Source organism: Schistocerca americana, chromosome 8 (genome assembly GCF_021461395.2).
Source record: "Schistocerca americana isolate TAMUIC-IGC-003095 chromosome 8, iqSchAmer2.1, whole genome shotgun sequence".
NCBI lineage: Eukaryota > Metazoa > Arthropoda > Insecta > Orthoptera > Acrididae > Schistocerca > Schistocerca americana.
Genome location: NC_060126.1, coordinates 227,099,729 through 227,171,817, shown reverse-complemented (window position 1 = coordinate 227,171,817; position 72,089 = coordinate 227,099,729). Strand labels below are relative to the sequence as shown.

At 42.8% G+C, this 72,089-nt stretch overlaps 1 protein-coding gene across 1 annotated transcript; it reads left to right on the top strand.

Annotated features, from left to right (window-relative positions):
* The first annotated feature begins 15,359 nt into the window (after positions 1 to 15,359).
* LOC124545702 (piggyBac transposable element-derived protein 2-like) lies at positions 15,360 to 30,950 on the top strand. Its single transcript, XM_047124648.1, has 2 exons — positions 15,360 to 16,451; positions 30,774 to 30,950. The coding sequence occupies exons 1-2, from the start codon at positions 15,360 to 15,362 to the stop codon at positions 30,948 to 30,950; spliced, it is 1,269 nt and encodes a 422-aa protein (XP_046980604.1).
* Positions 30,951 to 72,089: the final 41,139 nt, after the last annotated feature.

The window sequence follows — 72,089 nt, the reverse complement described above, 5'->3', positions numbered from 1 at the left end:
TCGACGTGTGACTCGTCAGTCGGCAAGACTCAGCACAACCAGGAGCACCTCAGAAGATGTCTAACGTAGCTTTGGACGAAACGTCAGGGATAGGAGAGTTCCATGGACCACGGCAATACAATCCGGAAGAATTCTCAGCAATCACAATCGTACCTCTGCTTGCACCGATTCATCAAAGTTAAGTCCTCGAAAGTGTCCTTTAAGTTCTTTAATAAGACGAAAATCGTGTGGGGCCAAGTCGGGAGTATGCGGAGGATGATCGAGGGCAGTGAACCGAACGGATCGCTTTGTTGCTGATGTCGCAGCGCTCGTGTGTGTTCCGGCATTGTCATGCTTAAGGAGAGGGTACTCCATATATGGTCCAACTCGAATTTGAAACTCGGTTACAGTACGCTGCTTCTCACACACTGTCATAGTTACGAGGGTCACTCCAAAAGAAATGCACACTATTTTTTTAATCCATCTTTTATTCTAGATGTTTGAAAGTTTTACAGTGTGTAGATACATCCTTTAGGAACAATATTTTCATTCCTCCACACAATTTCCATTCCTCTCAACTGCCTTACGCCATCTTGGAACCAGCGTCTGCATACCCGCACGGTAAAATTCTGGAACAACCTGTTGGAGTCACTGTGTGGCAGCGTGCACTAGAGAGTCATCATCTTCAAACCTTGTTCCACGAAGAGAGTCTTTCAGTTTCCCGAAGGGATGATAGTCACATGGAGCCAGGTTAGGACTGTAAGGCGGGTGTTTCAGCGTTGTCCATACGAGATTTGTGATCGCTTCCATGGTTTGTTGACTGATATGTGGCCTTGCATTGTTATGCAACAGCAAAACATCCTGCTTTTGTCGATGTGGTCGAACACGACTCAGTCGAGCCTGAAGTTTCTTCAGTGTCGTCACATATGCATCAGAATTAATGGTGGTTTCACTTGGCATGATATCCACATGCAAGAGTCCTTCGGAATCGAAAAACACCGTAGCCATAACTTTTCCAGCAGAAGCTGTGGCTCTGATTTTTTTTTCTTGGGTGAATTTGCATGATGCCACTCCATTGACTGCCTCTTCGTCTCTGGCGAAATGATGGAACCATGTTTCATCACCTGTCACAATTCTTCCAAGAAATTCATCTCCACCATTCTCGTACTCTTCCAAAAGATCGCTGCGTACCGTTTTTCTTGTTTCTTTGTGAGCCACTTCCTTCCCCTATCCCAACGTAGCGCGACAATTCGTTCACTGTGATGCGTGTGCAAGCAGTCACCAATTCGTTAACTCTCTGCACATTGTCTGGAGTGTGTGCAGTACGAGGCCTGCCGCTGCGAGGAGAATCCTCAATATTGCCGTGTCCACTTTCATCACGTAACCTGCTTGCCCGCCGACTAACTGTACAGCGATCGACAGCAGCATCTCCATACACTTTTTTTAACCTCTTGTTGATGTTTCCCACTGTCTCGTTTTCACAGCACAGGAATTCTATGACAGCACATTGCTTCTGACGAACGTCAAGTGTGGCAGCCATCTTGAAGACATGATGTGATGGCGCCACTCACGGGAACAGGTTGAATTAAGTTTCAAAGCAAGCGGGAAGGATGTATCTATACACTGTAAAACTTTCACACATGCAGAATGAAAACTGTATTTTTACAAAAATAGTGTGCATTTCTTTTGGAGTGACCCTCGTACATTACACACCGTTGTGCTACGCGCTAAAACTGGGATCCCTCTACCAGCGGCGGAGGGCTGCAAATATGTAGATATGAAGAATAAAGATGTTAATAACGTTTGTATCATTTAAAAAACGTTAAAATGTTTTCACGAAAAAATTCGGTGGCATTAACAATTCAACACGCCCTCTTACGAGCTTTGGTTGCAATCTAGTAAGTGTCGATATTTATTTTGTAAGCTTTTTCAGTTTCTGACGCGAGGATAGTGGCGGTATCAGTACGGAACAGCGTCTCACTTCGCGTAGTCTCTTGCACAATGGTAGTTGTTCTTTCATTGTACCACTCACATGAAAACAATAGTTGATCTAAACGAACTGCTGATACTAAGCCGCACTAACAAGCTGCGAGGACACTAACGCCTATACCGTAGGAGAGACTGGGGTTGGTTAGAATAAGGGTATACTTACACAAAGCTTCTGTTTCCTGACACGGTGGAGCAAGGGCGCCGTCGTAGTGCTAGTGGACAGTGCATCTAATGAAACACCCTCCACTGTAACTTGTCTGCACGGAAGCGTCATGAGGGAAGGACTCGTGTCTCATCGTTTTACCGACAGGTGAATAGAATTTTTCATCGTTAATTTTTTTTATTCTGATAAACCTGCAGATTGGCTTTACGCCCTGCTGATGGCCGTTTTAGAAAGAGCGGCTAACTGTGATTGCATACTTGTATGACAACCTTATTGTTTCTGTTGTTGTTGTGGTCTTCAGTCCAGAGACTGGTTTGATGCAACTCTCCATGCTACCCTATCATGTGCAAGCTGCTTCATCTCCCAGTACCTACTGCAACCTACTTCCTTCTGAATCTGCTTAGTGTATTCATCTGTTGGTCTCCCTCTACGATTTTTACCCTACACGCTGCTCTCCAATACTAAATTGGTGATCCCTATATGCCTCAGAACATGTCCTACCAACCGATCCCTTCTTCTAGTCAAGTAGTGCCACAAACTCCTCTTCTCCCCAATTCTATTCAATACCTCCTAATTAGTTATGTGATCTATCTATGTAACCTTCATGTCCAAAATATGTATCGTCCATGTTTCACTTCCATACAAATACTTTTAGAAACGACTTCCTGACACTTAAATCTATGCGCGATGTTAACGAATTTCTCATCTTCAGAAACGCTTTCATCAGTTATTTTGATCCCCAAATAGCGAAACTCCTTTACTACTTTAAGTGTCTCATTTCCTAATCTAATTCCCTCAGCATCACCTGACTTAAGTCGAATCCATTCCATTATCCTCTTTTGGCTTTTGTTGATGTTCATCTTATACCCCCCTTTCAAGACACTGTCCATTCCGTTCAACTGCTCTTCCAAGTCCTTTGCTGTCTCTGACAGAATTACAATGTCGTCGGCGAACCACAGAGTTTTAATTTCTTCTCCAAGAATTTTAATACCTACTCCGAACTTTCTTTTGTTTCCTTTACTGCTTGCTAAATATACAGATTGAATAACATCGGGGAGAGGCTACAAGCCTGTCTCACTCCCTTCCCAACCACTACTTCCCTTTAATGTCCCTCGATTCTTATAACTGCCATCTGGTTTTTTTCTAACGTTTGGGATTTGCGGTGTCCATTTAATTTGTGATATCGCCGGGCGGCTACCTGGCCTCCATACCCACGACAACTCGCTTCCACACCTATCGCAACAAACCCTACATTATTTTCATTAAAAAAACAACACTTTCTGTAAAAAAAAAGGAATACATACATATCATCCTAGAAGAAATTCGCTCTTTCCCATAGTCGTTCCGTGCTAGCAGTCGAACCGCAGCCAAAAATGACGGTTTACAATTATTCTAACAGACACTTCCATCAAAGAGAGAGTCGTGGTGAAAGGCCAATAAGAAGAAAAAGACCATTAATGTCAAGAAGTGTGACAGGGCTATGGTTGACAAGTCTAAGAAGAAAAAGCTTCCCAGAAAACGTCGATTTGGATTTGTTTCTAAAATACGGATCACTGCATGTGAGACATTAGCTATGCCAAAAGTGACCACAGCTTGGACTGCCTTGATGATACTTCAGAGGCAAAAATACTTCTCATTGGCGAAGAGCTCTCACACTCAGCCTCGTAACAAGACGAGACGATGGTGAGAGTTTTCATTCGACTGTTCCCACGTACTCTGGGGACTGTAAAATTACACCAACATGTCACATCGAGCAAGTGCGGCAGCTAATCCCTCGCAATCTCGAGCGTCTCCTGATCGCCCTGGTCTCTATGTACGAGAATGACTTTCTCTTTGTGAAGTACTATCCCCGCCTGTAAGTCTGAAGATTGGCAAAACCGATGGCAATGAGATTCACGTGTCCAGTTTGGCCAAAAGGGGAAAAAACTATAGATGGCCTGTCGATGATGATCCAGATGAATACAACAGAAGTAAAATTGTGTGAAAATTGAAGCCACTTGTTTAAATAAACGAACTCTCAACCCCTACACTTATGTTTGATTTAAAACATTAAGCTAATTCTATTTGAATAACTGTAGACAGCTACAATAATAATCACCATTTTTTTATTTTTGAAGAATTCATTGTTTGTTCAACGTTTAAGTTCATACTGCTGTTTATACATTTGAGCTGATTTTTTTTTTTCAAGCGTTGTTTTTTCACACAAAGAACGAATTTATGAACCAATTTATTCTTCGAAAATAAAGTTACCTCACGTTCGATAAAATGAAATGTTTTTCTCAAAAACTGCTGTGTTCTGCCTACGTAACACTATGCATATCAGATTATGCCTGGTCGCCTCTTTGGGAATGCCAGCTAACGCCGCATCCGGGGTTAGTTGGCGTATTAGCAAGCTTTTGGGAAAAGCGTTTTTGGTATCAAATGGTTCTAAGCACTATGGGACTTAACATCTGAGGTCATCAGTCCCCTAGACTTAGAACTACGTAAACCTAACTAACCTAAGGACATCGCACACATCCATGCCCGGAGCAGGATTCGAATCTGCGACCGTAGTAGCTGCGTGGTTCCGGACTGAAGCGCCTAGAACCGCCCGGCCACAGCGGCCGGCTTTTGGGATCATCTAAAGATGTATTTAAATTATGGGGAATACATGAATTTGTAGTCAAAACTCACCAGAATCTTCCCAAGTATAACACAAAACAATAGAAAAACCAGAAACCGAAATCTATACCAATTAGCTGCGGTCTCCCTTAGACAACAGCGCAGAAACTCCCACGATGAAAGTACAGCAGTGCATCGTTTGCATTGCCGTTAGATATCGTCCAGTCAATGCCAATAAATATGGGGGACTATGATAGCACATTAAAGTATTCAAAGGTCGTACCTAGTTAACAATGAGTCTAGTGGTATAACATCCAAATGTGGTTTCCTCAAGCTCTTAAACAACTTTTATGCAACGTTTTCTACGTAGATTTACCAAATTTTCTAATTCTGTAAGTTGGTTTAGTAAAAATAAAGCATTATTGAAAAATATTTCTTAAACGAATATAATGATGAAAGATTGTGCATACAACAAATTAAATATATCATTTTAATAAACGCATTTCAAACTGTATAAACTTTTAAAACAACATTTAAATGTACACAAAATCTTTATCTTGTTATTTATAGCAATTATTGTACACTGCTTCCAGTATGATGTGTAATAGAGAACCGTTTTTATTTGCTCCTCATAAACTATCAACAGTGCATAAATTATTACATGGAAATAAAAGAAAGCGGTATATGGTTACCTGATCAGAAAATAAGTATTTCCAGGAATGGTGTTATTATTATAATTTCTCTTTGCATTTCCCCGCTTTAATCAAAACAAACTCTATGAATATGTCGTGGACGTAAAGTTCAGCAGCTGTCCTGTGGTCTGTCGATAAGACAGCTACATTTGACAGTCTGCTGTCACCCATATTCGATCATAAGTAGTTATTGTTCAAATGTGTGTGAAATCTTATGGGATTTAATTGCTTAGGTCATCAGTCTCTAAGCTTACACACTACTTAACCTAAATTATCCTAAGGGCAAAAACACACACCCATGCCCGAGGGAGGCCTCGAACCTCCGCCGGGACCAGCCGCACTATCCATGACTGCAGCGCCTAGACCGCTCGGCTAATCCCGCGCGGCATAAGTAGTTATTGTATGATCTTCAATTTATTGAAACTGCGTTCACAAAACGCTGCCATCACTTTCGTTGTTGTAAGCGTCCTCAGAGCTGTTTAGATGTTTTGCTATGTACTTCTTAACCCATACTTCGAAAAAAAAAAATTAATTTGTCCAAATGCTCTTTACCAGCTCTTTTAACTGGAATCACAAGTTAGCTATGTTGTTAACTAGATCCGATGTATCAATATTCATACTCACTTGACACCAAAATCAGGTGCACAGAGCTTTCATTTAAGCCGGCCATAATGGCCGAGCGGTTCTAGGCGCTACAGTCTGGAACCGCGCGACCGCTACGGTCGGAGGTTCGAAATCTGACTCGGGCATGGATGTATGTGATGTCCTTAGGTTAGTTAGGTTTAAGTAGTTCTAAGTTCTAGGGGACTGATGACCTCAGCCGTTAAGTCCCATAGTGCTTAGAGCCATTTAAACCATTTTATGAGCTTTCATTAAAGTCGTTTCCTGATGGGAAATTAAGGTCAAATGAATTGTTACGATATGCGTGGGATCAGTTTCCCGTTTCGCTTTTTCTATTGGCCGTGCGGTTTTAGGCGCTGCAGTCTGGAGCCGAGCGCCCGCTGCGGTCGCAGGTTCGAATCCTGCCTCGGGCATGGATGTGTGTGATGTCCTTGGGTTGGTTGGGTTTGATTAGTTCTAAGTTCTAGGCGACTGATGACCTCAGAAGTAAAGTCGCATAGTGCTCAGAGCCATTTGAACTATTTTGAACTTGTCCTATTTAAATACTCTGAATCACTGTAGCTCAAAAAGTCTTCGTGCAGCCTTCAGTCGACAGACGCGCGAAAAATTTGGAAACTTTCGATCAAATAGCATATATAGAGTGATAAGAAAGAGACTGAAAAGTTTAGAAGGATGTTGTAGAGTAAGATGTACTGAGAAATGACTGTTGAGGAAAAATTCGCCAACTTGTGCCGTTTCCGAGTCAATTTTCATTGAAGTTAGCCTGTCAGAATGTCGCGTGCGCAAACTCAAGCGGCTCGCCAGACATGGCGTCGCCAAACCTATTCTTCGTTTGGTTTCCTAAATCCAAACAAGACAGCGATACAAAAATTGAACATTGGACGGTAGGAAGTCTCCTGCGCCATGACCTACACTGTGAGATCACCTGACACTAATTGTATCAGCTGGTGACTACCGTGTATATCTCGGCATCCGGTAGCCGATCTTTGAGATCATACGATGGCGTAGGGAAACAGCAGCAAGAGCTCCACTGAGCTGCGTCAACGGCAACTGGGTGAATCAAGCGCACTGTTTCCACGTAAGCCACGTTGGTAGTAAACTTATGTTCGTTAGTAGCTGTCCCTTTAACACACTAGTTGGATGAAATGCCAATCACGACGGGCATTTGCACTCGTGGGCCAAGGGAAAGAATTCTCCTTGTAGGCAGGTTGGAACACGAGGGGTAGGAAAACAAATCTACCTCTCCCGGTTAGTTCTTAAACCGGCATTCTTTGCATTTCTTTTTTTGCCCCTTTTTGCGCCCCCTTTGCGTTTGTGCTCTTGACGGGGGCCTATCTCGCCATCCTCTCGTTGCAGCCCTGATACTACTGATGGCTCTTTGCTAGCGTGCTTCTCTCCTCCTTTTTCCGTGGGCTATATGCCTTCAACTTAAGATCACAGATGTTGTCGGGTGTACTACAGTTGGGGGTAAGTGCCTCTTGAATGTTGCATTATTGCGAAGTGGTCGACATTTGTTGAAAAACATTGGTGCGACTGAATCCTGAGAATGTTCATCTTCATTATTGTAAGACGAACGTTGTTGTCCCTTCAGTTTCCTGGAATGTAGGCAGCTGATAGTATATTCTGTGAGTCAAGTACGACAAAATTCTTGTTCAGTCCGTGATGACAGACGCTTGTGTGCTTGTATGATAGGCACAGCCTCTGCTGCAAACAAAGTCGTTTTCTGTTTCTGTGCGAACATAAAACTTTGAACCTTCCTCCGGCGCAATTAGTTTCTATCTTTCATAGTTTGTCTGTAATAAAGAACTGAAATATGTTCTTTCTTTTTGAATCACCCTGTAGAATGTTATATGTGGGATGATGAATAGATTACTGGAAAAGCTGATGAAACATCAGCGACAGACGTCTTCCTGTTCATCAGTCATTACAATGATAAAATTGTCAAATATGCAATCAACGGCTGTGACAAAACCTTAAGTCTATTATGGGAGGATTAAGGTATAAGCTCGACACTATAATATTAGATAGAGTTGGCGATAGATATATCTTAGGAACAGACTGCGGACTTTTCGATTAAAACCTATACTTCCCCGAGTTCCTAGTTGTAAATAAACTCGCACTAATGCGTTTCATGACTGATTACACTCTTTTTTTTTAAAGGAGGTGGGGGAGGGCGGGGAAGGCAGAGCGATCAAGGGTCGTAACCCGAGGCCAGGCCACAGTGTCCCCCTCGTCCGTCAAGGAATCAAGGAATCAGGGATGGGAAGGAGAAATCTTTTGTGGGAATTATTATTTATGTATTTACTTTTATTTACTGTTTTTAATACATTCTTAATGTGGTTTTACTTTATACCACAACAAAAATAATGTATCTAGCACCGCATCGTGCTCTGAGAAAAAGAAAACAATATCTCGGCACGTTCCTACACCGAGGTAATGTATATGGGGAAAACGAAAAAAAAGTGCTTCATACAGGATGCAGAAGGGTGTGTCGCTACTCTCCTTACACTTCATCATCCAGGTACGTCTTCACGTATATCATGTTATTCCACCAAAGCACTCCGTGTACAGGCCTCAAGTGGCCCATCGGGACCATCCGACCGCCGTGTCATCCTCAGATGAGGATGCGGATAGGAGGGGCATGTGGTCAGCACACCGCTCTCCCGGTCGGTATGATGGTTTTCTTTGACCGGAGCAGCTACTATTCGGTCGAGTAGCTCCTCAATTGGCATCACGAGGCTGAGTGCACCCCGAAAAATGGCAACAGCGCATGGCGGCTGGATGGTCACCCATCCAAGTGCCGTCCACGCCCGACAGCACTTAACTTCGGTGATCTCACGGGAACCGGTGTATCCACGGCGGCAAGGCCGTTGCCCCCTTATTCCACCAAGAATCGAACTTAGTCTTGTCAGCTCACTCAATGGGTATCTTCTCCTCCCTGTTGATGATCCAGCTGCGTAGAGGGTCGCGTAGGGCACTCCCTAAGTAATTAGAAAAATACTGTCTGTATTTTGGGTTCCGTACGATCTTGCAATGACGTTCTTGTAGGTAGTTCCAAAAGTCGAATACATCTTTAGGTCCATCGTGAAATAAGTAGTGTACCGCATGCGCACGGATCGACGTGACAGCGTTGCTCTTGGCGCGCGGGAAATACTGTTGATCCGGAAATAGTAGAAACCGAGGTGTAATGTGTTCCGGAGTCACTCGTAGGAAATACGACAAGATTTGTCGCACCAAGCGCCATACGTCTTCTGCCGCGCCACATGTGAGACGGTGTTCGTCCGTGTCTGGTATCCCGCAGTCTACGCAGAGAGGGGATTCCGCCATGTTTATCTTGTGGAGGCGTGATCGGGTGATCTGTTTACCACTGACTGTGATGTACCATGTGGATCGGACGGTTGTGTCCAGTGGAACCGCGTGAATCGTCTTCCACACCACCTTCCAATTAACCTGAGGGCTTTTGGTCTCCACGATGTTTGGTGTGCGCCTCTGCTGTAGGACATGATATATATCCCGCGCCGACGCCTGTTTCGTCGGTGGTACTGCGATACGGACATAGCTGTGTTCAATGCAAAAGTTCCCGAAGTAGTAGAAGGTTGGAGGTATGTCTTGCGTCGTCAGTGGGGGCATAAGGGAGGGCGGAGCTAAGGACTCCAACAGCAAACCTGTCAAACTTTCCGGGTGGTGGCGCCACAGCTTGATGTGTGAGCTGACACCAGCTCTGTCGTGGACATGGACTAGACCAAGACCTCCCCTTTCTGGGGGAAGGGTCAGTGACTCATAACTGACTTTGAAGAGCATGCCTGTACTGACGTAGGCTCCGAATGCCGCTAATAGACGTCGAGCCATCAGTAACGGTATTGGAAGAACACGCGCTGTGTGTGGAAGGCGCGATGCGAGGTAAACATTGACGAAGTGTGTCCTTTGGAGAATGTCGAGGGTCCGCAGACGAAGGTTGAAGATCTGGACCCGAATTTGTTGTAATAAGCGGCGGTAGTTAAGAGCCGCAGTGCGCCGTATGACGTCGTGAAACTCTATTCCGAGACATTTGATAGTGCCACGAAGCTGTAGGGGTTCGACACACGCTGGGGTCAACCCGTCTCCAATGGCCACGGCGACCGATTTGGCGACGTTGAGACAGCTGCCGGAAGCCACACCGTACATGGTAATCCATTCTAGTGCTCTGTTGACATCGTCGCGATTGCGGTACACGAGAATCAGGTCGTCTGTATATGCCGTACAGCGAAATGTGACGTCACGTAGGGTAAGACCGGTGAGGCGTTGACGGAGGCCACAGAGGAGCGGTTACAGTGCCAGAGCATATAGTAACGTCGACAAGGGGCAGCCTTGACGCACGGAGAGGAAAATCAGGTGGGACTGCGAGAGACGCCCGTTAACGAGCACTTTGGAGGCTGCCCCTCGGGGGAGGCGCATCACGACGTCTGTGAATTGCTGTGGGTACTGCATGTGCTGGAGAACGGACGTTAGGTACGCGTGATCCACTCGATCAAAAGCTTGGCTAAAATCTAGTGATGCCAGCGCTCCCGGGATGCGGCGTGCCCTGGCTAGGGCTTTTAAGTCACGGTATCGACACAGTGCTGTGTGGATGTTGTTGATACCCCCTAGGCAAGTCTGATCTGGCGAGAAGACGTAAGGTAGGGTCGGTCGTAGACGGTTTGCTACTAGTCTGGTGAATATCTTCATGTCGCAGTTGACGAGTGTTAGCGGGCGGTAATCTTGTATTCGAGCCCCATCTTTAGGTTTGTGAACCGTTATAATTATTCCTTCTACGAAGGTCGCAGGGAGCGGCACCGCGGGGGACATAAGCTCCCGACAGATGTCTGTTAACTTGGGAACCAGTAAATACTGGAAAGTTCTATAAAACTCTACAGGGAGCCCGTCGGGGCCAGGAGACTTATTCGCCGCTCCTTTACCGATAGCGTCGATAACTTCGTCTTCCGTAATGTCGTTCAATAATTCAGTTTGTAAATCCTGTGGGACAATGCCGTAAACCAGTTGTGAGACTGCTATCACCGTCGTCGGGTCGGAACATTGAGCAGAATAAAGTCGTGCGTAATGGTCGAAGAAGGCTGCAACATTATCGCGTTGTGTGGTGTGATGAAGGCCGTCCTCAGTGGTGATGGCATGTATCAGCGCCCGTCTTCACAGTGTACGTTCTCGGATGACGTGGTACATGGTGGGTCGTCCCGTTGCGAGTCTGTCTTGTGTTCGCGCTCGGACGATCGTCCCTTCGGGGTGTCGGCGCATATGGGCTACGATCTGTGCTTTCGCACGCTGAACTGTCAACTGTCGTTCCGGTGTGGGTGGCAAGGAGACGCATTCGCGAAGGGCGGTGAAATAAAAATCAAGGGTCTGCCGCCTCCAAGCAGCAGTCTCACGACCATACGTAATAAAGGTTCGCCGTAGGGCCGGCTTGGCGCAGGTTAACCACAGACTAATCGACGTAGGATACGTTGGGAGGCGGCGGACGCACAAACTCCACGTGTCTTCGATGGCGCGTCGACAATCCGGAGAAGCGAGATGAGCAAGGTTAAATTTCCAGGGATGTCGGCTGCACCACACCCATTGGCGACGAAGGGTGACGGCACATATATAGGCCTCGTGATCAGAAAGGGCTACTGGCCACACCTCCGCGTCACTCACCGTTGCCGCGAGAGAACGGAAGACTGAAATCCTATCGATGCGACTAGACGAGTGAATCGTGAAATGGGTGTATCCCGGTCTGTTTCCTCGGACATGTTCCCATGTATCTACCAGCTGGAGATCGCCGATGAGTGTCCCAAGTTCGGGGCACGGTGAATGGCGTGGCAGCTGATCTTTAGGTGCTTGGGTGCAATTGAAATGGCCCCCAGAAAAAGCGGTGCTATTCCTTCTGCGAAGAAGAGCGATCGGTCACGACGGTGATTCGTTCTGGAAGGGGCGTACACATTGATAAACCGGACGCCTTGCACCGTTACGGCCATTCCTCTAGCGTCGGGGAGATATCGGACTTCGTCCGCCTCGAGGCCCTCTCTGAGGAGAATTGCGACTCCACTGTGAGTTGGCGAGGCATGGGACACATGAGCCGTATAACCATACATATCCGGGAAATCGGCGACGAAGACTCCTTGGAGAAAGACAATGTCAACGTCTACTGCATTGAGCATGTCTTGGAGCAGCGACAACTTCGTACGTGTCCGAATGGTGTTAATGTTGATGGTCGTCAAGCGATAGGTCTTTAGATCGTCTCTTGCGGTGGGGGCCGCCGTCAGTGTCGCCGTAAAAGGTGGGGCCTGTGATCTGCTGGCCGCGTCCGCGCCGTCATCTGTTGCTACTCGGGAGGGGCCGAGGTGTGGGAGGAGAGACCCCTCTCCTCATCCACCACAGCGGCCATAGAATCGTCTTCAATGTCATCTGCCCAAGGTCCGTAAGTTGACGGTGGCTGCGGTAGAACACTTGCGGGCTGAGTGACTAAGGGTGAATCCGCAGTTGTTTCCGGTTGTGTACCAACGGCGGGCGCTGTGCTGGCCATCCGTTTGTCCGAGAGAGCGGAATCGGGTATGTCAAAATCAGACAAAGTGACAGGTGAGGGCGATCTCGTGTCATCCATTTTCCTCGTCGTTTCATCGGCCGTCAAGTGGAGAAGACGTCCGCTGGAGGCAATCGTCTGAGGGTGTGCGACGTCGCTTTTTATGTTTTATCGGTGACCTTTGTTTGCGGACGTGGGTTTCTGTGTCCGAAAGAGTTTGTGGTTCCCGTGTAGCATCCCCCTCAGGTAGAAAGGCAGAAGTCGGTACAACCCTAGCGTCGAGTTCCATTCTCTCGTCCGAATCTTCATGTGGAGTCGATGAGCGGCGTTCTTCAACCTCTGCAGACACCGTAATGGTGTTGGTCAATCCAGGACCGGTGACAGGTGCGCATTCTAACGCTTCCTGTCTTCCGGGGGGGTTGTCGTCTGTCATGACGGTCGACCGTGTCACCTCTGCGTAATTGCGGGGGAGGGCCGTGAGCGTAGGAGGTGGTGTCGTGTCATGCAATGGAAGTTGTGTAACCCGACGTTGAATACACGCCGAGCGCACATGACCCTCCTGGCCGTAACCAGAACAAGTACGAGGTTGTCCGTCGTACATTACTATTGCTCGACAGCCACCTATGACTAAGTAGGACGGCACATGTTTCTTTAATTCAATTTTCACTTGTCGGACGCCGTTGAGGACCTGGTACGTCTCGAAGGTGTTCCATTTTTCGGCCACGTGGCTAATTACCGTCCCATAAGGGCGGAAAGCTGAGGTAACGACGTCCGGTGGTACTTCGAAAGGGAGTTCGAAGACTCCTAGTGTGCGTAATCCTAGTCCAGCGTGGTCAACAGTAACCTCTCCGATGTAAGCATCGGAGTGTTTGAACTTGAGAGTGTTCGCGCATCTGTTCACAACTGCGTGACATAACTCGTTATCGACCATCTTGACGTAAACGACGCTACTTGTGATGGATAGGTGAATACCGATGATGTGCTGTGTTGGTATTTGAACTTCGTCACGGATGAATCGTTCGACTTCAAAGGCTCGTGGTCGTGCGTAGTCGGGCTGGAAGCTGATCTTGATGGTAGCTTTTCTGTACGAATGAGCCATGGCCGCTCAATGTTCACGGACGCGAGTATTAGTGCGGCGAGGAAGTAAACAAACTACGCGCGCTCGTGACTCTGCGGGCGGGACGTAAACAAGACGTCCTCGCCGCTCACCGGCCGAAAGCAGACTGAACTCTAAACGGTCAATTCAATGGCACCTGTGTTACGCCTATATTAGTTTTAAATTCTTAAAAGGTACATGTTTGTTTAATGCAGGGGCGTCACAAGACGAGGGGGGGGGGGACGACGACTCAACAGATAGAGTATACATATCACGGGAATGTAAAAGGGAGAAGTTGACAAATTTGGGACTTAAACTACTTTTAGGAGCATTCTCGGTGCCTCAGACCATATATTTCAATGGCACTTAAAGCTTCAAAGCTTCTAAGGCGTTCCAATTTGTGCCTGGATTAAAACGTTTATTATTATTACTAAGTGTAAAGAAGTTATACAATATTAACATTTAAATTCCTTGACAGTGTGTGTATGACTATTATGCGTTATGTCTTAAGCGACTGTGGAAACTATTTCAAACTGAATAATTTTTCAAACTAAATTCTGCTTGATTTTTATTGAAAATGTAAACGGACAGCTTATTACATACGTGATTTTACTCAGTTTATTGTTCTAGCCTTCAAAATATATTTAACCCTTTAATGCATACTGTAGCTGATAAGCTACAGACCTCATTTCTTCGATTTATTCCATATAGAGAAACATTTTCGATCAAATTCGTTATGTAGCTAAGTGTATACACTCCGCTGCAGTTTCTAGTAGTTCTTCATAGCGATCATAGATGGCAGGACGAGCTGAAGCAGTTCGACAGTGAGCTGTGTGGACATACTGCCAAGTGTGTGTTTTGGCGGAAAGTTGAGGTGTGTTTTTGGTGTTTGTGCACTGATTTCTGGGTTTGAAAATTACTTTTTCATTTTGAAAACGTAAGTAGATATGGTGTAAACAGTTAATTCGAGTGTCTTTGCAATAGATTTGAAATGAGGCCTGTTTTTGTGTATGTAGCTTATCAGCTACATTTTTCATTTACTGCATTTCAGGCGCTGACGTAAAAATGTCTCGAAAGAGTCAAGAAGAAATGCTTATGGAATGGTTAGAGATTCCACTAAGCAGTGATGACGATCTTGAGTGTTTCTCTGACGATTCCATTCAAGATGAGACATATGTTGCTCCAGAATCTGTTGATTGTGATAGTGACAGTAGTGACGAAGAAAGTCAAGTACCAGTAATTAGGACTGAAGATGTTTCTGGAACAAGACAATCTGATGTTATAATGAAGGAATCGACGTCACAGTTGTCTGATAATGCTCTGAAACTGCCATACAGCAGCAAAAATGTTACCAAAAACAGCAGGAGTGTGGTTTGGAAAGATAAACAGTTGATTATTCCCGAACTGCAGTCAAAATTTCATGGCAATACTTCGTTACCAGAAGAAGTAATAAACTTAAATACTCCATACCAATTCTTCAAACATATATTTCCATCTAAATAGTTTGATCTAATTGTCGAAGAGTCTCATAGATACAGTGTGCAGTGTAATCCTGATAGACCAATAGATTCATCCTGTGATGACATAAAAAAATTTATAGGCATCTGTCTCGTAATGTAAATAGTTCATGTACCTAATACGAGGGATTACTGGGGAGAAGTTACTGGTACTCATCTGATCAAGACAACAATGACAGTGAATCAGTATGAGCAAATACGTAAGTTTCTTCACTTCAATGACAACAGTGCAATGATACCCAGGGGTGAAAAAGGTCATGATAGACTCTTCAAGATAAGACCCATAATAGAATTAATGAGATCTCGGTTTCAAACAATACCTGTTGAGGAGTGTGTTTCTGTTGATGAACAGATATGTTCAACAAAGGCTAGAAGATATTTGAAACAATACATGCCAAACAAGCCTCATAAATATGGATACAAATTATTTGTTATTAGTGGCATATCTGGTTATGCCTACGATTTTGAGATTTTCACTGGAGATGAAAATGAACCAGAAAAAAGAGTGACTGGGGAGGAAGACTTGGGAGCAAGTGCAAATGTTGTAGTTCGACTCAGTAGGATACTACCAAGAAATATGAACCACAAACTGTACTGTGACAATTATTACACAAGTCTGCCACTGCTTGTATGGTTACATAAACAAGGAATTTACTCACTTGGGACAGTCAGAAGAAACAGAGTGCCAGACTGCAAGCTCCCTTCAGAAGCTGAGCTGAAGAAAATGGCACGAGGTGCATCAGTAGAGCACGTCGCAACAGTGGATGGTGTCGACATATCAAATGTAGTGTGGAAAGATAACAAGAGTGTGATGTTGCTTTCTACACTTTCTGGACAGCAGCCTATTCATGAAGCAGGGAGGTATGACAAAAAAACAAAGTCAAGAATAACAATACCTTGTCCACAAATAATTAAGCTCTACAATAAACATATGGGAGGTGTTGACCTTCTTGACAGCATAATGGGTCGACATAAAATTCTTGTGAAAAGTCGAAAATGGTATATAAGATTGTTTTACCATCTCCTGGACATGGGAGTAGTCAATTCCTGGCTGTTGTATAGGAGAGTAGCAGAAACCAAAGGGATTAGGAGAACTGTGAAACTCTCCGAATTTCGAATGGAAATTGCTCACTGTTTGTGTCGCTCAGGTCAAACTTCAGCAAAACGTGGAAGGCCAAGTAATGAACTCGAAAACCAAATACAAGCGAAGAAGACAAAGGGGCCCACAGCACATGTACCTCCACAAGATGTAAGGCTGGATCAAGTAGGTCACCTGCCTTCGTACTTGCAAGTGAGACAGAGGTGCAAAATGCCAGGATGCAAGGGATTTTCCTGGGTTCAGTGTAATAAATGTGCAGTTGCATTGTGTTTGCACAAACAAAAGAACTGTTTTCAAACTTTTCATGTAAAGTGATTATCACATGCTTGGGTACAAACCTGTTGGAACTAGATACCTTATTGTTCATATATAAAAGTGTATAAAATATACAATAAATGCTCAATATTTACAACATTAATGTCCTATATATTATTTTAGGATTTTTCCTTTTCCCTTCCTATGCAAAGTATTTAATCATAATCAACAATTAAATTGCGAGAGATTTGGTCAAAATTGAGGGAGCAAAATAAGCACATTTATTGTGGCTCGTAAGGTGTTAACTCAAAATGTAGCTGATCAGCTACAAAGCGATTTTCAACAATAGTGCTTTGTTAATTTAATTTAAAAAATTTTTCAATATTTTTTTCGAAATGTAGGCACTATAAACTAAACATGGTAATTTTTACAGCTTGAAATAAAAAATCATGCATTTAAGGGTTAAAACACAATCTTGAAATAAAAATGTAAGTACACTACTGGCAATTAAAATTGCTACACCAAGAAGAAATCCAGATGATAAACGGGTATCCATTGGACAAATATATTGTACTAGAACTGACATGTGATTTCATTTTACGTCATTTGATTGCATAGATCCTAAGAAATCAGTATCCAGAACAACCACCTCTGGCCGTAACAACGGCCTTGATACGCCTGGGTATTGAGTCAAACAGAGCTTGGATGGCGTGTACAGGTACAGCTGCCCATGCAGCTTCAACACGATACCACAGTTCATCAAGAGTAGTGACTGGCGTATTGTGACAAGCCAGTTGCTCGGCCACCATTGACCAGACCTTTTCATTTGGTGAGAGATCTGGAGAATGTGATGGCCAGGGCAGCAGTCGAACATTTTCTGTATCTAGAAAGGCTCGTACAGGATCTGCAACATGCGGTCGTTCATTATTGTGCTGAAATGTAGGGTTTCGCAGTGATCGAATGAAGGGTAGAGCCACGGGTCGTCACACATCTGAAATGTAACGTCCACTGTTCAAAGTGCCGTCAATGCGAACAAGAGGTGACCGAGACGTGTAACCAATGGCACCCCATACCATCACGCCGGGTGATACGCCAGTACGGCGATGACGAATACAAGCTTCCAATGTGCGTTCACCGCAATGTCGCCAAACGCGGATGCGATCATCATGATGCTGTTAACAGAACCTGGATTCATCCGAAAAAATGACGTTTTGCCATTCGTGCACCCAGGTCCGTCGTTGAGTACACCATCGCAGGCGCTCCTGTCTGTGACGCAGCGTCAAGGGTAATCGCAGCCATGGTCTCCGAGCTGATAGTCCAGGCTGCTGCAAACGTCGTCGAACTGTTCGTGCAGATAGTTGTTGTCTTGCAAACGTCCCCATATGTTGACTCAGGGATTGGGACGTGACTGCACGATCCGTTACAGCCAAGCGGATAAGATGCCTGTCATCTCGACTGCTAGTGATGCGAGGCCGTTGGGATCCAGCACGGCGTTCCGTATTACCCTCCTGAACCCACCGATTCCATATTCTGCTAACAGTCATTGGATCGCGACCAACGCGAGCAGCAATGTCGCGATACGATAAACCGCAATCGTGATAGGCTACAATTCGACATTTATCAAAGTCGGAAACGTGATGGTACGCATTTCTCCTCCTTACACGAGGCATCACAACGACGCTTCACCAGGCAACGCCGGTCAACTGCTGTTTGTGTATGAGAAATCGGTTGGAAACTTTCCTGATGTCAGCACGTTGTAGGTATCGCCACCGGCGCCAACCTTGTGTGAATGCTCTGAAAAGCTAATCATTTGCATATCACAGCATCTTCTTCCTGTCGGTTAAATTTCGCGTCTGTAACACGTCATCTTCGAGGTGTAGCAATTTTAATGGCCAGTAGTGTAGTTAAAAAGTCAGAAACAATCATTTAATACGATTTCAAGTGCAGAAGATAAAATAATCTTACCAATTTCACGTTATAGTTATCCAAAAAGATTTTCGCTGTTGTCAAAATTAGGTATAATTTTTCTGTGCAACATTTCATAAGTCTAGTTGATCCAACAGTAACGTTTGCACACCGCAAACATTTTGTAATATATATTTACATAGCATCATTCCTTTGCCGTAAAAAAAGAAAAATATTGATGAACTGCCTTTAACTCTCTTCACAGCAATTCCTCTTGACACATGAACTGAGTATAACTTTATTATTATACCCACAACGAACTATAACTGATTATCCTGTTGTGTTCGATTGTTAGCCGTCTGCCTGAGGCCACCCTCCTACAAAACTTGATCGCGCTTATCTAACCGCTCTTTCATCGCTTGAGGACGTGTCGACACAATAAATTAAAACATGGGATAGTGTCTTGTTAGTCTATAATATAAGTGGATATGATTTATTGGCGCGTAAGGTAAACATGCAAACCATTAATTCTTACTGCATAAGACCTTTTATTATGTGTAATTAAACTTGATTATATTCGTTCAATAGTATCATTTTTTGCCTAAGATTCAAATATTGAAACTGCTTTACAAAACTTACTGAAGCGGGAGAATCATGTGCCCACTGTCACCCCGCCTCCAACCCTCCCCCAGTCGGTAGCGCCCAGGCTTTAATGAAATACAAAATTCGTGTATTTTAAAAAAAATTACAGTTGCTCCAAGAAGTGAAGGTAGAAAGTCTGAAAGCGGCATTTGGCACAAAAAGAGAGTGTGAGGGAAAGAAGCAGTAGGGGAGAGCAAGATATGAGAGAGAAGGGGGGGGGGGGGGGAGGGAGAGAGATTTGTAAGATCATCGTAGGCCTTAAACTGACCTGAGATTGAAAAACATACAGACAAAGCCGCCTAGCCACTGTAGTAAATAAAAAAAAAGCCTCACCTCTCTTCTCGTCTACAGATGGACTCTTATTGTAGGAAAGCGAGACCGCTGTGAATTTTTGTTGTCCTACCACCAAACTAAACTAGTACTTAGTATGCCGATGGACGTATAAAGTGTAAATGTTCATTGTTCACAGTCTATTCTAGTTTCAGTGCACGAGTGGCTCAATGGAAGAAAATTGCGAAATAGCTAGTTCAAAGTCTAGTCGTGTAAGACTGTGACTGCCAAAGTTTCTGTACTGTGCGGCAGATGCAAAAATTATATTCCGCCAAGCATTAACATTAATTGTTACCCGGCCGGTGTGGCCGAGCGGTTCTAGGCGCTTCAGTCTGGAACCACACGACCGCTACGGTCGAAGGTTCGAGTCCTGCCGCGGCCATGGATGTGTGTGATGTCGTTAAGTTACTTAGGTTTAAGTAGTTCTAAGTTCTAGAGGACTGATGACCTCAGATGTTAAGTCCCATAGTGATCACAGCCATTAGTTGTTAAGTGTTTATGCTTTTCAAGTTTTCCTACCATTTCGCAACTGCGAATTTCTTTTCATCTTTCGACAGACCATTCGTGACCCAGATTTTCTTGTAAATATTGTTTAAATTTATACTAAGAGACACCGATACTCAGTTCTTCACTTTTATTATAATTTTTAAGCTACTGAAATCAATTTTGAACAATGAGAAAGTGTCGTACCTATAGGAGAAAGCATAAATGTTTCTAAAATGATCTACCAAGTTATAATTATGTAGGTGTTTGGAGTTGTAGCAAAAATCTATTCAGTGAGGTGATAATTTGAAAACTAAAATTACTAAACTGCATTGTATGTCTTATTTTATTTTACTAAAATTACGTAGTGGTGTCCCAACACCAAACACTTTTTATTGGCGCTTCTACATAGCATATTGTTTCTTTCTTATAATAGGTTTCGAATGATAAAAAGTCCCATTTAACCCAGCATGCAGATGGAGCGTTACATAAGGCAAATGATGAGCGAAAATCAAAATCGAAGTAAACGCTTTTAACAAAGACATCTGACGAACCCACAAAAAGGGCCAATTCTGCAGTGACTTGTGTCGCGCTATTGTGTCAGCAAACAAACCTGTTCTAAAACTAAAAATATCCTACTTTCAAAGATTTTCTTGAGAAGTGCTGCCATCATTCTATTGCTGTAGAGTCAATGTTGCGTAAAAATTGTGTGTATTCAACTTACATTGACGCATTGTGCAGAATCCGATAAGATATTGGAGAGCCTTGGATATGGATTTCTGTTGATGAAATTAATGTCAGTCTTGGCAAGTGCACTGCAAACCTGATTGTTGGCAAACTGGATCCAGATGCGCAATATGGAGCTGATTTGATTGGTTCAAAATAACTCCCAAATACTAACCAGTAAACAATTGCTCACTTTGTAAATAAGGGGTTAAAAGTGCTCTATTCAAATGGCGTGGATGAAAACAAGGTGCCGGTCTGAGTGGCCGTGCGGTTCTAGGCGCTACAGTCTGGAGCCGAGCGACCGCTACGGTCGCAGGTTCGAATCCTGCCTCTGGCATGGATGTGTGTGATGTCCATAGGTTGGTTAGGTTTAAGTAGTTCTAAGTTCTAGGAGACTGATGACCTCAAAAGTTAAGTCGCATAGTGCTCAGAGCCATTTGAACCATTTTTGAAAACAAGGTACTTCTGGCCTTCACAGATGCCGCTGCATACGAGTATACGGTTGCAGCGTTCCAGTTGCTTGAAGCATTCTACCCTTTGATGTTGCATGTAGCACATGATATCAACCGTAAGGAAGAGCAAGTAAGGCTAAAATTCGCTCAAGTAAATAAATTAATATCCGCCATACAGAAAATTTTTGTTATGGCACCGTCAAGGATGCAGGCATTCAAAGAAAAACTTCTACATGTCCCTTGCTGCCGGAACCTGTTGTTACCCGCTGGGGAAAGCGGTTAGCAGGAGCAGTATACAACGGTAAGTAACTACCAGCAAAGAAAAAGACTCTGAGCACTATGGGACTTAACATCTGTGGTCATCAGTCCCCTAGAACTTAAAACTACGTAAACCTAACTAACCTAAGGACATCACACACATCCATGCCCGAGGCAGGATTCGAACCCGCGACCGTAGCAGTCGCGCGGTTCCGGACTGAGCGCCTAGAACCGCTAGACCACCGCGGCCGGCAACTACCAGCAGTCCAGAAGGATGCCCCTCTGTAACGTCAGCAAAACATTTAGCCATAGATCCCTCACTACAACGAGACTTGACTTGTATTACAGGCAACGAAATATTTATGGCAAGAATTATTATCGAATTAGAAAGCTCGGGGAGGCCTGTATACGAGAATATTTCCTTAGTGGAGGAGGATTAAAAGAAAATTTATGAAGCCCGCGGTGAAGGTTAGAGAAAGGTGTGGGCGACAATCCGAAAGGTTCTGCAGAGGAATACCGGCCTGAAGGACTTGAGCTCAGCAGCAAACATACTTGGCGGAAAATTCAACTCCCCTGATTGTAACAATCCTGTTAAACATGCCCCTTAAGTGAATACGCCCCGGTCACATTCGTTGATTTAGACGTTCATTTTCGGCATATAAATTAATACTGGCCGACAAGTGCTATAATCGATGGTGAATCTAGAAGATGTTTTAGTTATTTACTGTTAAGCCAGTTATTATCGGAATGTTTGCAACCATTGGTTTATCAGACATTTATTAAATTACATTTTATCCGTAGTTCAACATGTGACAATATGTGTTTTACATTATATTCTTGTCTTGGAATAATTAAAAATGTCTCCTATCGGTTTGAACATTAAGGTTGTAGTACAATGTGTGCTGTATTGTGCAGCAGTGTATACTTCCATTTTCCTTGTATTTAATGAACAATAATGTGCTCATATATCAACAAGTATCTACTTTAGGTTTTATATAGCCTGAATGAGGTACTGATGGACCCTATTTTAATACCTAACACGCACTTTTTACGACCTAAAAGTCAGCGTTCTGCTTATGACATTTCATTGACGTCGTAGTTATTCGGACCAGATAATGTGTCGCTGCGCTCTTTTTCTTTTCTTTTTTTTTTTTCTTTGAGAAAACGCTCCAGAATCCCTTATAGCACCTCACTTGTAAGAGGACGTAGTACGGAAGTTCCGCTGCGGTATACTCCGGACGTTATAGGTACGCCACTGTCCATTATTACTTGAGAGCACATACCGGCACGATTCTTCCACAATATTCGACTATCCGTCGCCTTCCGTTACGTTTTTCGTCTTCACTAGAAAAACATTTCCTCACTGGCAGTGCAAATCATCTAAGTAAATGCTGTGGAAATAAAGACAGCTAGTGAAGTTAGTAAAATGCTCTCACTACTGCACCAACGGCCGGAGTGGCCGTGCGGTTATAGGCGCTACAGTCTGGAACCGCGTGACCGCTACGGTCGAAGGTTCGAATCCTGCCTCGGGCATGGTTGTGTGTGATGTCCTTAGGTTAGTTAGGTTTAAGTAGTTCTGAGTTCTAGGGGGCTGATGACCACAGTAGTTAAGTCCCATAGTGCTCAGAGCCATTTGAACCATTTTACTGCACCAAGGCATCATATTTTTCCAGTTTTCTCCTTGACGCTGACATTTGCTCGGTAGTCTGCCTGACGCCAACTTCGATGAATTGGTGCCAGTGTAAGATATTGAAAATGGCCTAGTTACGAACACCAGTACCTGAAGTTTTTTTTCTTTTTTTTTACGTCATTCATCAAGTAACAGGTTGTGGAGGCTGGCAGATGAGAGGATGAGAGGGAACACGTAGCTTGTGTACTTAACATCCGTATTTGAGACAGGATGCACATTTTATTTAATTTGTATCTAGCGCTGTATAAAGTGGCGATAAAAGAGAAGGTGAACATTCTGGTTGGGGAAGCTGGAGCATAATCGGGTAGCTACCAAGAGAAGTAGATAACGAGAGTTTTCATTGTTGGGATTGCTAATTTATTTCAGTGAAAGATAAACAAGGCATGAACAACGGCCGAGCGGAGTGGCCGAGCAGGCAAATGATGAGCGAAAATCAAAATCGAAGTAAACGCTTTTAACAAAGACATCTGACGAACCCACAAAAAGGACCAATTCTGCAGTGACTTGTGTCGCGCTATTGTGCCAGCAAACAAACCTGTTCTAAAACTAAAAATATCCTACTTTCAAAGATTTTCTTGAGAAGTGCTGCCATCATTCTATTGCTGTAGAGTCAATGTTGCGTAAAAATTGTGTGTATTCAACTTACATTGACGCATTGTGCAGAATCCGATAAGATATTGGAGAGCCTTGGATATGGATTTCTGTCGATGAAATTAATGTCAGTCTTGGCAAGTGCACTGCAAACCTGATTGTTGGCAAACTGGATCCAGATGCGCAATATGGAGCTGATTTGATTGGTTCAAAATAACTCCCAAATACTAACCAGTAAACAATTGCACACTTTGTAAATAAGGGGTTAAAAGTGCTCTATTCAAATGGCGTGGATGAAAACAAGGTGCTGGTCTGAGTGGCCGTGCGGTTCTAGGCGCTTCAGTCTGGAACCGAGCGACCTCTACGGTCGCAGGATCGAATCCTGCCTCGGGCATGGACGTGTGTGACATCCTTAGGTTAGTTAGGTTTAAGTAGGTCTAAGTTCTAGGGGACTGATGACCTCAGAATTTGAGTCCCATAGTGCTCAGAGCTATTTGAACCATGAACAACGTACGTAAACTATGGGGTATTATTTTGATGACTTAAATTATACAGTATTTAAAATGATTGAACAGGAAGTGGAGAAGAACAGGAACTGACTCTTTTGTGCTCCGGGAATTTCTGTTGTAGCTGATGGTGCAAATTCCTCTTCGCCAAATGCATTTGCATTAAGCGGGAAAAATATCTGTCTTTTTAAAGGCAGATAGGTCATTTTGCATTGTTGTTGTTCTTGTGGTATACGCAAGTCGGAAGAACTGAGCTATTTGGTACTGGGTTGCCGGTGTTGCCGTAATGCTGTTAAACCATGTGACAGTATAAAGCGCTTAATGGTGCCGTCTGAAGTGAAAGAAATGGTTCAAATGGCTCTGAGCACTATGGGACTTAACATCTGTGGTCATCAGTCCCCTAGAACTTAGAACTACTTAAACCTAACTAACCTAAGGACATCACACACATCCATGCCCGAGGCAGGATTCGAACCTGCGACCGTAGCGGTCACGCGGTTCCAGACTGAAGCGCCTAGAGCCGCACGGCCACAATGGCCGGCCTGAAGTGAAAATATACCTCTTCAATAAGAGGAATAACTCACCTTATCAGTGACAAAAATAGTGTGGTAGTTGGTGCAAAATAATTGTAAATCCTATATGTAAAAATTAAATTGCAGTTATCAAAACGTGTACACACAAGTAACGTAAACCTGAAAGCATATACTTCTTACGTCACACTTACAAGTTATATGTAAAGAAGTCCTAGGATAATATCAGGTAGTTCCCGTTTAACCCCACTACTTCTACCTTTTTTATTCTTTTTTTTTTCTTTTTACGAGAATTGCACCTTATCTGTAAAATTCCTTCTGCGTAAGAAAGAAGACGAAGAATCGTTTAAAATGGCATGGGTTTATAAAGCCTGTTACAGGTGTTACAACTTGTAATACGACGTTATAAGTTGCGTCTTGAACATACAGTATCACAAAAAAAAGATACGCAACCACAAAAATCTAACAAATTATTTTGCTCAACAAAAACGCGTCTTGACTACCGAACCTCATGGCGGTCCTGAAGTTGCCGGCTGTGTTTATAGTCTAACGGGCAAAAAAATGTTACCAATTCGTAAAGAGATATACGAGAGTTCCCGGATTCACTCCAGACCCAACTTCCCCTGCAGTACTGGAATGCGAAGGATTAGTAGGGACCGTAAGTTGGCGTTGAGTTCCACGGTATTTGACGCCTGGGGAAGCCCGCAGGGAAACAACGCAGACATTCTATAAGCGTGGGAGCGGTTCTGCCAAACGCCAAAGAGCCACACACGATATGCGAGTACTGGAAAAGCACAAAAGAGTACGGAGGCAGAGAGTGTGGGTGTTGGAGACTTCCTAAAACCCTGAACAATAGCGTTCGCCAGTACGAGGAAGGCCGCCTCCTCCCACGCAGCAACCCTCGAGGCAAGGGAAAGCGTGCAACTCTTTGAGGGCTATTACGACATATTTAGTGCCCGAAAGTTTTGCGCGCCAACGAACCGCGATGCTCCATTCAAAAAAATCAAACAATGCCACGAAGCTCGGTTCGTCATTGGCCAGAATCTCCCACTGTGCACCGCACCTACACGAGAGCAGGGACAAGGTATAAATCGATCAACTGCTGGAAAGGCGACCTAGAGCACACGTGGTGAAAATCGAGCCAGGAAGCACATGTGCTTGTCTGGAACACTTGGTACACCAGTAGTGTGGTATGTGTGTGGATCAGGCAGAAATACAATACTTACGCGTTTATAGTTCTATTAGTTTATAGCTCTAGCTTAATTCCTAGGGAGTAAGTGATAATACTTCGTGTACTGTGCAAATAATGGAGAACATGGTCGATGAAACAAACCATACTGCTGTAAACATTGAATGTTCCGATCTTGTCTTTTCTTCAACAGCCTACGTTCCTATTTAATGTAGCAATTTTTCCAGACAAAATCCAGTGGCAACCTTATACCGATAACATGTCTTCATGCTGTTGATTTTTCAGCGTATCTTGGTGAGATCCGTTGCACACTACAGAGGGAACATGCGGAGGTATGCAAACTACGCGCGTTACGGGGAGTGAAGTGACTGAACACGGAGTCACGAGAGAAGGCATCCCGCTGCTTCTTCTCATTCCCTCGACCAACTACGTACGATGCACAGCCGAAATGTTCAGTTACAAACTTTTCTAAATATTAGCAATAGTTTTAATATCTTCCTAGACTTTCAGGTACAATGAAAACGTTTCATGCGCTGAAAACGCACAGTTTCATAGTTATCAGGAAATTACAAGTTCATGCGAGCGGCATAAGGAAAGCTCTACAATTATCAGTAGACTATGGTAAATATTCACTTCTAGCTAGCCATTATAGACTGCAAGCTGACGATTTTCTATTGACGTTTTAACAATTTACAGATATTTTTTAAACTGAATTTTTGTGATAATGGTAACATAATTTTTACTGTCAAAATCCAAAACCAACTATGTTAGTCTTTAAAGTATACCGTTCGCATTTTCATTTTGTCTTTCTAATCTTTGCGTCCTGTATCTTACTTTAATACGGTTATATTTCCATTCTTTCACAAACATTAACGTGTATTTTCTTTCAAGTGGTGCTATATGGCAGTTATGTAGGTCTGAGAGGTCCAGGTACATCAAAGTCATAACTGTTTTCGATTACTTAAAGTGACAGGCAACGGGCCCTAGAAGTCATTATCTCGACTTAATACCCCCAACTTAATGGTTCGCGGCATGCGATGATTAGCCTTTGAGCTGCAAAATGAAATTTTCAGAGGGATAAAAGCAAAAGGGTTCAACTATTTTTCGATCACGAAACTGTTTCTTAGAGATCAATACTGATATTACTGTTTCATCAGACTGTAATACTGATTCCACTTTTTATATTTCAAATACTAGCACTAATGCGTGACACAATGTGGTGGAAGTTACAGCTTGTGAGACGAATGTGCGAGTATGAACATCTTCCTCACATAGTCAACGCACTACACACATTCATTATGCTTTCTGCCATGCATCTGTAACAGTGAAATTGAGACATATTTATCATACACGCTTAAATATCTCATGCCTTGTCCGAACTGTAGGTAATTCCCGCAACAGACCAGAAATTGTAAAGATTGCACATGTACACAGGGAGCAATTTGTAGTTCGTGGCTTTACTTATAGTACAGTTTAGATATGATCATGACACCGAGATTCTGACGAAACCAGCCATATTGATATAAAAGGAAAATACCTATTAGTTTTAGATGCATAAGATTTTGATATAGACCGGAAATTGCTTCACTATTCACTTCACAACAATAAACAAACTGGAAGCACAACACAACAGTTGCTATGCAATGGCTATTCCAGTACTGTAGGCCTACACCGTATTATAATTACACTATTGGACAATAAAATTGCTACACCAAGAAGAAGTGTAGATGATAAACGGGTATTCATTGGACAAATATATTATACTAGAACTGACATGTGATTACATTTTCACGCAATTTGGGTGCATACGTCCTGAGAAATGAGTACCCAGAGCAACCACCTCTGGCCGTAATAACGGCTTTGATACGTCTGGGCATTGAGTCAAACAGAGCTTGGATGGCGTGTACAGGTACAGCTGCCTATGCAGCTTCAACTCGATACCACAGTTCATCAAGAGTAGTGACTGGCGCATTGTGACGAGCCCGTCTCTCGGCCACCATTGACCAGACGTTTTCAATTGGTGAGAGATCTGGAGAATGTGCTGGCCAGGGCAGCAGTCGAACATTTTCACTATCCAGAAAGGCCCGTACAGAACCTATAACATGCGGTCGTGCATTATCCTGCTGAAATGTAGGGTTTCGCAGGGATCGAATGAGGGTTAGAGCCACGGGTCGTAACACATCTAAAATGTAACGTCCACTGTTCAAAGCGCCGTCAACAAGAGGTGACCGAGACGTGTAACCAATGGCACCCCATTCCATCACGCCGCGTGATACGTCACTATAGCGATGACGAATACAGGCTTTCAATGTGCGTTCACCGCGATGACGCCAAACACGGATGCGACCATCATGATGCTGTAAACAGAACCTGGATTCATCCGGAAAAATTACGTTTTGCCACTCGCGCACCCAGGTTCGTCGTTGAGTACACCATCGCAGGCGCTCCTGTCTGTGATGCAGCGTCAAGGGTAACCGCAGCCATGGTCTCCTAGCTGATAGTACATGCTGCTGGTTGTTGTCTTGCAAACGTCCCCATGTGTTGACTCAGGGATCGAGACGTGGCTGCACGATCCGTTACAGCCATGCGGATAAGATGCCTCTCATCTAGACTGCTAGTGATACGACGCCGTTGGGATCCTGCACGGCGTTCCGTATTACCCTCCTGAACCCACCGATTCCATATTCTGCTAACAGTTATTGGATCTCGACCAACACGAGCAGCAATGTCGCGATACGATAAACCGCAATCGCGATAGGCTACAATCCGACCTTTATCAAAGTCGGAAACGTGACGGCACTATTTCTCCTCTTTAAACGAGGCATCACGACAACGTTTCACCAGGCAACGCCCGTCAACTACTGTTTGTGTATGAGAATCGGTTGGAAACTTTTCTCATGTCAGCACGTTGTAGGTGTCGGCACCGGCGCCAACCTTGTGTGAATGCTGTGAAAAGCTAATCATTTGCATGTCACAGCATCTTCTTCCTGTCGGTTAAATTTCGCGTCTGTAGCACGTGACCTTCGTGGTGTAGCAATTTTAATGGCCAGTAGTGTATTATAGATATTACTAGAAGTGGTCAGGCGAAAACTATTAGCAGCCTGAATTCTTCTAGTTTTAGCCATTTTAGAAATAAGGAGTCTAGCAATCAAGTGATTTACGAATGATATGTAATAATGCACACATTTTAACTAGTTTAATCTTAACTGGGGGTGCAGTGTGTGAATGAAGTGCCGCTAGGGAGGGGAGTCGTACAGAGGAAGCACGTTTTGCAACAAGTGTCTACCCCCAATGTGGACAGTTTGCTTCCTTTTCTGAGAAGCAGTTGTGGGTAGCACTCGTCATGTACTACAGAGAATTATTCATCATTCCGTAAAAAAAAAAAAAAAAGGACAAAGAGCAAATGTCTAATTGATTCATTAGTTCGTGGTTTAATAAAACACCTACAAAAACTAAACTAAATATCATTTATGTCTCATCTTTTGAAAAATAACGCTATTCACAAATAATTCTTTTTAATTTTTAATTTTAGTTATATGCTGATGTTGATAATAATGTGATGATGGGCGGAAGGGTGGAGGGGTGCTACTAGCTAGTATCTGATTGTATCTCAGGGGTAATAGACTGGGGACCACTGCCTTAACTGAATATTCCTTTTTCCTCACAGATTCAACATCCGTCGAAATTAATCTGTGATGCCTCATAAATTCACTAGGCGCTGTTATTTCCGTCTTCACATTAGCATATAAATATTAACAAAGTAAATGCCGTGGATTTGTGAACACGTTTGCCAGAGAATAACGCAGTTGCAGGCAGTTTCTTAGTGTAACTACCAGGAATATACCGGTGTCTTTTAATACTGAGATATAACACACAAACTCGTCCGAAGAACCAAGTTCTGTACGATCGGGTACTCCACAGAAAGCAGGGGTGGGCAACTGTTTTGGCTCGGGGGCCACTTTGCGGAAGCGGAGATTAGCGGAAGGCCGCACCTTTTAAAATGATTACATTCACTATTTAACTTTGAATTTCAGAAAAGGTATAAATTGTACCATAAAAATCAATAAATATGAATAAAATAGTCGCAGTATTGTTCAGTTTATTTATTTTGTTGACTTTGTTTTATTTACGTCTGCAAGCACATTTAATTTCAGAGCACGTTTAATGACTCAAATGTATCTTTATCACACTCTTTTACAGGGTTTTTGATATTAGGAGTGAAAGTGCTTCTTGAGATTCTCATCATAGTCTGCGAGGTAATGTCTGTCAAAGAGCATCGATATTTACTCATGTCGATCTTCAAATAAGAAAAACTTCGCTTACAGATATATCTAAGCCCAAATATGGAAAACATTTCCGCAGCAAATTGTTTCACACAAGAAAGTTTTGCAGGTGATTATGATCTGTAAAACTCAACTAATGTTACAGCAGTAAACATTTCTTTCACAGTGTGAACTGAATGTATGTCCATAAGTTTAAGCTTCATCTCCTCAAATGCTGCGTCAGTATCAACAGTGATGGGATAAGATAGCAAGTTGAATTGAGGCTCAGTTTTCTTAAAAGTCCTGAAATACTCTGTGAACTCGGTTTTCAAACTCTGCTGATGATCCCTGATCTGAGCAGAAACACTTTCAGAAGCTTTCTCTTTTCCTAATAAAGGGAAACGACAAAAATTGCCTTCACCTGCTTGCCTAGCAGGCAGACCTAGTTTCGTCCTGAATGATTTTACATGCGTCCAGATTACATGTACAAACAACCCCTTTCTCTGCAGTGTCATATTCACTTCATTCAATTTCTCGAATATCAGATGAAACATCGTCTCGTATTATCACTCCTCATGTCCTATTTTTGCAAAAAAAAAAAAAAAAAAAAAGGAAAGAAATCATGAGGTATCTCCTTCGTGTCCAGAAACAAGGCTTTCGTTCTGCAGTGCCCAGATGCTTTCTATTACGTTGCCAAGGCTCAACCACCTCACAATGTTTTGGTAAATTACGTCTTCATACTCTGCCCCCACATCGTGAAGAACGGATCTGAACTGTCGGTGGTGGAGTACCCTTGCTCTTATCGTGTTCACAACACCAACAATAGGATTGACCACATGCTTTAAGTCCAGTAAAACTTCACAAAGGCTCTTCTGATGCAAACTGCAACGAAAAGACAGCATATAACTGTATGTGTCTTGTGCATGTAACTTGTTTTTTAAACGCTTCACCATACCCACACTTTTTTCCACTGAAAGCTCTGGCCCCATCTGTTGTAATGATTACCATTTTCTTTCATAAGCCACTTTTCTCCACACAGTTCAGAGCACACTCAAGAAAGTTCTGACCAGTGGTTCTGTCTTTATCTGATTTTACGTCAAGTAATTCCTTTGTGATGACGAAAATTTCATTAATTCCACAAATAAGGATTAGTAGTTGTGCAGTGCCTTTATTATCTGTTCTCTCGCTTCCACTCGCAGTCTTCAGCTGCTCCCGGAGTTCCCCATTAGTTAAGTCAATGCGGCGCACTGTAGTCCTTGGCAATGAAACGCTTTCAAATTTGCTCCTAGCAGCAGGACACTATTCCTGTACTCTCTACCACACACTGCATCCAAAAACGGCTTGCTGCGTTAGGAAGGTCATAGGCTACCCTGAAACTTGCTTCTGTAGAGCTATTTTGTAAATAATGTTTGTTGCTTCTTCAGGCACTTCACATACTCCACAGCTTTTATTTTACATGCTTGCTCGGAAACTTTGCCGCTAAATTCGCTATGTTTTGTTTCCTAAGGCCGTCCAAGGTTGTACTCAAACACGGCAATCGTTTCGTGACACAATAAACACAATGCTTTATTCCCTCTATCAACAAGAAATATGTGTTTGTCCATTCTTTATTAAGCACATAATATGAAGCCCTGATCTTACGCTTTTTCGTATGATTCATGTCTCCACTAAAGTTAAAAATTTATGTATTTACTGTTGCGCAGACGAAGTCGAAATAAACGAGATACATCGGAAAACTACTGCGCATGCGTATTGACGAGGACATCCGGCCACACGTGGCCTGGGGCTAATATTTGCCCACCCTTGATATAAAGCAACTATATAACGCGGAGTGATTTGCCGACTTTGGTTCCACGTTGAATACAGTTATCAGTGTTGCTAATTCCTGCGTGTCGCTCGCAATTTACTTTTTACAACACTGCTTTTCACACAAATTATATAAATGTATTTATAAAACAGCGCACTCTGTTGACAGCATAACAGATTTTGACTCAATTGGACAGGTGACACAAAAAAAGCAAATAAATATAGCACTGGCGCTGTCTGCTTTACCACTGTGGATGACATAGACGAACGAAAATTGCTTCATTAAGTTCAGCGGCCTTCAGCTCCCGATATCTGTACTACTGCAGACTCGAGACTGTACCGATAACCGAAAAAACAGATAATTCAAACTACACTTTTTTTTACCTGAATCGACTTTTTACAAAATATAACATTTAGAGGCCCAGTGCATTAGTTGCGCTTTCCTCGCCAAAACAGACAGATTATTTACAAAATTATTCTTAAACCGTCCTGGATTTCTTTCATTCACTTACTTTACTTTAAAGAAATAATTGTCCAATATTTTCTGTTGATGTTTTTCAATTTTTTATGACGATGGTTCTCATTTTACGAAGACTCAAAATATCGTATACTCAAACGAATTTTGTCCTGCATATCCTAGTAACTAGTCACCGCATTTCGATGCGTCGATGTGTCTGATAAAATACACCTCATGCAGAGTACTGTATTTTAAACGAAAACACTCGTTCTGGTTGTAACAGAAGACCAGTAAGTTCTTTTTTTTTTTTAATTTTTCAAGACTCGCCGAACTGTGCCGGGATAAACGGCAAACCACTCAATCTGCATCTGAATAATCGGGGTGCTTAGGCCTACGTGTGCAACGGAATCGTGAACACCACTGAGTTTCTGAAACGGGTGGTACTAGCGCCATCTGCTAGGAGCAGGGCGAACGCAGACGATTTATTCTTCCACCGCTAGAGTACAGCACATGCTTGCACCAGAACATCGGCATCTTGATTCAATACTGAATATAAGAACGACTAAATCGCATCAATGTATAAAGATTCTAATATTAAAATGGCATCTGCCATAGAAGTAAAATACCTAAAAAATAGTGAGAAAAACTTTTCCAGCATGCAGTAAGGAGTTAAACACGTTATGCGATGCTCCGATTTGCGGAAAAAATGTGAGATGTTCTGCGGATTTTTTACTTCCTTGTTTTTACGTCTTACAGGCAAGATTACAAAGATCTGGATGATTTAGATTCTGTAATATTATTCTAATCATAAACCGATAAGCCAAGAATGAAACTTTCCTGTTTTCTGTAAAGGCTGACAGCGAGGAAACCAAAAAATAAAATAGCACTTTGCTGTATACAGAATTTTTGTTAAATTTATATACGGATTGTTTCGTAATTCATGTTACACACTTCTAGAGGTTGAAGATGGGACTTAGTAGATCAAGTTATACATAGGAACTCAAGTCCGGAAACGTCATCCAATGAGAGCATCAAAGTTACAGGCGGCGGTGCCTATGTATATATGTAGATTACGTGATGATGTTAAAAACTTCCTAGGACAATCGAGAAGGATAAATGTATCAAATGTCTGGTTAATATGGGCTCTAAACTACATACTTTACGAGCTATGAGCACTTGTCCAATAGAGAAGATGTGTTTCACAGCAACGAAGATGAACAGGTACTCATAGCTCCTCTAGTATACATTTCAGGGCCCATGTTTACTGGTCATTGTTTCCTTGTTGTGGCCCATACCACCTCTCAACGTTACCTACCTACTATCTTCAGCAACAACAGTACGAATACACGTATTCCACTGTCAGAAGTCTCAAAACAGTTTTCGCTTATGACTTCCGAATCGTTCGTTTCGGTAGATGGACCCCTACCTCAAACTGATATATTTGCCCCTCTCCATCATCCTAGAAAGATGTAATACCATCACGGAATCACCCTGTATATAAACATAAACACTTTTACAGGCGCCAGCACCTACAACATTGACGCTGTAGACCTTGATCTACTCCGTCCCCTTTGCAACCTCTAGAAGTATGTATCATGAATTGTGGAATACCCTGTAAAAGGAGAAAGAATATATATGGGAGAAACAACTCGTGTAATGGTTTAAATACCCTGCTGCGATAGTTCAAACTGACTGTGGAAAACAAAACAAATCCGCAAGTTTTCATATCACAGCACAGCATTCTCTTTCCCGCAGTCGGTTAGATCATGAAATCTGCATGTTGTTATTTAAAAAAACATGCTGCGAATGTCCGACTGAAAGGTTATTGGAGTAGATCGGTCAATAACTTACCCATTTATGTGTTACAGATGTAGGGTAAATAAAATGGAACTTGCACCGCGAATACTGCGAAAATACAAAGTGCTACTGACGTGCGGTTTTCACAGAATGGATTGGTAGTCTAGAGCTTGTGTTGTTAGCCAATAAACGGATCGTAATAATACATAGAAAGTGTATTTGTTGTGCAAATATACACTATTTTAAATGGAACAATGCCTATTAACGTTAACAGACTAACAGAGGAGTAAATTAGAGGAATGTTAGTGGTGTTCGTTGCAGCATTCCAGTGCGAAATTCGAGATCTTGAAAAGTTTGCACCCCGACAATTGTTTGTGCCATTTCCCTGCGTAGTTGCCTGGTCGGAGCCAACGAGATATAAGGACCCTACGACGAACTTGTGACGTCACACTAGTGAGCTTGTCCACCATACTTTGTGAACGCTCGGCACTGTGCAGGGTAACTGAAAAGACAACCACTAAAGGTCTTAACTTTGTCGTGTGCTATCAAGATCTTGCATGCATTTAAACACACAGTCATGAATTCTTAGACTCGTCTGAAATAGTTGTACTGTATTGTACTGTATTGAACTGGGGACCTAGAAACGACGGAGAGGCTTCGTCCCAGCCGTAGCCCTCAATGGTACACAGCCTACAGCAGTCCACTCATCCCACCGCCACCCCACACCGAACTCAGTGTTATTGTGCGGTTCGGCCTCCAGTGGACCCCCCTGGGAACGTCTCATTCCAGGCCAGTGTAACCTCAATGTTTGCGTGGTAATTATGGTGTACGCGTACGTGGAGACAGTGCTTGCGCAGCAGTCGCTGACATAGTGTTACTGAGGTGGAATAAGGGGAACCAGCCCGCATTCTCCGACGCAGCTGGAAAACCGCCTAAAAACCATCCACAGACTGGCCGGCACACAGGCACTAATCCGCCGGCCGGATTCGTGACGGGGACTGGCACGCCTTCCCGCTCGAGAAGCAGTGCGTTAGACCACTCGGCTAGCTGCGCGCGTCTGAAATACACTACTGGCCATTAAAATTGCTACACCACGAAGATGACGTGCTACAGACGCGAAATTTAACCGACAGGAAGAAGATGCTGTGATATTCAAATGATTAGCTTTTCAGAGCATTCACACATGGCTGGCGCCGGTGGCGACACCTACAACGTGCTGACATGAGGAAAGTTTCCAACCGATTTATCATACACAAGCAGCAGTTGACCGTTGCCTGGTGAAACGTTGTTGTGATGCCTCGTGTAAGGAGGAGAAATGCGTACCATTTCGTTTCCGACTTTGATAAAGGTCGGATTGTAGCCTATCGCGGTTGCGGTTTATCGTATCGCGACATCGCTGCTCGCGTTGGTCGCGATCCAATGACTGTTAGCAGAATATGGAATCGGTGGGTTCAGGAGGGTAATACGGAATGCTGTGCTCGATCCCAACGGCCTCGTATCACTAGCAGTCGAGATGACAGGCATCTTATCCGCATGGCTGTAACGGATCGTGCAGCCACGTCTCGATCCCTGAGTCAACCGATGGGGATGTTTGCCAGACAACAACCATCTGCACCAACAGTTCGACGACGTTTGCTGCAGCTTGGACTATCAGCTCGGAGACCATGGCTGCGGTTACCCTTGACGCTGCATCACAGACAGGAACGCCCGCGATGGTGTACTCAACGACGAACCTGGGTGCACGAATGGCAAAACGTCATTTTTTCGGATGGATCTAGGTTCTGTTTACAGCATCATGATGGTCGCATCCGCGTTTGGCGATTTCGCGGTGAACGCACATTGGAAGCGTTTATTCTTCATCGCCATACTGGCGTATCACGCGGCGTGATGGTATGGGGTGCCATTGGTTACACGTCTCGGTCACCTCTTGTTCGTATTGACGGCACTTTGAACAGTGGACGCTACATTTCTGATGTGTTACGACCCGTGGCTCTACCCGTCATTCGATCCGTGCGAGACCCTACATTTCAGCAGGATAATGCATAACCGCATGTTGCAGGTCCTGTAGGGGCCTTTCTGGATACAGAAAACGTTCAATTGCTGCCCTGGACAGCACATTCTCCGGATCTCTCACCAACTGAAAACGTCTCGTCAATGGTGGCTGAGCAACTGGCTCGTCACAATACGCCAGTTACTACACTTGATGAACTGTGGTATCGTGTTGAAGCTGCATGGGCAGCTGTACCTGTACATGCCATCCAAGCTCTGTTTGACTCAATGCCCAGACGTATGAAGGCCGTTATTACGGCCAGAGGTGGTTGTTCTGGGTACTGATTTCTCAGGATCTATGCACCCAAATTGCGTGAAAATGTAATCACATGTCAGATCTAGTATAATATATTTGTTCAGTGAATACCCGTTTATCATCTGCATTTCTCGTTCTATACCAGACTAGAAGCGTGTACTGCCGCTGCTGGGCGTCACTTTGAACACAACTTGTGATGGCCAATTGTCTCGTTACTGGTCAGTTTACACATAACTAGTGTATGGACTTGTGATGTTCTTTAGTGTGAGCTGCCATAGGTATTGTACAAGTGTCAGTGTGGAAACTTCTAAAAATATGGTATCTCGTAAACGACTCGCACTAGAATCCTGCAACAAACACCTCTGACATTCTAATGTACCCTACTTTTAGTCTCTTAATGTCAACAGCATTGTTCCGTTTGAAAAGCCTATGTTTCACAAAAAATACACTTTCTAAGTATTATTACAATTTGATTGGCTAGCGGTACGAGAGCTTGACTACTAATCCATTCTGTAGAAACCGCACGTCAATGGCACTTTCGATTTCAGCAATATTTGCGGTGCAAATTTTAGGTAAAGAAGAGAAAAATGTTAAATAAAGTTTGTCTGAGACTGCTTTATTTCCGAGTTATGATGCAAAATGTCTTTTGTGGTAGGCATTACATCATGGGCCAGTACAAGTTTTCGGCGTGTCGTGTTCGCCTTCATTTCGATCGATGTGTCTTTGTCGACGGTGCCCCTGCACATTTCAGTCAGGGGGCAAGACAGTATTTCAAAGTTGGTCACACTGATAAGTGAACAGCTCGTGCACGACCAGTAGCTTGGCCCGTCGGATCTGCGGATCTTAACCCCTGGACATCTCTCAAGGACCCGTGTATGGTGTTGCAATTTAGGATGTAGCACAAATACAGCAGCGAACAGAAATAGCCATGCTACTCTGCAGGCTGGGATGAAGAGAGCCTCCAACTTTCCAAGACTGGTAAGAAGTCGAGCACATCACGTTCTTGGTCTGCATGGACATCATTCTGAACATGTCCTAGAGTAAAGTACAGTAGGTAGTAGTGTTGAATTTCTGGTCCCTTTATGATTTTTCTTTCTGAGGAGAAGTAATTAGAAGAAGTAATTTACTGTTTTTTATGTTGCATATGTGATCCATACTCTACTGCACAACTCAGAAATAAAGCAAATTCAGACAAAACTTTATTTAACGTTTTCTCTTATTTTGAAGCATACATGGCACCCGCAAAGTGTACACAGTTACATTCTAATCACCCTATATACACTAAAAATATGTGGCTTATGTCCATCCGAACGTTTATTACAATATCGCATAAAAATTTGATGTAAATCAGTCAAACACTTTTCGAGACTTTTGCCAACAATTTTTCTCCTTTACATGTTACATATATCTATCTATATGTTATATACATCAGAAATATGGAGCTTGTGTCCATTCAGTCGATTGTTAACAACTTTTCTTTTATTATGTGTTATATGTTTTTATATAAAATGTATATGTGCACTTGTACATGTTTGTTAAACATGTAAAAATTTGAAGTAAATCGATCAAGTACATTTAGAGACTTTTGCTAACGACATTTCCACTTTGTATATACATCTATATGCATAGCATGTGTACATCTAAATGCTTATTAGCGCATCGCGTACGAATCCGATGTAAATTGGTCAAGAACTTCTGGACAGTTTTGCAAACAGCTTTTCCCTTTATAGTATCCGAACGTTTATTAGAGTGTCGTGCAAAATTTTTGAGTAGATCGGTCAAGAAGTTTTCGAGAATTTTGCCAATAAGATATAAGCTTTTCCATTTATGTATATACACAGTGAAGAACCAAAGCAACTGATACACCTGTCTAATATCGTGTAGGGACCCCGCGAGCACGCACAAGTGCCACAACACGATTTGGCATGGACGTGACTAATATCTGATGTGAAGATGGCATCTGTTCTTTCTGACATGTCCGAAAGAACAGATGCCATCTTTATATCGTTAAGGCTAACCGGCTGATGACCTTCTTCAGTGCGGATGCACACGAATTGCCTGCACCATTTTGACTCGGTAAGATTGACTGCCGCGAGTAGTGGGTATAATGGCAGGGGAACTTCGAATGTAGTGAGTGGACTATAAGTTGAGAATGTGGGTCTCACGGGGAGCTACCAGCGATAAGTCCCTGCAGTCGCACTATCCTCTGTGCCCTCGGTGGCTCAGATGGATAGAGCGTCTGCCATGGCCATGTAAACAGGAGATCCCGAGTTGGGGTCCCGGTCGGGGCACAAATTTTCAACTGTCCCCGTTGATGTATATCAACGCCCATCAGCAGCTAATGGTATTGATTTAATTGTAATTTCAATGTCTGATGTAGTTAGTGTTGGAATGAACTGCAATATGAATCCTCCAGGACTGTCCCTAAATCTGTAAGAGTACAAGAGGGTGGAAATCTCTTCGTAACAGCAAGTTGCAAGGCATCCCAGATATGCTCAATAATGTTCATGTGTGGGGAGTTTGGTGGCCAGCGGAGGTGTTTAAACTCAGAAGAGTGTTCCTGGAGCCACTCTGTAGCAATTCTGGACGTGTGGGGAGTCGCATTGATCTGGTGGAATTGCCCGAGTCCGTCGGAATGCACAATGGACATGAATGGATGTAAGTGATCAGACAGGATGCTTACGTACGTTTCTCCTGTTACAGTCGTATCTAGAGGATCAGGGGTCCGATGTCACTCCAACTGCACACGCCCCACACCACTGCAGAGCCTCCACCGGGTTGAACGGTCCCCTGATGACTTGTAGGGTCCATGGATTCACAAGGTTGTCTCCATAACCGTACACGTCCATCCGCTCGATACAATTTGAAACGAGACTTGTCCAACCAGGCGACATGTTTTCGCCGGCCGGAGTGGCCGAGCGGTTCTAGGCACTTCAGTCTGAAACCGCGCGATCGCTACAGTCGCAGGTTCGAATCCTGCCTCGGGCATGGATGTGTGTGATGTCCTTAGGTTAGTTAGGTTTAAGTAGTTCTAAGTTCTAGGGGACTGATGACCTCAGAAGTTAAGTCCCATAGTGCTCAGAGCCATTTGAACCATTTTTGAACATGTTTCCAGTCAACAACAGTCTAATGTCGGTGTTGACAGGACCCAGATAAGGCGTAAAGTTTTCTGTCGTGCGGTCATCAAGGGTACACGAGCGGGCCTTCGTCTCCTAAAACCAATATCGATGAATGCTTCGTACGCTGACACTAGTTGCTGCTCCAGCATTGAAATTTGCAGGAGGATTGCTCTTTTGTCACGTTGAACAATTCTCTTCAGCTGTCGTTGGTTCCGTTCTTGCAGGATCTTTTTCCGCCAGCAGTGATGTTGGAGATTTGATGTTTTACCGGATTCCTGATATTCACGGAACATCCGCGAAATGGTCGTACGGGAAAATCCCCACTCCATCGCTACCTCGGAGGTGCTTGGTCCCACAGCTCGTACGCCGACTGTAACACCACGTTCAAACTCAGTTAAATCTTGATAACCTGTCACTATAGCAGTGGTAACAGATCTAACAATTGCGCCAGAGCCTTGTTGTCTTATATAGGTGTTGCCGACCGCAGCGCTGTATTCAGCCTGTTTACATATCTATGTATTTGAGTACGACGGTTGGAACTTAGTGGCAACTATTTATTCACAACCGATGCAAAAGAGTTACATGTTTGCACCTGTTACTGTCCTTCAAAGTAGTCACCAGCGCTGTGTAGAATCCGATGCCAGTGATGTGGAAGGCGTAGTATACCGTCAGCAGAGCCTGTTCTGTTGATGGTGCGAACAGATTGAGCCTGTTGTCCGAAGTGTCTGCTCAGACTGAGTGTATTGCCTGAAGTGTCTGCTCAGATCACACTTCGCCACATTTTGTGTAAGTGCATGTGAGGTGAAGTAGTGAGCGGAAATTTGTAAAAACTGAGTGAAAGCAGTGCACTAAATAGCAACTGGTTGAGACACCAACCAGGGACAGGAAACAGGGCGGATAATTTTGCAAATAACATGCTGTCAAAAAACGACGAAAACGAGTACTAAAATAGATGTATAACAATACACTTCAGTTAACTACGTAATTTTAAGAATAAAAAAAAATGTGACCCACAGAAGATGATACATTCGTGTCGAAACGTATCTGGCTAAATATAAAATTGTGTTTGCATAAGGCTGATTTCCAAAACAACCCAGTTTTTAAGTCGCAAACACGGGAGAATGAAAAGAGGAGCTTCAAACCTTAGCTCCTAAAATGGTTCAAATGGCTCTGAGCACTATGGGACTTAACTTCTGAGGTCATCAGTCCCATAGAACTTAGAACGACTTAAACCTAACTAACCTAAGGACAGCACACACATCCATGCCCGAGGCAGGATTCGAACCTGCAACCGTAGCGGTTGCGCGGTTCCAGACTGTAGCGCCTAGAACCGCTCGGCCACCCCGGCCGGCCTTAGCTCCTACTTAGCTCCTCTCTTGTTCTATCCATTTCATTTTTTGATATACGTTGATCCACGGTTGGGAATATATGGGGTATTTAGCCCCGAACCATGTATAAACTTTCTCGTATTCGTATGCGCATGGTATTGCGCATGTGCATAGATAGCAGGTCAGGTTTGTAAGTGAGCGACCGTTTGTAGCTGCAGTTTATGGCGGGTCATGGCCCATCGAACATAGGCCGGTGTGAGGTGGAGCGTACACCATTAAGTTCAGTAGTGGTTTGACTGTGTACATATGTACTGTTTGTGTTTTCCTTTTCTTTTTCGTTTATAAATGTATAGCTATGGTGTTCTTTTAAAGGTTTTCTTAGGCACTTGTGGGTTTTATTGTTGTTCTGAAGAAGGTGTAGTTATCTACGCCGAAACCTGGGTTAACACCTAACACTAGGTGCTTTTTTCGCAATCGAGGCGGGTTTTTTGTGTTTTAATATATTAACCAACGATTGCTGACGCGCTGTGATGTTGAAGGTTCTTAGTAAAATGAGTATCTCGTATACAAGAATCAAATTTCAGTAGGCACTTCACACTTGGTGGAAGCATTGATTTTGAAAACAATTCCTATTTGCCAGCCCCGGCAATGAAACGTCTACTGACTCGAAACAGTGAGTTCTATGGTTTGGTACGCAATAAACTGACGGCACATCACCCGCGAGACATTCATCTGAGCTAACTCGTATTAATGAGCCGGTACTGCCTCAGGCAGGCCTGCCAGTTAGGCCTGAACACTGAACCGGATTACTGGTGGCAGCAAAGCTTGAGAGGTCCAGCTGATCTGCACAGTCCGACTGATCAGAACGAAAACTCGTTCGTGCATACGATCGAAATGAAGAGCGTGCTGGCGCGCCGGAGTATGTGTGGGGGCTAATTTTAGTGTAGTTGTATGAGTAGGACTGAAAAAACTTCATCTACAGCTACAATTGGCAGGCAACCTTGCGGTGTGTGGCGGAGGATACTTTGTGGACCACTGTCACTCCCCACCCCCCTCCCACTCCCCATATTTCCTATTCCAGTTAAGACTAGTTAGTGGGAAGAACGATTGCTGGTAGCCTCCGTATGGCTCATGTCTCACTAATTTCATCTTCATGGTTTTTCGCGACATATACGTAAGTGGAAGCAAAATGAAACATGCAGAGATGCAGAACACCTCTCTTGCACCGTCTGCCACTGGAGGTCGTTGATCATCACTGTGATGCTTTCGTACATGCTAAATGAATCTGTAACACAGCTCGCTGCTCTTCTCTGGATTTTCTCTATTTCTATAACAGTATCTTCTGCTATGGATCCCATACTGACGAGCAATATTCAGTTCTTGGTCGAAGGACTATTTTGTAAGCTACTTCTCTTCTTAATGGACTACAATTCCAGATGAATCTTGCAGTGATTCTCAGGCTGCCATTTAATTTTATATGGTCGTTCCACTTCAAGGTGCTCCATACACAGAGTCCTAGACATTTTACGGATGTGTCTGCTTCCAGAAACCGATGTGCAATCGTATAATCATACAATAATTGGTTTTTCAGTCTACGTATTCGCAGTAAGTTATATTTGTTTTAGTTGAGGGTCAGTTTCCACTTCCTGCATCAAGGATCAATCTTCTACAGGTCTTCCTGCATTTCACCATAATTTTCTAGCTTCGCGACTTCTCTTTATACACTACTGGCCATTAAAAATGCTACACCACGAAGATGACGTGCTACAGACGCGAAATTTAACCGACAGGAAGAAGATGCTGTGATATGCAAATGATTAGCTTTTCAGAGCATTCACACAAGGTTGGCGCCGGTGGCGACACCTACAATGTGCTGACATGAGGAAAGTTTCCAACCGATTTCTCATACACAAACAGCAGTTGACCGGCGTTGCCTGGTGAAACGTTGTTGTGATGCTTCGTGTAAGGAGGAGAAATGCGTACCATCACGTTTCCGACTTTGATAAAGGTCGGATTGTAGCCTATCGCGATTGCGGTTTATCGTATCGCGACATTGCTGCTCGCGTTGGTCGCGATGCAATGACTGTTAGCAGAATATGGAATCGGTGGGTTCAGGAGGGTAATACAGAACGCCGTGCTCGATCCCAACGGCCTCGTATCACTAGCAGTCGAGATGACAGACATCTTATCCGCATGGCTGTAACGGATCCTGCAGCCACGTCTCGATCCGTGAGTCAACAGATGGGGACGTTTGCCAGACAACAACCTTCTGCACGAAAGGTTCGACGTCGTTTGAGGCAGCATGGACTATCAGCTCGGAGACCATGGCTGCGGTTACCTTTGACGCTGCATCATGGACAGGAGCGCCTGCGATGGTGTACTCAACGACGAACCTGGGTGCACGAATGGCAAAACGTCATTTTTTCGGATGAATCCAGGTTCTGTTTACAGCTTCATGATGGTCGCATCCATGTTTGGCGACATCGCGGTGAACGCACATTGGAAGCGTACGGGCCTTTCTGGATACAGAAAATGTTCAACTGCAGCCCTGGCCAGCATATTCTCCAGATCTCTTACCAATTGAAAACGTCTGGTCAAAGGTGGCCGAGCAACTGGCTCGTCACAATACGCCAGTCACTTGTCTTGATGAGCTGTGGTATCGTGTTGAAGCTGCATGGGCAGCTGTACCTGTACACGCCATCCAAGCTCTGTTTGGCTCAATGCCCAGGCGTATAGCAAGCCGGTGTGGCCGAGCGGTTCTAGGCGCTTCAGTCTGGAACCGTGCCACCGCTACGGTCGCAGGTTCGAATCCTGTCTCGGGCATGGATGGGTGTGATGTCCTTAGGTTAGTTAGGTTTAAGTAGTTCTAAGTTCTAGTGGACAGATGACCTCAGATTTCAAGTCCCATAGTGCTCAGAGCCATTTGAACCATTTTTTGAACCAGGCGTATCGAGGCCGTTATTACGGCCAGAGGAGATTGTTCTGGGTACTGATTTCTCAGGATCTATGCACCCAAACTGTGTGAAAATATAATCACATTTCAGTTCTAGTATAATATATTTTTCTAATGAATACCCGTTTATTATCTGCATTTCTTCTTGGTATAGCAATTTTAATGGCCAGTAGTGTACAGTGTACAACAGTATCATCTGCGAAAAGCCTCACGTAATTTCCATGCTATCTATGTGGTCATTTAAACATACTGCGAAAACTAATGGTTCTAAAACACTCCCCTGGGCACGCTCGAAATCTCTTTCATGTCAGAAAAGTTGTCTCCGTTCAGAATGACTCACTGTGTTCTGTTCGCTAGAATGTCTTCAATCCATTCACACAGTAGGTCCGATATTGCGAACACTCGAATTTTTTTCTTTAGGCGATTTCCTGCATATAGTATTCGTCTGATCTACGATGGGGAATCCTATAGTTTTCCACCCGATAGCGGAGGTCTAGAAATTTGCACCCTACCCCGTCGCTGAATCGTCTTGGCCTCTTGTTTACACCTTCCACTCTGCTCCAAACCGTAGGGCCACGATCAATTCTGGGAACGGTGCTGCAAAACGACAGCTGTGCTTGCACACCGCAGGCAAGGGTTGGTGTCTTCACTAAATCAGCCAACCTTCTACAGGAACCGAGAATGGACTCTAAGCCCAGGCGGCAGGCGTCATTCGTCCTGAAATGCGCCACGATTTGCAGCTGGGTGCACCCAGAGCGCTGAATCGATGCCGGTAAAAGCTCCTCCACATTTCGGTCGAGGCTCTCTGGCTGGCAAACAGGGTGTAGACTGGCCTTCTTTCCCGACCTCCTAGTGTTTTCCTGAGGGGTCCCGTCACCCACCTAACATTCGAGGTCCCAATGACGAGCAATCCCACACTCTGCACGTGTCCGGATCTGTTAGGAAGATCGGCCACACAGCCAACAGTCGTGGTGTCCTGTGTTGGCTCAGACGTACTTTCTGCAACAAGCAATACTTGAAACCCTACTTTAAGATATAAGGGGACAGCCGTGTGGCTAGTATTTCAGCTCCCTTCCAGAGATTCGCGACTCCGCCACTGTTCGCCAATCACAGTCAGGTAAGTGCTGACCGGCGGAGACGTCCAAAATGGAAGACGCAGCGACATCAGGGATCCCAGGCGACGCTACAGGCTCCAGAAGTGCCGAAGCGCTCGTCTCAGATTCCCCAATGCCACAACCGCCGAGAACAGTAGCATGAAGCCTGTCGACCGTGTCCAACACAGCTTCCGGCTGTTTATGGTCAGTTGCCAATACCGTCTGCATCCATACCCAACATGCGCAGTCCCTACTCACCTTTAATCAGTTATTATCACCAGAGGTAATGAAACCCTAACCAAGAAAATTGAAGTCATTCAAACACAACCGATCGAAAAATTTCCTACAGTTACAGTAAAATAAACAACATTACTAAAACATTTAAATAAACAGCCTCTCTTCACTTCTACTCAGAAGCAAGTAAGAATACCATTAAACTAAACTACGTAAACCACCTGTGTACAAACGAGAAATTGCCGATGCTCCTGACTTCGCTCTGCTAGTAGGCTAGGACTCTATTGCATATTTACTATTTTCAAAGATCGCGGAATAAAGGGAATAAAGCGACAGTATCAAGTTCTGCGGTGGGAAATTACATTAATTGACATTAATTTTAGGCCAGTGTCCTATGTAAGAACTCGTAAATTGTCATCATGTAACCATCGACTGAAACTATTCATGCATACGTCCGTAAGTGGGGGGGGGGGGGGGATGGGGAGAGGAGGGGGAGGGGCGAGCAAGAGGGAGGACCTGTCGCGTCCTGGAATCAGCATAAGCAGTTTCTCTTGATTACGGAATTTATAGCAATATGATTATCCGCGATTCAACAAAACTACAGATTTAACATTCCCACCCGCGACGGTAAGAACTGTGACTTACACAGTTGTTTATTTTTCTGGTTATTGCTCTATTCACGGGAAATTACGCCTATTCCTTTATGCCGTGGAGATTTCGACGACATTTTACACCGAAATGGATGTGAGCCTTTACAAAATACAGTAGCCCCGACATAAAGCCCTCAACCCTTTCTCTGTCACTTCCTGGTACAGCTCTCATCGAGCTGCAGAAAGGAAGCGATGCAGCAACCTCCCGTGCTGATTCCCAGCACAACATAAACATGACTACATTATATTAGTCGATCACAATATTATTACACATGGGTTCAGGACATTCCGGTCGCCATATCGTGAATTTTTACCGTGATATTTCACGAGGACGCGCTGAATCACCTGTTGGTATACGTACAACTGTTCTGAAAGCATTCACAGTGCGATGCGTTTTTCCTTAGTCACCACAGCACTTGTTTTCTGTAACGTCACCGTATGTTTCCAATAAAGGCCACAGGAGGCCAAGTGCAATAATATCGTGGTCGGGTTGTACGAAATACTCGTACATCAGCCAATTCTCACAAGGGTGCTCCCTCTGTTCGCTGCACCAATAGTAATCTACTATGTCTCTAAGGACAAGGGTTATGTTTTCATTCGGTTCTACGCATAAGAGTTGTTGCAGTTGACTCTGTAGAATATGGTCATGTAGCTGTACTTTAATTTTTACACGCAAATCCATCAGTCAGTAAAAGAAAGCATGCCTTTCTGCTTGGGAAGAAGGGAAAAGGAAAGAATTTTCAAGGTCGGAAAGATGTTCTCTCCACGTTGGGACCTTCTCAACTCTATGAGGGTGTAACGCAGCGCAACTTTCCGCGCCTTATGCAAACCAGTTGCCGTGACTGCAAAATAATGTAGAAATCTGGAGAGTCGAGGACTGCCTTAGTTCAATGCTAAGCTGTTAAAAGTCGTTTCCGCCGACCAATAAGAAGTTGGTTTTGGGAGATTTCCCACGTTCACCTGACCAACCATACAAAGTAGCTTTCAAAACACATTGAACAACTTCAGTTGTCCCAGCGGATTAAAAATCTGCAGGCAATGGACGCGAGTATGTATACAGTAAACAGAAAATATTTATTTATTTATGCATTTATTTTACCTGGCAAGATTAGGGCCTTCAGGCCCTCTCTTACACCTAACCAGGCATACTCAGATTGAACGAATTTCAGTTTCTACACAACATTAAGGACATATAACGTGTTACACAGTATTAATGTTAAAGAAAAAAAATAGAGATTATAACAGTAGTACAATGATAATTATAACAATCAAAAAATAATTATAACAATCAAGAATAGTAATAATAAAAACAATAATAGTAATGACTACGTATATGAAAGTAAATATATTTTTCTTTTATGAATGTCAGTCCTATTGCTAGTTGGGAATTTTCTCGTTATGTTCTTGCAGCTTGTGAGTTATTCTCATCGAGCAGAGACATAAGACGATAGAATGGGGTGAAAGAGATATAGAAGAGGTAGAAAGGTTAGAGGAAGAGAAATAGAATGGTAAAATTCGAAGCTATGATGGAGAGGAGAAAGAAAGAGATGAGAGGGGCACAACAATGGTGGCTATACCGTCCCTAATATGTAAGTCTTGAGTTCCCTCTTGAATGTTGAGTGGTTCTGGATAAGACGCAGATCACAGGGGAGCGCGTTCCTTGGGTCGTATGGCTGAGATGGAGAATGACACGGAGAAAGATTTTGTGTTATGTAAAGGTACAGCCAAGATGCTAGACGTATCCGATCTGGTATTGCGGTTGTGGAATGATGATAGGTGTTTAATGTGAGAAGAAAAATGTTGGGGGCACCAGTGGCTAAGAAATCGATGAAGTAAGCACATCGTGTGGAGATCGCGTGCCTTATGTGGGCGTGTCCAACCTAGCTGGGAGTATGAAGGACTGATATGATCATACAACCGTATATTGCACACGTATCTAACGCAAGCATTCATCACTAGCTCGAGGCATCTCGAATTTTCACTATTTGTGCCGTGTTGCACTACATCACAGTAGTAAAGATTAGGCAAGACTAGTGTTTGGACTAATTTTTGTTTAACATGGGTTGGAAATATTTTTCTAAATTTTTGAATTGCATGTAGGGAGGAGAGCGATTTCCGGCAAGCTGTGACTGTTTGTTCTTCCCAGTTTAGGTGTTCATCCAAGATTATTCTAAGATCTTTTACTGTTTTTTGGTATGGTAGTTGGGTACCATTGAGGAGTATTTGAGGGACTGTTTCGCGAAAGTACCGGCTGATTAACTTTGGATGAGATATAAGTATGACCTGGGATTTCTTAGGGTTTAGTTTCAGACCTAGGTTCTGTGCCCATCGAGAAACAGAGCAATGATCTGCGTTCGTACTCGCTACTGCGTCAGCAATGTTCTTGGGACTTGCACTTACGTACAGTTGGATGTCGTCGGCATATAGATGGTTGTTGCAGGAGTGAAACACTGAAGAAATATCATTAATGTACAGTGAGAAGAGCAATGGACCAAGGACGAAGCCTTGGGGAACTCCAGAGCGCACGTTTTTCCATGATGACTTTTCCGACCCGCAAATGACTTGTTGACTTCTGTTTTTGAGGTAGCTGTCGAACCAGTGTATTGCGCTGTTTGAGAAATTCAGCTGTTTCATTTTAATTAGTAATGTACCAAAGTCAACTGTATCAAAAGCCTTGCTAAAGTCAAGCAGTGTTAGACGCCATAAAAGTAATTCAGAACTTATTAACGTGATCAGATGTGAAGTTCTGTTAACACATATGCTGTACATGACATTAAGTTGAAAAAGAATTTTTTAATATGTATTCCGTATTTCTTCCCTTCAAGATATCCAACAATTCTCAATCTCTCTTTTTTTTCTTTTAGTTCAGTTTCTAATTTTCACTTTAGACCTAACAGGGAGTATGAATAAATGTTTGATGTGAACATTTTTTAGCTTTTCTTATAACTCGATGGATACTCTTTAAATCCAGCGTATCCATCAGGTTATGAATAAAACATGAAAATGTTCACAATTAACATATATTCATGATCCCATAACGTTAGGTTGAAACTGACCTGAACTAGAAAAGGATATTTCGAAGTGGAGAAACAAGGAACAAACATTTAACAAAAGTGTTAGTCTACTTAATGCCATCACCGACACTTGGTGTGTAAACGTAACTACACATCGCGTCACGTTGATCGGTATTGTTACTTTCAACCTTTCCCTGATTTTGCTTTCTGTTTATTGAATGCAATGTGATGTTGTAATTTCGGATAATTGAATCAAAAAGGGGCCATCCACATTCTTATTAATAACACAAAAGAAGGTACTTTGTACGTACTATGGAAGAATGTTCAGGTGTCAATGTAACCTACCTTAAAAAGACACTGACGGAAAAAAATGCAACACCTAGAAGGAGCTGTACGACATAAACGCAAGTTAGTAGGTGTGTTTCTACATCTGACAGATGATGTTTATTCAAATTTCGAATCAGTCGCATTTAGAGCGGTGCTAGTAGCCCCACTATGACGATGCAAATCGGGTTTGCGTTAGATACACGCTGTAACGGTCGTGAGCGTTACTTACCTATGAAGCTGGACGTCGTGAGTTGATGTTAGTCAAGAATGCCTTTAAGGCCACAAAGGCGCCATTATCAGCACCTAACTGAGCTTGAACGAGGTCGGGTAATAGGGCTACGAGAAGCTGGATGTTCCTTCTGCGATATTGCAGAAAGATTTGGAAGGAATGTATCCAGTGTACATGACTGCTGGCAGCAGTATTCACGAGAATGTACGGTCGCTAGAAGTCCCGGCTCCAGACGGTCACGTGGTACTGTAGAGAGGAAAGACCATCGTGTTCGGCAGATGGCTCTGGTGCACCGTACTGCATCTCTAGTAGCAATCTGAGATGCAGTTGGCACCACAGTGACACAACGAACTGTTACAAATCGGTTACGTCAAGGGGAGCTCCGAGCCAGACGCCCTGTAGCGGACATTGCACTGACCCCAAACCACCGTATTTGCGACTCGAGTGGTGTCAAGAGAGGGCTCCCTGGTTGGCAGGGTAGAGGTTTATTGAGTTTTCTGGCTCGTTGCCACTGATGGCCATGTGTTGGTTGTAAGGAGGCCAGGTGATGAACACAACCAACCTGTCTGCGCGCTAGACACACTGGACTTACACCTGGAGTTATGGTCTAGGGAGCGATTCCGTATAACAACAGGAGCACTCTCGTGGTTATCCCACGCACTGTGACTGCAAAATTGTACATCAATATAGTTGTTCTACAATGTTAATCATTTGAATATATTACCCAGGCAAATGTGTTCCCGAAATTTCATTACTCTACAATAATTGTTTTTTGATGTTGTGACTTTTTTTCTTCACTGTAATAAGTGGAAAATAATAAATCACTTGAGATACAACAGATTTTGTGTACTTCTTCGCTTGTTTGGTTTTGGAGCCACGGCTCGTTTTCAACATCGCCGATTCAGTTACAAAAAAACTGACGATTTTTGAATCTTGCCCCATCTTGGAAAAATTTCTGCGGATGCTCATGTGTTTATATATATCATGTAAACTGAATAGTTCGACACCACTTCAATGAAAATATCGCTGAAATGATTTATCGAACATTTAACTAACTAACGAATTAATTTATCGAGGATTGTGGGAACAATGTTAATTGTTTCAAAGTCGTGTTTTGCAAAGGGTAGCGGACGTGAAATATAGTGCAACATGTTAAGAAACTACTCTTTTGGATTACTATTACAGTAGTATCCGTTTGACACAAGTTGTTGAGGCTACAAAATAGCATAGAAAAGAAATATTCATGAAAGCAGCTAACTGAAGCCTAATGCAGAATATTTTGAGGAAACAAAATGTTTGTCGTATACTTCATTTAGATTTCTGTATCTGACTCTACTAACGTTTTCATTTGATGGCACTCGAGTGGAATTACGTTACAGTTATTTAAAACTTTTACTTTTACTTTAATTAACATCCAACGTAGAGCTATCTATCTACATGGGCAATTACCAACACCATTAACAGCTTCGACACATGGGTCTCATGTAAAATTTCGGCAATACAACTCTGTTCTTCCGCTGAAATCTAACATAGTCTTTATTTATTTGAAGGTGATAATGAGAAGATAGTCCTACACAGAAGCCACAAATGAAAACGTTGAGATGGTACACAATATGGCATTGATGAGAGATGTGAAGATATACAAGCATGACGACTATTTTTTAATTTTTAGTAACATTTTGTCATCACCAAACAGCCACCCGTCAGGCTTATATAACTCTTAATTTGTATCGTTCTGTGTATTTTATTGCTTCAAATTTACAGAGATATAGGTAGGAATAAATGATTTATATATGACCAGTGGGAAAATACTCTTGATGGAACACAAAAAGGCAAATATGTTATTGTTTAAAACACTTTGAATATGGGGAACCAGCTGGCTCAATGCTCATTCGATGTTCCTCAGCAAAATCTATGGCATGCGAACATATTCGTGCTCTTTTAATACAGGACATTCCAAATTTTACGCTGTCTCTCTCTTTCTAGTTAAGCCTTCATAATCAGCATCTCCTTATCATTGCTACTCTCTTGATATGTCTTTCTCCCACTACCTCCTTTTTCTCCCTTTCATTTTCAGTACATCGCATTGCCACTGCCTCCTCTTTCACTTACATTGTCTTCTTTTGTGTTTCGTTCCGAATGCCACTGTCTGCAACACACCTCGGCAGCTCAAAGATACTATGAGCGCCAACTTGTTCTTTTCCCCAATAGCCATGTGTTTAAAATTTCCATCCCACATGCGCTCTCCCCTATACCTAAGTGTTGAAGTTCGCTGGTCTGGAGGAATCCAGTCCCCCCCTCCCCCATATCCTCCCCCCCTACCCATGAGTATGTATGCTCTCTACTCATCTATATTTTCCATTTTCATTGTCTCCTCTCTCTTTGGTTCCCATTGCTATTGTCTTCATCCATCTCTCTTCTCTTTCACTGTCACTTTCCTTCTCCCACCATCAATGTCTCCTCTCTGTTACTTCCCCACTGGCACTATCTCCTCTCTTTTCCACCGCGACTGCTTCTCTGCTGTTCTTTTTCAGCCCAAAAAAGTGCGAATATCTTCGCATGCCAAATTTTTAGGTCAGGTAGGTGGATTGATGATTGAGACAGTAGATTCCTCACTTTTAAAGACGAACTCTGCTCCGACAGATGCATTTTTCCGCTGGTTTCCTTCTTTTTCCTTCTAGAGCAGGGTGTGCTGCTTCAATAAAACTAATTCTATAAAGTTTTGACAGTTTATTTATGTACTTCGTCGCGTACTTTGACACGTGTGTACAATAAATAAGTACACCTGATATAATTTTAACATATAATCGTCTCCCAGTCAACGAAACTTGACTTTACACTGCTTCACATAACAATACACAACGTTTTTAGGCTACATCTACAGTATAACAAAAATGTGGTGTTTGACTTGCAACTACAAAGAGTCTGGTTTAGCAAAATAATTTATTAAGGTGCTGACATAACAATACACAACATTTTTAGGTTACATCAACAGTACCGGTACTACAAAAATAATTTTTTGTAAGGTGCTTACGCCACCACGTGGCACCATTCAGTAATTTCAAAGCAGCCCGTATAGCCCTGAAGCGCCCATTATACGGATGTAGCACGTCACCAAGTTTCATTCGTGAAAAAATGGCGACTAAAAAGATAGTTTGGTGACCTTTGAATCCTTGCGATGACCCTAGCACCCTGTTCATTGTTTCAGTCAAAACTGCATTTACGTCTCAGACGGGATATTACATGCATCTTTTACATTCACAAGTGTGGTAACTTTCAACCTCTGGGTCTCGGTAGCGGATAGCAGTATCGAAAAAAAAAAGCTTAAGGCTCCAGAGAACATCATCTTAAGAACCTATGGTAAAAATATCGACGATTTGCATGGATAGAAATTGTAGATGCTACCCTCCCCACATATGATACTTTTCGTATCCAAGAATCCTGGTTTTTTCGGGATTACTCAGAACCGCTCATAAACAAATGACACTTCTATAGGCGTCCTAAGGCATATCCCAGATTACAACTAATTCAAACTAACTAACCGATTTGCTCAGTTTGCCTGGGCTGGAGAAAGTGTGTAATGTTTAACTATTATCCCGGTATCGCAGGGTAGCTACAGTATGCTAGCTCTTCCGATACGAATACAAACGTCCGTTAGGCCAACGCTGACCGCGAAAGGCAAAGGTCTCGAGCTCGAGGCTCGGCCCGGCAAACTGTTTTAATCCGCGAGGACGTTTCGGCCAAGGATCTGCTTGTAGCGGGTTTATGTTATTATCTGAAACGTTAAACTGACAGAATTTGAGGTTTGTCCGTTGTTCCAAATGCGAGAAACTCGAACTCAGGCGCGTATAGTCAGATCACAGTCACAACAACAACGTTAGTTCTGCTCACAGTGCATGGACTCAACTGTTTCTTGGTAGAATGAAAGACTGACTGGCAGGGTGCCACACCAAGGCGCCACATATGCGGTTCATGCAGCTCAGGCCTGTCTGAAGGCAACTAGGTCCAAAAACTGCCATGTTCCGCCTATCATAACGTCACAATACAACTAAACATTTACTATGCGTTAATCCTTTTTACATCTTGGTCAAGTGTTTCTGAAGAAGAGAAATTTGTTAACATCCAGTATAGATTTAAGTGTGAGGAAGTCGTTTCTGAAAGTATTTGTATGTAGTGTAGCCATGTATGGAAGTGAAACATGGACGATAAATAGTTTGGACAAGAAGAGAATAGAAGCTTTTGAAATGTGGTGCTACAGAAGAATGCTGAAGATTAGATGGGTAGATCACATAACTAATGGGGAAGTACTGAATAGAATTGGGGAGAAGAGAAGTTTGTGGGACAACTTAACTAGAAGAATGGGATCGGTTGGTAGGACATGTTCTGAGGCATCAAGGGGTCACCAATTTTGTATTGGAGGGCAGCGTGGAGGGGGAAAAACCGTAGAGGGAGACCAAGAGATGAATCCACTAAACAGATACAGAAGGATGTAGGTTGCAGTAGGTACTGGGAGATGAAGAAGCTTGCACAGGATAGAGTAGCATGGAGAGCTGCATCAAACCAGTCTCTGGACTGAAGACCACAACAACAACAACAACAATCCAAACATGACTGCGAGGCGAATATTATTCGTTTCCATTGACAATTGTAGCAAATTTTGGTACGTCTTTTCAAGCCACACATAGAGACAACTCTATCTGCCTTTAAAATTTCGAAATTAGTGATACTTGTATATTACTAATCAATTCTCTTTCTATAAAAAGGGTAGAAGTTCATGCGTTTTATCAACTTCATTACCAGTTCAGTTAAGTCTATACCTAAATCACACCAAAAATTAGCAGAACGTCATCACAGATTTGTCAGATCTTCTAAGGTTGTTGCTTAGTAGACGATTTTGGTGCAAATGAGCGTGCCAACCGTCCCACATAGTAGGGTCTCTCTTGTATTTGAGGGTTACAAAACTTATCTCGTATGGAGCTTGTACGGACGCTAACATTTTTTTTCCGTTAATATGTGTTATTCGTGTAACTCATTTGTCGAAATTACATCATTGTTAGGTCTATATGAAGTTGATCAATAAACTGAAGTACGAATGTATCTCATAACATGTTTAGTGGAATAATGGTATGGTATATCTTGTTACTTATTAGATAATAGAATTAAGTTTGTATTTTCCTTATTTAAACTACAGTCTAAGTGAATGGATCTGCTTCAATAGTTCATTGCTTAGGGTAGGTCATTGCCATGCGGAGGACACAGGTTCGATACTAGATATTGTCAGGCATATTTCCTTGCTACGAGGACTGGAACGGGGTGCACTAAGCTGTGGCTAACTGAAAAAGAAGTAGCGGCACTCGGTGTGCTGGCCCGTCACCGGCGGGGAGAACGATGTGCTTGCCCCACTCCTCTCCATACTGCATCAACATGACGTCACTGGCGGCCGCATCCGATTGGCCCCTCTGTTCCCAGAACGGTGGTCCTTTTCTCCGTAAGTCAGTGTAAAGATAACTTAACAATGTCGTCTATATGTCACTAAATAATACTTTGGTGTTCGTGAAGTTGCGTCAGTTAAATGATGTTTCATTTTAACGACCCAATGCAAACTGCTGCTCCGAAATAACGGCAATTACGCGGACAATAGACGCCAGTCGTTGATAGTGGACATCGAGCATCAGTTGATTGTTGCACGAATACGATCAACATCGAAGTAAAACTAAACTCTGCCCGAACAGGCCATGAAGGCCTAACGGACCGACAGGCCGCCGTGTCATCCTCAGCCCATAGGCGTCACTGGATGCAGAAACGGAGGGGCATGTGGTCAGCACACCGCTCTCCCGGCCGTATGTCAGTTTACGAGACCGGAGCCGCTGCTTCTGAAAAGTAGCTCCTTAGTTTGTCTCACAAGGGCTGAGTGCACCCCACTTGCCACCAGCGCTCAGGAGACCGGATAGTCACCCATCCAAGTGCTAACCCAGCCCGACAGCACTTAGCTTCGGTGATGTTGTGGTAAGTTCCTATCGGAGCAAACTGCTCAAGTCATCGGTCCCTAACTTCGGTGATCTGACAGGAATCGATGTTACCACTGCGGCAAGGCCGTTGGTTAACATTGAAGTAATAATGTCTAGTTCGCCTTTTAAACGGGTTAAACGGTTAAATGTTCATGTAGAACAGTGATCGTCAAACAACGGCCCGTGTGCCGCAAGTGGCCCGAAACAAATATTTTTGAGGCTTCTTATCCCTATTTTACAATAATATCTATCCACCAACTGACAGCCGAGTCCAGTAACGTCAACTAACTTTAAGAAATTCTGAAGAGTGTAGGTTTCCTGCTCAGTAACAAGCAGAAATCCTTACAGAGACCGTAATATTTTAAGACATGCTTAGTTTTAACTGACATTACGGAATTCTGTCTCGTATTTCATAATGCAGTTAAATATAAGTTCAATTACTTTTACAAATAAATGAATCACTCGCTCACACAGAAAACACAACAACTCTTACTCAGGTTGTGTCACAACTTTGGGATCGCTGAGGGTGGGCGGTTGGGTGAACTGGGGGAGGGGACCAAACAGCGAGGTCATGCGTCCCAGCGGTTTAGGGAAGCGTGGAGAAAGAAATCGGCAATGACGTTTCAAAGGAACCATCCCGGCATTTGCCTGAAGCGATTTAGGGAAATCACGGAAAATCTAAAGCAGGATAGTCAGACGCTGGTTTGAACCATAGCCCTCCCTAATGCGAGTCCAGGCTGAACAGTCGATGTGCCGACTTCTAACGATCAGCACTAGGGGAGCAGCGGCCAAGCCCATACCATAGTTAAACATTCTATTGAGGACTCATAATATATTTATGTAGGTTATCACACTATAATGAGGGCTGTACATATGTGGCCCTAAGTGCCACCTCACAATTTCAGTATTGGCCCTTCAGGGAAAAAGTTTGACGACCACTGATCTAGAAGGATGATAACAGAAATATCCGTGGCTAGCATGTGTCAGTAACAATTCTTTCAAGCTGAAGCAAGTAAGTTATAGTTACAGTTATCAGAATCTTTGTTTTAAATTGTTAAGAATGATTAGAAATTCCTGGCTACAGCAAATAGACAAATAAGATTTTGTCAGAGATTAGACTCGTGATTCATGCTCAATGTGTAACATTTAAAGTGTTTTGTTAGTGTTTAAACAAATTCTGTAGTATTTATATTCAATGTTATTAAAACAGTTGTTTAGTGTAAACCAACTGTCATGCGTTTCCTCTTTACTTCATTGTGCATGATCCTCCCTTAAGAACAACTTACCGGTGTAAAAAGATTGGCGTTATCGTTGGTGTTCTGTGTTGGGTAGTATGTTGCAGAAGTTGACAATCCTACGTGAAATACTATAAATAAATCTCAGGAAACGTTACTGTAATGAAATTTCTCTAGGTTTTTCCGTCGTAAGTGAGGGACAGGTGTTTTACATCTTGAGGTTGGTATTAGAGAAGCGGAACGTTTTACAGTGCTTGCTAAGAAATTGCCGCTCATTTCTCTCTGTCATTCTTAATGGCTCCCTCACGGCGCTTTAGGCTACGCCATATCTCTTCCCAGATAAGGCTCCACAAGAGGAGCGGAAGGGTCCCGCACACAAAAGCCAGACCGTCACTTCTGGAAAAAGGTGGAATTTTGGAGCATTACAGCGATTTCATTCCTTTAGGGCGGGTCTTAAATATCCTGTCAGCATTTTAAATTTATCTCCTAGCATTGGGTTTTAGGTGATAACTCACTGTTCCCCTATAACTGCGTAAACTCTGTCCCTCCTCATTCTCGAAAGAGACTGATTATTTTGGTGAAAAATATTAGTTTATCTCCATATCTTCAGGTAAAAGAACAGTTTTAATTCGAGGAGTGATTTCATTAGTAAATGACTGCACCATTTACTCATCGTAAAATGATTGCCATACACGAAAGCTCTATAACTAGACTCTGACTTCGTATCAACGGAGCAAGGATAATATGAGGGATCACCTTTCCCATTATTTGTTTATTTTGTATTTATGGCTGTTTGTTTTCCTTATTGAGAAGTACAACTAATGGCGCCCAGACAATGGTTTGTTGGGAGAGGGTGGGGGAAGGTCTACATCCGGGGGTATGGAGTAGTTTTAATATTTTGGAAGACAAATGGCGACTTATAAGTAGCCATAAAAATGTTGCAGATCTGTAAAAACCTGCGTAATATCGACTTTTAAATCATCTTATTGAAAGATAAGCATCTGACGGAACTACATTTTTTCCTTTCCCACAGAGCTAAGAGGTGCCCGCGGGCGTCCTCTGCCCCCAGATATGGGCGCCCTTGACCGTAACTGAATGTTAAACTGAGAATATTAAATGAATTCAAAAGCAGCTACGAAGATTATGTTGTGTGAACCCTGCACCTGTTATTTCTTATACATGTGATTTCTCGTCTGCCATGTCAAACTAATGCTTACGTTTCGCCCAAAATAATACAGAAGAACTTTATAGTGACAGCGCATTAGTTGAAATCGAGAAAGAAATCTCTGTAACCATCGCGGTGTACGAGACCTGCAGAGGCATTACAAAAATTAGACCACTATTCGATAGTCGAGAGTTCTGGATCAATATTAAGTGTCGTTAACATTTCTTCATTGTAGTGCTGTGCAAAGTTTTCACAACTGGGCACGATCACGTGAGGTGCGAGCAGTAGGAAGTGCCACATGAATAGCTGAGAAAAAGATGTTTCGACTGATACAAGACAGTATTCAATTAGTACAGGTAATACGAAAATACTGAACTTGTACAATGACAAAGTTGGAACGAGTCTGGAACTGAACCATCAAGACGCCGAATGATTGTCCATATTTAAAATAAATTCGTAAATAATTTCAAACAACGTCTGTGGAACCACAGCAATTGATTGTCAAAAACTGATTTTGAAACAGCCCAAGTCATTTCGTATCTGTATTTGATAATCAGGTTTAGTTTCTCCACCTTCAGAACATAACGTGTTCATTGTGAGGTTGTAGCATCATGTTTAAAGCACACTAGCTTTTGTTTACTTCAAACAGTTGACTGGTTCCTACAGTGGTGTGCACGTAAAGCTATACTCCATTTATCTCTGCGCAGAATGAGTCATGTACGTGCCTTCTAACTAGAACGCCACTATAGTATTACTTCATCAATTTTGCTAACGCTGCCACTTTACAATTGATATTTTAGAGTAGATTCACCAAAACTAGTCACCACATGTAAATAAAAAGCGACGTGGGATGTTTCCTTAAGCGTCCACAAGGGGTGACAAGAGGAAAAACCTGCTGTCCCGTCTCCCCCGGATTCTTCAGTACAGAGCTTTTATTCATGTACTGAGAGAATATCCAAAAATTTTCTGGGATATAAGTTTTTGGTGTCACTCATAACTTGTAGTTCTTATGCAATGACCCATTCTTATACCAAAATGGCAATTTTAGAGCCTTGGCCATCCCTGAAAAATTTAGGTCAGTATTTGCGATAAAAATCATGCCAGTGTAACAATTCATAACGTGCGCAACTGTAAAGGTTTTAATGGCAGCGAGCTGTAATAATTCTGTCAGCCAGTGGTACAACAATTTACGTTATTACTGGTAAAGTCATTGAACCGTCCGCCACCGTACTACAGTCCTTGGCCAAATTATTAGGCGCACTGCACATTTTTAATGTTATTTGTAATAATTACAAGGTGTATTAATCTCTGGTATGCGGCGGGGAACATGCGACAATGTTGCGCGACTTATTGTAGACATTACGTTTTCAGAGTCAGTTTCCGCTTGCTGCCACGGAGACAACGTTGAAAATGCTTAAAGATTTTAAGGCCCTCCCTTATCTTTGTGGTGTAACATACCACGGCTAGAAAAGCAGACGAAAAAGGAGGGTTGCTAAGGCGCCTTTGGCAAAAAAAATACAAAATGTCAAAACTTGGATTAATGACCACAATTCCGGAGACAACACAAGCAGCTGTCCGGGTAAAAGAAAGTAAGTAGTTCTTCGAAAAATCAAACAGGTTCCGTTACCACACATTACAGTTTCAACCGACGTATGGAATCCAGGGGAAGTAGGCTTACAGATTACGATGAAGATAGATTCTCAGTGCGTTTAACAACCAAAACGAAGCGGAAGAAGGTCGATATGATGGAGAAGAGCAGCGTCTTATGAAAAAAGAACGTTTTAAAAGACCGCCAATACACAAAAGGAGGAAGAACAGAGATCAATATTTTATCGTGAGGCAAACTGTAAACTGAATGAAGGAGTTAACAGAGGCAGTTCGGAATAGAGATGAATTTGCAGTGTACGGAGAGAATGTTGCGAATAAACTAAGAAACAGAAGCAGAACCCGTATAAAAATTTCAGTAGCCCAACGGGAAGTTGATGATGTTCTTCTAAAATTAGTAATGGGACATTATGGAAGGATGGTGAATTCATGGCCACAGTACCACACCACTAGGGACAAAAGCACGTCCAGTCCACTTCTCGCCATCAACATCTTATAGTGCAAATAGCCATCACTCGATCTCTTCTGATTCTTCCTTTCTTTATAAATGAAAAAAAAATGTGAAAATTCAGCGCAAAATGCAGAGACAATCCAGAATCAAAGTGTACAGGTATTCTTAGTAATAAAATAAATCTAGCTGATAAAGTCGTATACTTTAAAAAAACGTTATTAAAATAAAATATATCAGTAATAAAACAGTATTACTTCTTACCTTCACAAAATCTTTCACCGATGTAATTATGGATTCACAGGTTTCTGGGACGATACATGACATAGCTTGAAATTCTAAAGTTATACATCAGCTTGATGAAAGATTCACCACTGACAAAGAACCGGAGAGTAACAGCTAGCCTGACCGAGGCTAGAATAGTTTCTCTGCATACAGTGGAATCTTTGGAAGTCTTATCTCCAACTGTATGCAGAAGAGTTTCGAAATAAGCAGGGCGAATACTTCCGAAGCGCCGGCGCCTAGTGGCCGAGCGGTTCTAGGCGCTTCAGTCTGGAACTGCGCGACCGCTACGGTCGCATGTTCGAATCCTGCCTCGGGCATGGATGTGTGTGATGTCCTTAGGTTAGTTAGGTTTAAGTAGTTCTAAGTTCTAGGGGACTGATGACCTGAGATGTTAAGTCCCATAGTGCTCAGAGCCATTTGAACCATTTTGAACTTCCGAAGCTCATACCATCTTGTAGTTAGATTCGTAACAACAGTAACGCCTTCCGAAAACAGAGTTCATCTCCAGTAATGTTTACGTCTACTTATTTCTCTTTTTTAATAATCTTAAATCAGTCAGGTATTAACTGAATGCACAGAAAGCAATTTCTTGGGACATCACGTTCAGATTTCTGTGGTGCAACTGACTCCAAGGCGTGTGGATGTGCGACTTCTTTAGCGACTACCGTGACACAATGTATCGCGACTATCCACCTACAATGCCACGCGACTTCGTGTTTCACGGCCAAAATGACAAAGACGATAGAAGTTCCTGAACTGAGTACTTACAGATAAGTATCTGATAATCGGAAATGAATACGTGTCTAGTCTTTTACTGACATGAATATTGTACACATTATAGCAGAAACTTCTGCTCTTGGGAGCTGCTCAAAGTGAGAACTGTCAGTCTCAATGCATGTTTACAGTGGCACACGTAAATTTGACGCATTTTCTCAAACATCTCTGTTGTTCTTTGGTCAACGAGAAGGCAGCTAAGCAGCTATCACCCAGTTTCTCCATAGATTGTAGTGAGATTTTATACACCAACGACTGTAAGTGACTTCAGAGGAATAAAATCGTATGAATGAGAACTGATGATTGTGCTGACCATTGGACATGGTGCTCCCCTTCCAATTCAACTACGAGGCTACTTCTCGTTCAAGTATTCCTTGACATTAATACCGATGTGCAACCGTGCTCTGTCGTATTGAAACTAGTTCTTCGAATGAACAGAAAGAAACTCCATCAACTATGATCGAATATATGGAATTAACATCAAATAACCGTTCAAATGAGTTGGTGGCGTTTTGACAGTTGGAACTGATCACTACTAAAACAGCCTACGGTCAGTAACCAACGTATACTGTTAAGTTCAACACTGCATTACTGAGCTGAGTAACGCAGTGAACCATGAATCAAAATAATTTGGTCCCCTCTCGTGAATGCCGTTTATTTATGACAGAGGTATAATTGCTGCTCCGCTAACACACTCAGAAGCTGGAAACTTCACAGGCAAGTTGACAGATGTGTTCTGGTGAAACTTCTCCATCGTGAATCAACACAATATTCTCTAATTCTATTTCGGGAATACTTCTTTGTGGAAAACCTAGGTCAGCTCTCTATACGTACACCGATCCAGTTTCTCGATTCACAACAACGAACTTGTTCTAAGTAAAAATATTTTCTCTACACATTCGTCCGATTCTCTTGGTACTACTTCTAGCTGCCCGTACATTAAATGTATGTCTGTCAGCTCTTTTAATGAGAAAAATTCTGTGTTCCACAGCCAATTAAAAGCTGTTGCTAATGTATACTCCATTCCGGCACAACACAGTTTGTGTATTGTTGTTAAACGTTGAGCCAGGGTCCTAGGTAATGAGTCATGGGACTCCCACATTATTTTTGCAACCGTGTTACTGCAGCGCCGCCAAGCGGCTTGCCTGTATAACGCATTGTGAACCGATTGTTTACTATTGTGTATGTGGAGTGGAGATAAGCAGTAAAAACGAAAATGAGGTCATATTGTGGAGTTTATGCGGCACTATAAACTGTAGTAGCTTCAGTTGGATATAGCATACGTGAAGTACTGTGAGGGACAGAAAATTAAATCGCAATACGATCAATTGATGATACAGCGGTAATAGCTGAAAAAGTACAGTAAATGCGTTCTGTGCTAAATCTAAAGGAACATGTGCTAGCTGTATTTTGAAATATGCACATAAATAAGAAGAAATTGTCACAGATGGACATGCACGAGACTAAATGTTCCAGCCGATATTGAGACCTGCGAAGCAAAACAAATAAACGATAGGTGCACGTAAGCACCAGAATTAAGGACTAAACTAAAAGGTCGTTCATAAGAATCTTGAAGAATGTAAATCTTGAAGAATGTAAAAACCGTGCCTCGTTTTGAACGAATACAAATGAGTCAGAAAGCCGTATAGAAACTTACCAAGTCAGTGCAAAGCATTAGAAAGTACGTGGCGAGTACGCGAGTATCCTCATAATCAGTTCGTTGTGAACTTAAACACACTAGGTCTCACCAGGTCTAAATTCATTTCTCGTCTCAAAGGACAGTCGATGATACGATTACGACTCTGTTACTGTGAACTGTGTATATTGCATTGCACTGAGAGTTTTATTCTTATATGCTAACGTCAACAGGAGACCTACTTTAATTACATTTTCCTGTTGTATTCGTGCGTGGTGTCTGTTCTCTCGAATATGTACGAAAGAACAGACACCACGCATTTTTTACAACTGATTTGCCAGGATGGGCAATGGATCCTCGTTCTTCAGTGTGGATACACAAGTATGTGCGACCTCCTGTGGGAATCTCTGAATACCGAGTATGGAAGGAGAGGTGGTGCTCAGTGGGAACGTGGGTCGGTCGTGAGGCGAGCAAAGATAGTCTGTGCAGACGCAAAGGATGCTGTCCCTGGATGGCACAGTAGTTAACAAACTTGCCTAATGCCGGCACGGTAGCTCAACGTGTTCGGTCAGAGGGTTACCTGCTGTCTGTAATAAAAACAACTGCGTTAAAGGATAGACGATGAACTTGAATGGGTATCATGGGACGTCCGTCAAGAACAAATGTAACTAAAAATGTGACGAACAAAATAAGATAAAAAAAGGTAAGCAGGAGATCCCAGTTCGAATCTCGCCCTGGTACACATTTCCACTCGTCATCTCTGATCCCGCGTAATCGGTCGATGCAGCTGACACCAGTAATCCCTTTCCTTTTTACCACTCCACCTCCAAATTACATATAATTTTCCTATTGTATTGGAAAAATCACAGCAACGATTGTTGTTGTGGTCTTTAGTCCTGAGGCTGGTTTGATGAAGCTCTCCATGCTACTCTATCCTGTGCAAGCTTCTTCATCTCCCAGTACTTACTGCAACCTATATCCTTCTGAACCTGCTTAGAGTATTCATCTCTTGGTCTCCCTCTACGATTTTTACCCTCCACACTGCCCTCCAATGATAAATTTGTGATTCCCTGATGCCTCAGAACGTGTCCTACTAACCGGTCCCCCCTTCTTGTCAAGTTGTGCCAGAAACTCCTCTTCTCCCCAATTCTATTCAATACCTCCTCATTAGTTATGTGATCTACCCATCTAATCTTCAGCATTCTTCTGTAGCACCACATTTCGAAAGCTTCTATTCTCTTCTTGTCCAAACTATTTATCGTCCATGTTTCACTTCCATACATGGCTACACTCCATACAAATACTTTCAGAAACGACTTCCTGACACTTAAATCTATACTCGATGTTAACAAATTTCTCTTCTTCAGAAACGCTTTCCTTACCATTGCCAGGCTACATTTTATATCCTCTCTACTTCGACCATCATCAGTTGTTTTGCTCCCCAAATAGCAAAACTCCTTTACTACTTTAAGTGTCTCATTTCCTAATCTAATTCCCTCAGCATCACCCGACTTAATTCGACTACATTCCATTATCCTCGTTTTGCTTCTGTTGATGTTCATCTTATATCCTCCTTTCAAGACACTGTCCATTCCGTTGAACTGCTCTTCCAAGTCCTTTGCTGTCTCTGACAGAATTACAGTGTCATCGGGGAACCTCAAAGTTTTTATTTCTTCTCCATGTATTTTAATACCTATTCCGAATTTTTCTTTTGTTTCCTTTACTGCTTGCTCTATATACAGATTGAATAACATCGGGGAAAGGCTACAACCCTGTCTCATTCCCTTCCCAACCACTGCTTCCCTTTCATGCCCCTCGACTCTTATAACTGCCATCTGGTTTCTGTACAAATTGTAAATAGCCTTTCGCTCCCTGTATTTTACCCCTGCCACCTTTAGAATTTGAAAGAGAGTATTCCAGTCAACATTGTCATAAGCTTTCTCTAAGTCTACAAATGCTAGAAACGTAGGTTTGCCTTTCCTTAATCTTTCTTCTAAGATAAGTCGTAAGGTCAGTATTGCCTCACGTGTTCCAACCTTTCTAGGGAATCCAAACTGATCTCCCCCGAGGTCGGTTTCTACCAGTTTTTCCATTCGTCTGTAAAGAATTCGCGCTAGTACTTTGCAGCTGTGACTTATTAAACTGATAGTTCGGTAATTTTCACATCTGTCAACACCTGCTTTCTTTTGGATTGGAATTATTTTAATCTTCTTGATGTCTGAGGGTATATCGCCTGTCTCATACATCTTGCTCACCAGATGGTAGAGTTTTGTCAGGACTGGCTCTCCCAAGGCCGTCAGTAGTTCTAATGGAATGTTGTCTACTCCCGGGACCTGTTTCGACTTAGATCTTTCAGTGCTCTGTCCAACTCTTCACGCAGTATCGTATCTCCCATTTCATCTTCATCTACATTCTCTTCTATTTCCATAATATTGTCTTCTAGTACATCGCCTTTGTATAGACCCTACCTATATACTTCTCCAACCTTTCTGCTTTCCCTTCTTTGCTTAGAACTAGGTTTCCATCTGAGCTCTTGATATTCATACAAGTGGCTCTCTTTCCTCCAAAGGTCTCTCTAATTTTCCTGTAGACAGTATCTATCTTGCCCCTTGTGAGATAAGCCTCTACATCCTTACATTTGTCCTCTAGCCATCCCTGCTTAGCCATTTTGCACTTCCTGTCGATCTCATTTTTGAGACGTTTGTATTCCGTTTTGCATGCTTCATTTACTGCAATTTTATATTTTCTCCTTTCATCAATTAAATTCAATATTTCTTCTGTTATCACTAGCCCTCGTCTTTTTATCTACTTGATCCTCTGCTGCCTTCACTACTTCATCACTCAGAGCTACCCATTCTTCTTCTACTGTATTTCTTACCCCTATTCCTGTCAATTGTTCCCTTATGCTCTGTCTGAAACTCTGTACAGCCTCTGGTTCTTTCAGTTTATCCAGGTCCCATCTCCTAAAATTCCCACCTTTTTGCAGTTTCTTCAGTTTTAATCTACAGTTCATAATCAATAGATTGTGGTCAGAGTCCACATCTGCCCCTGGAAATGTCTTACAATTTAAAACCTGGTTCCTAAATCTCTCTCTTACCATTATATAATCTATCTGATACCTTTTAGTATCTCCAGGATCCTTCCATGTATACAACCATCTTTTATGATTCTTGAACCAAGTGTTAGCTATGATTAAGTTATGCTCTGTGCAAAATTCTACCAGATGGCTTCCTCTTTCATTCCTTACCCCCAATCCATATTCACCTACTACGTTTCCTTCTCTCCCTTTTCCTACTCTCGAATTCCAGTCAGCCATGACTATTAAATTTTCGTTTTCTTTCACTACCTCAATAATTTCTTTTATCTCATCATACATTTAATTAATTTCTACATCATCTGCAAAGCTAGTTGGCATATAAACTTGTACTACTGTAGTAGGCATGGGATTCGTGTCTATCTTGGCCACAATAATGCGTTCACTATGCTGTTTGTAGTAGCTTACCCGTACTACTATTTTTTTATTCATTATTAAGCCTACTCCTGCATTACCCCTATTTCATTTTGAATTTATAACCCTGCATTCACCAGACCAAAAGTCTTGTTCCTCCTGCCACCGAAACTAATTGGCTCTGAGCACTATATGGGACTTAACATCTGAGGTCATCAGTCCCCTATTACATAGAACTACTTAAACCTAACTAACCTAAGGACATCACACACATCCAGGCCCGAGGCAGGATTCGAACCTGCGACCGTAGCGGTCGCACGGTTCCAAACTGAAGCGCCTAGAAGCGCTCGGCCACTCGGCCGGCCCGAACTTCACTAATTCCCACTATATCTAACTTTAACCTATCCATTTCCCTTTTTAAATTGTCTAACCTACCTTCCCGATTAAGGGATCTTACATTCTACGCTCCGATCCGTAGAACGCCAGTTTCCTTTCTCCTGATAACGACGTCCTCTTGAGTAGTCCCCACCCGGAGATCCAAATGGGGGACTATTTTACCTCCGGAATATTTTACCCAAGAGGACGCCATCATCATTTGACCATACAGTAAAACTGCATGCCCTCGGGAAAAATTACGGCTGTAGTTTCCCCTGGCTTTCAGCCGTTCACAGTACCAGCACAGCAAGGCCGTTTTGGTTAGTGTTACAAGGTCAGATCAGTCAATCATCCAGACTGTTGCCACTGCAACTACTGAAAAGGCTGCTGCCCCTCTTCAGGAACCACACCTTTGTCTGGCCACTCAACAGATACCCCTCCGTTGTGGTTGCACCTACGGTGCGGCCATCTGTATCGCTGAGGCACGCAAGCCTCCCCACCAACGGCAAGGTCCATGGTTCACGGGTGACTGCGAAATATACAAGTTACAGCGTCAAAATTAGCAAGTTCCGAAATTGTCATGTCATTCTTGTGTTACCACAAGCTGTCGCTTCTAGCAATAGCGTCGCTTCAGCTGTCAAAAGGGTGTTTTTGTAGGGTTCTATGATCACTTTGTTGTCCGTCTGTCTGTTCTCTTGTCTCAGAAACGGGTAGAGAAAGCAAGTTAAATTATATGCCGAATAATGAGGTCTGCTGTACCATGGTTGAGTAAAAATTTTAAGTTTCTGAGTCAGTGCAAACAAAAGATATGACCATATATGTAACATATTTTGATATTGACAGATTTATGCATCAAAGGACAGAGGTAGGTGGACCACCTACACTGAAGAGGCAAAGAAACTGTTACACCTGCCTAATATCGTGCAGGGCCTCCGCGAGCACGCAGAAGTACCGCAACACGAGGGTTGTCCATAAATCCGTAAGAGCACGAAGGGGTGGAGATCTTTCCTGCATAGCACGTTGCAAAGCACCCCAGATATGCTCAATAATGTTCATCTCTGGAGAATTTGGTGGCCAGCGGAAGTGTTTAAAATAACTCAGAAGAGTGTTCCTGGAGGCACTCTGTAGTAATTCTGGGTGTGTAGGGTGTCGCTTTCTCCTGCTGGAATTGTCAAAGTCCGTTGGAATGCACGATAGTCATGAACGGATACAGGCGATCAGACATGATGGTTACATACATGTCACATGTCAGAGTCGTATCAGGGGTTCCATAGCTCTCCAACTGCTCACGACCCACACCATTACAGAGTCTCCACCAGCTTCAGCAGTCCCCTGCTGACATGTAGGGTCCATGGATTCATGAGGTTGTCTTCACACCCGTACACATCCATCCGCTCGATACAGTTTGAAATGAGACTTGTCCGACCACGCAACATGTTTCCAGTCATCAACAGTCTAATGTCAATGTAGACGGGCCCATGCGAGGCATAAAGATTTCACAAAAATGGTTCAAATGGCTCTGAGCACTATGGAAGTTAACATCTGAGGTCATCAGTCCCCTAGAACTTATTACTATTTAAACCTAACTAACCTAAGGACATCACACACATCCATGTCCGAGGCAAGATTCGAACCTGCGACCTTAGCAGTCGCGCGGTTCCGGACGAAGCGCCTAGAACCGCTCGGCCACAACGACCGGCCATAAAGATTTACGTCGCGTACTCATCAAGGGTTTACATTTCACATTTCTCAACGACAAAGATCACAAACAATGAGTTTTCTGTATTAATTAATTCTTTTTGACACGCTGACGCCATAATCTAATTTTTATGTGGTAGAGACTGTTGGCGACCGGACAGATGCAGACAATTTCAGTGTTTCGCACACAAATTGCCACGTAATCGTGATTTATTTAGTTTCATAATCGAAAAAAGGTCTTTTACATAAATATGTCCGCCAAATGTTTTAGCTCTGTTGTGACTTCATTGTGGAGATTTGGAAAATCTACCTGAGAAAAGCAATTTTAAGGTAAAAAAATTTGTAAATAAAACTGGAATTAACTTGCAGGTCAAAAATTTACATCTGCACGTGCACAGGCTCAAAAGACAAACAGTCTCGAAAACAGCTCGAAAATAAATGTAAGTTGACAGTGTCCTGAAGACCTTTATAAATCTAACGTTGTAATTCTTGCAGGGCCATACTGAATGCTTCAGACCTCGTACTTCCTTTAATGTAAGTGACCTTAGGGAACTGGATTGTGTTTGTGACAAAGTGTCCCTTCTGCAACGTGATTTCCTTTTTAATTGCACCGCAGTCAAATGAGAAAGAAGTTACCTTGGAATGTCGTACTGTAGGCAGTGTGCAGTCAAGTCCACTTAAAATGTGAAGTCTGTTATCCATTCTGGACAATCTAGTTTTCGTTCCTGCACTACTTTTTTCCTTCATAAATTCAACAATAAAATAGAAAAATCGTTCAAGGCATGCCCTTTACTTAACCAACATAGTTTGCAGTAATATATGAAGTCTCCATGTTCTACATTCATTTTCACTGAAAACTGTTGGAACTGAAAATGGAATATTGGGTGCGATTTCAGAACTTTTACTATTTGCACCATCAATATCTTCAAGTGCTCCAAGACTGCAAATTTAGACAAAGTGCTTCTCGATGTACAGAACAATTAAACCCATCCGTCAACTGTTGTAATTTTTTGCTCTTTCATTATCACATAAAAGTTTAAATTATTTACGCACGATACTATAATGTCGTTTCATAGCAAATAAGCAGTATCTATAGCTTATCCGAATTGAGAATTCTCATCCCGTTGTTCTGTCATTCCCATTCATTTTAAAGGATTGTGACATAGGTCGCTAGACTGCCTCTGTGCACACAGCCGCTGCACCTGTGATAATCCTTCATACCACGAACAAGTAGCGGTGGGTAAGCGGCGTTGACACCACGATTCCGCCGAACTCACAAGGGGAGGCCACAACGTCTGGAACGCAGATTTACTGTAAACTTCGTACACTCGTAGTACTCCATGAGGACAACAAAATGTGTAAGCACTAGCGCGTACTTCTCAAGCGTTACTGAGAAAATCGCAAGATAATTTCGGTCGTCAAATATATATATATATATATATATATATATATATATATATATATATATATATATATATACCTGTGCGTGGCCGTTTTTACCATGAAGCGGCAGCAGCATAGTTGTAATGGCACGGTAGGTCACCGTGTTCGGTCAGAGCGTTAGCTACCCTCTGAAGTAAAGAAACTGAACGAACGGATTAACGACCAAACTGAACGGGTGTCATCGGACGTCCGCTATGAACAAATTCGACGGACAATATAGAGCAAAATGAAATTTAAAAATGAAGTGGATGGCGTTCAAGCTCCGTAATCACTGGATCGATTTCCGTTCGTTACCTTTTTTTTATTTTCAACACAGTCATTTTTCTTTACTATTTATATTATAATTGATATAATGGGAAAAATACGTGTAATCGGATGAACTTATATTAAATTTACAATGTTATTTGGTAGTCTACTAATTGTTGTTATCACAAATAATATAATATTCATAACTATCGACTAGTAAACGCCCAAACGCATAAAGTGATACTGAAAATGTATGCTTGTCCGGGTCTCCAAAATTGTTCGTATTTAATCGAAAGAGAACGAGAAATTGCTTCTCGGAAGACGCTGTTAAAATACACTCGATACTGCATAACGAATTATCAGCGCCGATTTTTAAGGAAATGTATGGTTTGCTTCCAAATTATCGTCTGAAAGAGTGGTTTTTGAACATGTTAACGAGGTTTGTTTTTCCACGGGAAACCTCAAGAGACCTTCCGTATGCGGAAACATAGCATTTATTCAATGCAGCTGGTGCCGTTTAACTTTATGTTTTCCATGTTTTTACGAAAAATACCATCCTGCAACTCGTAATGTCGAAAGCGACGATTAATTGTACATATTTCGAAAGCCTCTGTGCCGGTCAAAACTTGGAGGTAACAAGTCGTTTCGGACTCCTTCGGGGTATAAGAGATTTCTCAAATCTCGGACAAGCATACACTTTCAGTATCACTTTATGCGTTTGCTCGTTTACTACTCGATAGTTATGAATATTATATTATTTGTGATAGTAAAAATTAGTAGACTGCCAAATAACATTGTAAATTTAATAAGAGTTCATCCGATTACACGTGCTTTTCCCATTATATCAACTGCCATATAAATAGCAAAAAAATAAAAACAGACGAACGGGACTCGATCCAGTGATTACGGATCTTCAACGCTAACCACTCGGCTGTCGCCGCTTCATGGTAAAAAATGGCCACGCACAGGTATATATTTTATGCCCGAAATTATCTTGCGATTTTCTCAATAACGCTTGAGAAGTACGCGCTACTGCTTACACATTTTGTTGTCCTCGTGGAGTACTACGAGTGTACGAAGTCTGAAGTAAATCCGCGTTCCAGACGTCGTGGCCTCCCCTTGTCAGTTGTCCGGCCGCAAAATGCCGAACCTCAATGCTAAATGAAATGTCGCGCTGTTACGAATACTTACGAGAATGACCGAACAAACCCGAGTGACATGCCGGGCCTTGGCCGTCACACGGCCCACACACACTGCACGTGTGAAGTTTAGCACGCCATGGCCGGCCCTGGCTTAGACTACCTATGGGAAGTAATAAGCTCTGAATTGGCTATAACAATTAGATGAGTGCACCAAATATCATATCTCTTTGAATTAGCACTTGAAGCTTGCGAAACTGAAACAGTAGGATAGCAGTGGAGGAATAAACATTATTCTTGACAATTTAAGGATGATAAGTGTCGTGCACCTCACGCGGATGTTGAGCTCAGCAGTTAAAAGGAAAACCATTTCTCTACGAACAGATAATATCACCTGTAGTCCTGATTGATGCTACACGCAATTATTAAACTACAGGATATTTTCAAAACGCCTTCTTGAAAGTAAACGACATTGCAGGACAAGCAAAGCAGAGATGGAATTGAAACTAGACGAACATTATGCTTCGAAAGCAGGCACTAGTCAGAAGTATGCCAAACGACTCTTTTGCAGACATACTAATCTGTTTAAAACCGTGATACATTTTTTCGTGGTATAAAATCTCTTGTCACAACTTGAGAAATCCAAACATAAAACCGACAGAACAGTATTAATCACGCAATATAGTGACAAATAAACGGAAATCTTGATGTTCTGTGAACATTAATGAAAGTTTTATGTAATGTAAAATCATATTACACCAAGTCGGAAAAATATACATTTTATTTTATTTGTATCTTGCTGCTCATGTGATGTTTACCTTAAACATCTGTATACTCAGCTACTGATTGGATAAGGAAAGTAATATCTCTGTCGGACAGTCAATTGTTCTGTGCGATAGGTCGAGAGTTTGAAAAAAAAACAAACAATGTACACGTTTTTAGGTATGATTCCTCCATCTGTAGCTACAACTATATGAAACGGTAGCAGCACATAACATTTTAATAGTAAATGGAATACTTAGTAAGAGTGTTTACTAACTGGGTGAGAAAATATAGCTTGGTACTCACTGAGGAGGTTGTCTGTACTTCTTATGGTAGGTGAGCAACGCCCGCGGTTGACTGGCGAACGTGTACGTAGGTGAACCGGACGTCGCATTCGGTCGCAT

Excerpts from the sequence above, each read along its gene's own strand:
- LOC124545702 (XM_047124648.1), top strand. The coding sequence starts at position 15,360 with ATGACAGTGAATCAGTATGAGCAAATACGTAAGTTTCTTCACTTCAAT. Across the intron at positions 16,452-30,773 it reads AAGATGTAAGGCTGGATCAA|TGCCCAGATGCTTTCTATTA; the intron begins GTAGGTCACCTG and ends TTCGTTCTGCAG.